Here is a 70,656-nt window from a genome sequence, read left to right as displayed (position 1 = left end):
GTGCACACGAAGGGCAGCCCCTGCTCGCCACAACTAGGGAAAGCCTGTAAGCAACAAAGACCAGTGCAGCCAAAAATGAATGAAGAAAAGGGGCAGAGGAGCTGAACATTTAAAAAATAATAATAATGAGAGGCAACTGGTTGGTTTTCTCAGGGATGAGAATGGCTTCATATAGCTAAAGTTCTGAAAAGAGAAACCACTTTGGGGGTTGATAAAGGGCCAAGTGCCTGGGCGTCTCAAGTCCACCATTTAACTCCAACATGAAACTTGGCCCTACTGAGGTTTCCAGATGAGACAAAGGAATGTTGACCTCTGATCCTAAACTAACAGAATAAAGTAAAAGGACTGAGGAGTGACAGCTATTATCTCTTTCTTCTAAAGATGAGTCAGATTAACTGATCTACCCACTAAGATCACACAATTGATAAGAACACAGATTCCCCCTGCTTCTAAAACCATTTCCACAGGCCACACAACCCTCTCTCATGAGAACTATTAACAAACAATATTAATAATAATCCTACTCACTGTGGCTTAGCTCTTCAAAATGTTTTTCAAAGTGCTTTCACAGCTGTTATTTCCAGTGAGGTAAGTCAGGATGGCACAATCTCCATTTCACACCAAAACATGAAATGACCTGAACAAAACCATGCTGCCATCAGCCAACCAAGATGAGTGGCTCTTCTTCCTGACCTGGTGATCATAATAGCAGTGCTGGCAGAATAAATTCTGAGAGAGGACCCACTTGGCCTAAGATTTGCAAAAACAACCCCTTGCAAACAGACATTTATTTTCATTGTAGACAATATGAGGACATTCTCAATATTTCAACTGCTATTTTTGTTTTTCTAATGGTTTCCTGTTAGGTCATCTATCTTGTGACATTTGCAATACAAAAAATTTTTTTAAAAGTTTAAACCACATGCGCTAGCTGACAACACATTAAACTCACATTTTGATCACCCCTCTGTCCAGACACCACAGCAATGCCAGCTAAATTATAAGAGGAGAAAAAGAGACAGATTAAAACTCCAAAATAAGAAATAAACATTCCTACATTTTGAGTATCAAGCAGGAATACAAAATCCACACCTAGGAACATCACAATGAAAACTACAGAATATAAAGGATAAAGAGACAATAGTTTGCAGAATGTGATGGTTAATTTTATGTGCAACTTGGCTGAGCCATGATGCCCAGATTCTTGGTCAAACATTATTCTGGATATTTCTGTGAGGGTGTTTTGGGATAAAATGTATGTTTAAATCAGCAAACTTTGAGTAATGCAGATTGCCCTCCATAATGTGGGTAGGGCTCATCTAATGAGCAGAACACCTGAACAGAACAGGAGTTTGACCTCCTCCAAGCAGGAGAGGCTGTGCCACAGATTCTATGCTCGACATCAGCTCTTTCTAGCTCATCAGCAAGCTGCCTTTGGATATGAACTGTAACTCTTTCCTCAGTCTCCAGTCTGCAGCCTATCCTATCAGATTTTGGATTCACCAAACCATCAAAACCACAAGAGCCAATTCATTAAAACAAGTACACACACACACACACACACACACACACACACACACACTATTGGTTCTGTTTCTCTGGAGAACCCTGAGTAACAGAGGGGGAAACAAGACAGATGTTCTGTAAAGGAACAATAGTTAGACTCACAACAGACCTGTCAAATGGAAATACAGATGACAAAAATGTTTTTAAAAGATGCTGAGGGAAAAGTAACTTTCAACTTAGAATTTTATATCCAGATAAACTATCCTTCAAGAGTGAGGACAAAATAAAGACATCATCTAGAATGCATACATATTTTCAGATTACTAAGGAAAAATAAAACAAAAGGATATATTTCAACAAGAAGAAAAATTAACAAAAGGGAAAAACAACTTTGGACAAAGATATATATACATAATATATGTTAATACATTTAGTTAACTGCTAGACTATAAAAAAAAAAACTTTGATAATTTAAAATTGGGTAAAACTATAAACATCAATTATAAGATAGTGGAGTGAAGTGCTCAGTGAGTGGGTAACATGTGAGAGGCCATTGTAGATGATGGGAAGATGCTAGAACTACTGAATAGAGTGTGATAGAAAATTTTATAATTAATTATGAGTGTTAAAATTTTAAGATCAACTACCAACTTCTGGGCTTCCCTGTGGCTCAGATGGTGAAGACTCCTTCCACAATGCAGGAGGCTCAGGTGCAATCCCTGGTCACGAAGACCCCCTGGAAAAGGAAATGGCCACCCACTTCAGTATTCCTGCCTGGAGAATGCCATGGACAGAGGAGCCTGGCAGGCTACAGTTCATGGGGTCACAAAGAGTTGGACATGACTGAGCTGCACACCAACTTTTCCAAACAAGAAGTGAGGTACGGGAATACAGAGGAATATGAAAAACTATTAATCCAACGGAGAGCAGAGAAAGAGGAAAGAGAAAACAAAAGCATAGTAAACAAAAATGTGCAAATAAATAAGACAGTAGAAGCTGTAGAAATAAATTCACATGTATCAGTGATCATAGACTGATATTATTAGATTTTTTTTTTAAGAATTGATGCCTTCAAACTGTGGTGCTGGAGAAGACTCTTAAGAGTCCCTTGGACAGCAAGGAGATCAAACCAGTCAATCCTAAAGGAAATCAACCCTGAATATTCACTGGAAGAACTGATGCTGAAGCTCCAAGAATTTGGCTACCTGATGCAAAGAGATGACTCATTGGAAAAGACCCTGATGCTGGGAAAGATTGAAAGCAGGAGGAGAAGGGGACAACAGAGGATGAGATGGTTGGATGGCATCCCCAACTCAATGGACATGAATTTGAGCAAACTCTGGGAGATGATGAAGAACAGGGAAGCCTGGCGTGCAGCAGTCCGTGGGGTCACAAAGAACTGGACACAACTGAGCAGTTGAACAACAAATTATGAGACTGCATTTGCATTTTTAATCCAACTATAAGACACTTAAAATTGATATAAACGAAATTCACAAGAAAGACTGAAAATATACATATATGTAAAAGTACCTAAATGCAAATGCTATCTAAAATAAAGCTCACAGAGTAATAATACATTAGATAATACTTAAAGCAAAAGGTATTCACAGGGATGAAGAGACATACTTCATAGTAAACTTGTATATATCTGATAACACAGCCTTAAGATATAGTAATTCATAAAATATATAAACATGCATAAAGCCAAAAGAAAAAAATACATGAGAAAAATCAAAATTACAAGCAGAAACTGACAAATCAACATAGTGGGAGAGCTTAACACATCAGAAGACTGACAGATAATACAGTTCAAAATTTAATAAGAGCATAACAGATCTGAACAACAAAATTAGCAATGTAATAAGTATAAAAATTGAACCATGCACCTGACAAATAGAGGAAAATTTTTGTAGATATATCAAAATGTATTTGTGTCACAATGGGAAACTGAACAAATCATAAGAATCGGTATCATTTAGACCACTCTTCCTGACTATGCTGTCATTCAGCTGTAAATCAAGTAAAAAACAGCCCACATGTTTGGAATTTTAAATGTACATCTCAATACTTCAGAGGTAAAAGCGGAAAACTCAGTGAAAATTATTAAGTATGTGGAACCAAACAAGTATGAAATAACTCATATCAAAACTAGTGAGATACAATGAAGAATGTACCTAAAAGTAAATATAGGGATTTATATACATTTATTTTTAAATAAGACTAAGAATTAGTGAGTTTTGTGTTCCACTAAAGAAGCATGAAACAGAACCAAAGAACAAAACTGATTAATAAAAGTCACAAATAATCAATATCAGGAATAATAAACAGTAAAGATTTTTTTAAATCATAAGAAAATACTACAAACAATAAACGTGAAAATTTACATGAAATAAATAGGTTTCTAAAATACATATGTTCAAAATTACCAAAACTGACTCAAAAGAAATAGCTGAAATAAATCACATTGAATTGCTAAGGAAGACTGTCTACCACCCCTAACACTTAAAACCCACAAGATGCAGATGATTTTTCTAGGCAGCTTTTACCAAACTTTCAAGGAATATACAATCATTGTTTTAAATCATTTCAGAGACTATAAAAATTAAGGGAGCTTCCCAATTTACTTTATAAAGTGAGTATAAAACTTGATAAACTGGACAAAGTCAGTACAAAGGAGAACAAATGAACCTGTACCCGCATCCCAGAGACTCCAAGAAATGCACCTAATGTAAGAAATGCAGAAGACACAGCCCACACAGCACTGCAAAAAATATCCCCAGGCCAGATGTCTCCATGGAAGCAAGGTCTCTATTTCTCAGGGGTCCCACGGTCCCGCCCCTCAGTGCACACCTCTGTTCCCTCCTCAACTTACTTTCTTACACATGGACCAGACGTGGCTTTCCCCCTCCCTAAATGTGCAGGACTGTCCATCCACCCACCACCATTGCCTCAGTCTCTTTCATATAGTACGAGTGAATTCCACGTGATCCAACTCATCTTTCTTCAACAAGACGACAACAATCCAAGGTCACTACCCCAGGTACGACCAGAAAGTCAGCTGCCTTCGAGTCAAGCATGAAGTCCATTTAAATGTGCTGTGGAAGTGTGAACTGGGGTTATACACACAGTCCTGTGGCTTTGGGTCTGTCTCACAGGGCTTTGGTCCAGGACTGAAAGTGTAATTGTGCAGAAGATATGTTGGGGAGTGATAATTTGAGAGACTTTTTTCTTTTTAATAATTATTATTATGATTATGTAATATATTTACATTTGGTATGTATCCACATAATGTTCATTCACTACACTTCCAATATCTCTAGGCTTCAGAGAAAAATATCTAATTCTTATCTCTTTCCTCTCAGCTTCAGGCCATGTCATTTGGCCTTCCCAACTCTGTAAACCAAAAGCTTCTTGAAGACAAAGACAAAAATTCACCTTTGATTAATTACAACAATCATACATCAATTATGTCTCAATAAAGTTGGCATTGAATAAAGGGTTGACAAAGTTGTCTCAATAGCAACAATTAATAATACAGGAAATAGGCCATATAATAGTGCTAATCACTTCATACTCATTATCTCATCTAATCCGTATAACTACCCTATAAAGTGGCCACAGGACTGGAAAAGGTCAGGTTTCATCCCAATTCCTAACAAAGGCAATGCCAAAGAATGCTCAAACTACCACACAATTAAACTCATTTCACACGCTAGTAAAGTAATGCTTAAAATTCTCCAAGCCAGGCTTCAGCACTATGTGAACTGTGAACTTTCAGATGTTCAAGCTGGTTTTAGAAAAGGCAGAGGAACCAGAGACCAAATTGCCAACATCCGCTGGATCATTGAAAAGGCAAGAGAGTTCCAGAAAAACATCTATTTCTGCTTTATTGACTATGCCAAAGCCTTTGACTGTGTGCACAATAAACTGTGGAAAATTCTGAAAAGAGATAGGAATACCAGACCACCTGACCTGCCTCTTGAGAAATCTGTATGCAGGTCAAGAAGCAACAGTTAGAATCAGACATGGAACAACAGACTGGTTCCAAATAGGAAAAGGAGTACATCAAAGGTGTATATCATCACCCTGCTTATTTAACATATATGCAGAGTACATCATGAGAAACGCTTGGGCTGGATGAAGCACAAACTGGAATCAAGATTGCTGAGAGAAATATCAATAACCTCAAATATGAAGATGACACACCCTTATAGCAGAAAGTGAAGAAGAACTAAAGACCCTCTTGATGAAAGTGAAATAGGAGAGTGAAAAAGTTTGCTTTAAGCTCAACATTCAGAAAACTAAGATCATGGTATCTGGTCCCATCACTTCATGGCAAATAGATGGGGAAACAGTGGCAGACTTCATTTTTGGGGGCTCCAAAATCACTGCAGATAGTGAGTGCAGCCATGAAATTAAAAGATGCTTACTCCTTGGCAGGAGAGTAATGACCAACCAAGGCAGCATATTAAAAAGCAGAGACATTACTTTGTCAACAAAGGTCCATCTAGTCAAGGCTATGGTTTTTCCAGTAGACATGTATGAATGTGAGTTGGACTATAAAGAAAGCCAAAGAATTGATGCTTTTGAACTGTGGTGTTGGAGAAGACTCTTGAGAGTCCCTTGGACGGCAAGGAGATCCAACTAGTCCATCCTAAAGGAGATCAGTCCTGAGTGTTCATTGGAAGGACTGATGTTGAAGCTGAAACTCCAATACTTGGGCCACCTGATGTGAAGAGTTGTCTCATTTGAAAAGACACTGATGCTGGGAAAGATTGAAGGCAGGAGGAGAAGGGGATGACAGAGGATGAGATGGTTGGATGGCATCACCGACTCAATGGATATGAGTTTGAGTAAACTCCGGGAGTTGGTGATGGACAGGGAGGCCTGGCGTGCTGCAGTCCATGGGGTCACAAAGAGTAGGACACGACTGAGCGACAGAACTGAACTAACCCTATAAAATGGGCACCACATTATTATTTCCACAGAAGCAGCTGAGGACATGAGGCTCAGAGGTCAAATAACAACCTCAAATTCCATAGTTAGCTACTTACAGCAACTGTACTCGAACCCAACAGGTCTGCTACACAGCCCACCCTTCTGAACACAACACTGTGTCCATATCAGGTCATTTGGAAGTGTTAGGATAAGGAGGTAGGTGGATGGATGGATGGATGAGCAAATGGATAGATGGAGGAATGGACTGATGGATGGGTGGGGGAGTGGTAGATGAATGAAGTTTAGGGAAACAAAAAATGACCCTCAAAGGGAATACTTTGGTGGTCAGTGATCTTAGCAGCATTAAGGTATGTTCCTGAGTAAGTTTAAGTAAGATCTGTTCCGTTCCTAGTCTAGCTAAAACTTGAACCCCTAAAAAAAAAAAAAATACCATCCACTGGTCCTAAAAGCACACAGGTGATAGAGAGAGAGACTGAGAGACTAGGAGGAAGGGATGAAGGACAGAAATAAACAGGTCAGTCCTCTTTTAGGAGCTTTCACAAATCTGCGTTTGTCTAGATCAGCACAAACCCACTTTTACAAATGCTTAGTGGGTCAGCAGGGTCATCTTCACATGACAAAGACATCCCATTAGGCTCTAGAGACCACAGAAGTGAGTCAGAAAGGTTTTAGCACCTTCCTTCACCTCTAAACATTTGCCCTTAACAACAATGTTAAAAGCAAAAGGCTCTGAAAAAATAAAATCTCTTTTGAAAAAAACTTCTCACTTGCTTCTAATTCTCCTACTCATGTCAGTCTGATTCAGCCAGGGGAAAAGAGACATCATTGGGCGGGGGAGGGGGGAGGGGCGAGTCACAGAACAGGGCTTTATTATAGGAATCTGAATGTGCACAGTTGTGGGAAGAGCCAAGGAGGATGGGTAAAGGTCTGGAAGCGGGGTGCTGGAGGATCAACAGTCACCAAGCAATCTATCAGAGAAGGCAGGCATGTCTGGCCACCAAAAGGACATCACGGGGAAGCTGGGGAAAAGCCTCTGAGTAGCTGAGATCCTGTCCCTCTGCAGACCACCCCCCGCAATCCAGTGGTGAGCCTCAGTCTCCAGGGGGGCCTCAGAGCCAAGAGTCAGAAAGAAATGCTGGATACAGAAGACAGCAAGGAACCCATTAGACTTGTGCTGCCATCCATTCTTCACCTGATAGCCAACAAAACCCTGAAGAGTAATGGCTCTCCAGATCCCTGTATGTTCCTCTTTGGGCCAACTCTAACCCGGAAACAGGCAGGGAAGGGGATGCTGGGAAATGTAGTTCTCAGCTTAACCAAGGCACCCTAGCACAGTCCACCCAGGCTCCTTTAATTAAATATAGAATACTTAACGTTATTATTCACATCTTTTGGGAGACTGTACATTTTAATCATAATTACATGATAAATATTTCACGGTATATATCTTTGTCATATAATTAGGAATAAAAAATGTAATCTCAAAAAGATGTTAAATCATTTAATGGCTGAGGATGTGATTAAAGCCTTGATTGAAATATGGTTAGAAGGTAACTCAAGGTCTTCAAGCATGATCTCCCAAGAAACGCCACTACCAGGTATGTTTAAAAGTACACCGACACGGAAACACCCAAAAGAAAAGAAATTTACATAGCTTTGAATATGGGGTGAAAATCTAAAGAATATATCCAGCTCAAGTTATGATCTGGCAAAAATTACTGTAGCCAGTTTATAAGATCCATATCCATTCTTCTCTGGCCTCTGCTAAGACAAGGGCATTCATCTCACTCATTCATTTTGAAAATATCTTCTTCATTTTTTCAGGTTTGGGGTTAGGGACTATGCTATGTTACTTCTAAAGGCCCTCACAGCACCTAATACATGGACGATGGCACTTAGGGAGAATCTCGAGACAAATGTCATTTCAGTTCCATATTGAACTGCATTCTACTTCACAGGACTTCCCTGGTGGTCCAGTGGTTAGGACGCCACGCATCCACTGCAAGGGACGTGGGTTCAATCCCTGGTCAGGGAAATACGATCATGCATGCCATGCGGTGCAGCCAAAAAAAAGAAAGACATTTTAAAAAAGAAAAGAAACTACTCATGAAAAAGATTTATTCTGAAAATAGGAATAACTGGGGCTTTGATAGTGCTGTAGCTGAAGTACAGGGAAGCATGCCCTGGGGAATACAGGAAGAGGTGAGGCTAACACGATGCAGGGACTGCAGGAAGGGGCCTTGCAGGAGGTGGGAACCGGCCTTTCGGAGTAAGACATCAAAAGGATTTTGCGTGTGAGAGAGAAAGAGAAGGAAAAAGCAGGGAGGAGGGAAGAGTACAGCTGAAGATAAATTGAGGAAATAGTTGGGAATAATTGGGCATGACTTCCCAATGGATCAACTTCAATATTCTTCACGCCTCTTCAAACGGCGGCAAGGAGAGTGCCCATGGCTTCCATCATTAAATCCTCAAATACAGTAAGAAAAACTTCCATCAAGGGTTACATCTGGGTTTAAAGAACTCATACCCTGTGGAAATGAAGTCAAAGTCGCTCAGTCATGTCTGACTCTTTGCAACCTCATGGACTAGAGTACATGGAATTCTCCAGGCCAGAACACTGGAGTGGGTAGCCTTTCCCTTCTCCAGGGGATCTTCCCATCCTAGGGGTAGAACCCAGGTCTCCCACATTGCAGGTGGATTCTTTAACAGCTGAGCTACAAGGGAAGCCCAAGAATACTGGAGTGGGTAGCCTATCCCTTCTCCAGCCTTTCTCCAGCGGATCTTCCTGACCCAGGAATCAGACCAGGGTCTCCTGCATTGCAGGCAGATTCTTTACCAACTGAGCCATGAGGGAAGCCCTGTGGAGGAAACTGTAAACTCAGATGGGTCGAGCAAACCCTGGTAACCATGAACTATACCCCCTCTTCTGGCTGTCATTCATGTAGCATACATATATCTATTGAACACTTACTCTGGTCCAGACACTGTAGGGAAAATGAAAATCTAGACACAGTCCTGGCCCTGAGTGAACTCATTACCTAGCAAAGAAGCCGGATCTTAGAATGAGAAAATATTTAAAGAATGAATAAATGACAGGAAAATAATACGTCATCCTCAACTATATAGGCCCAGAGAAACAAAATGGTGTAGTAAGTTTCAAGTTAGGCTGGGGATGAATCCTGATCCTACAGGTACTGGCAGTGTGACCTGAAGGATGTTGCTTAACCTCTTGAGGCTTTGGTTTCCTCATCAGTAACACTCTCATTTGTTTGCTGTGAGAGGGAACACTATTGAAGGAAATAATGGAAAACAAATTGATCCAGTGTCCCTCAACAGGGATGATGATAAAGTTATTGAAGGTCTCTAAGCAGGAAGAGGTAAAACATCTGTTTTTATTTCAAAATTCATCTGCTGAAAGACTCAAGAAATACGAGTCCACAGTTGCAGAAGCTGAGAACCTTTGCCTTTTGAAGGCAAAGAGACATCAGGTCAGGCCATGTCAGCATGGGAATAATGAACCCAAGAGAGCCTTTCAGGAAGAGCCAGAAACTCAAGTACCGCACAGATCCCAGACATCCAGCCAACTAGCCCAGACCTCAGTCTCCTGACGTCAAGCCCAAGGCGGTTACCCCTACTCCACACTTTCACAAGAAGTTGTCTTTCAGGGTAGAAATTTTGCTTGAGAACAAATAAGCTCACAATATTTTCCTAATATATTCCTCTTCAAAATGACTAGACTTAGAAAGTCTACACACCATCCAAATGATCAGCTCACTAAGGTACATTTTCCACAATCCAGTGGTGCCCCCAAACACTGTCTTCTGAAGCTCCAGAGATATGTTCTGCTTAAACGTGAGCTGGGCCAGAAGTGAGGACAGGTGCACATCCCACACGACTGCCTGGCACAACGCATGTGTTTTTAATGACTGGAAGTAAAATGTGCTATTTCACTGTACCCTCAAAAGACCAATTATTACGGCATAATGCATGCCACCCCAGAGCCAAAGCTTGGTCTGAGTTATCCATTGCCACCTGCATCGCCAGAACCAAACAGCACAATGGTGCCTTGAGCATCTATTTCCAAAATCCACCGATGGCCTTATTTTCCTAAGTCAACTTTTGCACGAAAGGCTTTCATAATCTGCCTATTGATTGAAGGAAAGGAGAGAGGGAAAGAGGAAGGAGTCAGAGAGGAACCAAGGGGTGGGGGGAGAATGAAGGACTGTATGGTCTACACTGTAGATCTGAATGATTAGCCAAGAGCAGCAGCCAACAGAAGACCTTGAAGAGTGTGCCTTCACTACATTCGGCCTGGAACAGGCTTCTGATCCCAGGGGTTATGAAGCTGTTGTGAGAGAGCCCTGATGTGTTTCCCAGCGAGCAATTGGCAGTGACGGACAAGTACGTTAGAACCAAGGGGTAACCGCCCTGGGCTTGACGTCAGGAGACGGAGGTCTGGGCAAGTAGGCTGGATGTCCATGATACCACGTCTTCTATGAGGTCCTCAACTTTCAGTTAAGAGGTCAGGCCTATGAAGCTTTTCAGATCTCAGTTCCCCGGATGCCCAAGGAGTTGGAATACGCATTGTTCAGCAAGTTCTGACATATGTCAGAGAAGGCTTGTTTCAAACTGGTCTCTTCAGTTTCCAGTTCCTAACCTTTATCCATATTTCTGGAGGGCCAATAAAAAGAAAGATGAATCCCCTTCTCCCCAAAGTGATGGCAATCCCAACCACATACATCACAGGCTTAGCCTCTGGCACAGGCGTCATCTTTCCAGCATGCCCACTGCCCTCCCCTGCCAGGCTCTCCTCCTGAGCTGCCACAAAAGCAGAATCTTTCACAGGAACTTTTGTTCCTTTTATTGCAAATCTACTGTTAGCTGCTCAAAGCAACAAAGTATTAAAACTAACTTTCTCTAATCTTTATTCTTCTCATCCACTCCACTAAGAAACTCCAACCAAGGAAAAACTAAATTAAAAAGATGACATCAATCAGGATGTTGGTAACACAGGTCTAAACACTGACCAAGAGGAACCAGGAATAACCCTCTCTTCTGGGCTGCATTCATTTTGGATCAATAATGAGTAAGAAATCTTTTCTGAAATTTTGACTCAGCCAAATTAAAATTTTGCCTTGATAACCCACTTTAAGTTTCAGCTTAGTCTTACTGTTTCCCAAGTAATCCCAAGACGCTAGTTTCTCTGTATGTATCCACAGGTTTGTCCCCAAATTGTTTCACTTTTTCATAAGGATTGGCTGCTTTTAATGCATGAGACATTTATCATAGTACATATATATAGCAAGTTCTTAGTAAAAAGTACTTATAATTATTCCTCTGTAAAAAAATAAAAAAGGAATAGTAAGTGTGCTCAACCTCAGTAATGCAGATGGTTATTCTAGTGTTTCCAGGCAGAAATCCTATTCAATGTACAGATCAAATATTACTATTATTAACAAGGTACTAATCTCCATAAAGGAGTCTCCCTTCAAGAGTTAAATATATTCCCTCTGATCTTATTTGTTTTTTCTAAGTCAATCTGTCAAAAATTCTGATAGTGAAGTCCATATAAGTGAGATTTCTTTTACTCTCCAATAGCTTCAGATTTGAGTCAAAAAAAAAAAAAAAAATCCTCTGGATAACAATTGGCAGGCATAAGCACAATGTTTCGAAATGGCACAAATGGTAGATCTTATTGAAAAGCAAAGGTGAAGCCCAACACATAACCTAGCACATTCTCTTAACATAAGTAAAGTAAGCAAGGAAGACCCAAGCTCTCAACGAACAGCACCCATTGCAGACCTGTGCTGGGACTCAGGTCCACGTTCACCTGATGAACAGCAGCAACTAAGAGCAACAAACACGCTGAGGGCCTCATGGGTAACACCCTTGCCCTCCAGTCCATGCCACCTTCCTGACAGTCACCCACGGAACGCTGTGCTCCTCCAGTGTCACCAGCAATCTTGATGAACCAACAGTGAACCCAGCTGCAGGGCTGCTTCTACACCCAAAGCCTGAAGGTGAACATTGCCGTTGTTCCCAAAAAGGGCATTTCTTTATATGGACAATGCTAACAAGTGACAGCCTGGTTAAGCTGCGAAATACGGAAAAAAAAAAAGGACGGGTTTCTGTCTGGCAATACAGTAAGACTGTTAGGTCTGACCAGCTAAGCAGATACAGGTAATGTAATACCAAAGACAAATCATCTGGGCTCTTTAAGAATACATGGCTGGCGCTAAGAAAATCTTCAAGAGCCAAGTATTTTGAGAATTATAAAGTGATGTTATAACAAGGTCAGGAGTCTGGGTACATAGGTTTTAAATTACTGCAATAGCCTGTAACAGAGCCCTATAAAGGGATGAAAGGTACTTCATTACCACCTTGGAAAAGCAAACTTAGATGCTTCTGAAACCAGTGGGTACAATTTGTATGGCTTCTTCAGGTTTGTGTTAACTGCACAAAGTTAGCTAGGATGGTCAGAGGTGAACGAATATTTCTTGAGAAATTAGTTAATGAAATACACCATTGGAAATGAGCCTTCAATTACTTCAGCCTGACACCCTGCTCAGTAAAAGGAATGCATTTCTTTTTCCATTTCCCTACTCAAGTCAGGTGATTGGAAAAGTCATCCCACCAGTGGTGTATTCAAACAAAGCAAAACAAAATAGCACCAACTGCTTTTCATTTAAAATAAGTTCTGAACGCTGGCTGCCAAATCCCTGAGTTATAGTAAACAAGTGAGCTAACTAACTCATGTGTGTTCCCCCAATTACAGTTCTTTATAAATCACAGTCCAGTCTTTACCCCCAGATTCCTTTCTATCATGACACAAAAATACTTCCTGATTAAGAAGCCAATGCCCATTACAACTCCACAAGTTCTGTGGGTATCCTTCAAAAATGAAAGCCTTGTTGCAACACACCACTGACTGAGGGAAAAGTGCCTTTGTACGCAATGGTCCAATTGGTATTTGTGGTCACCAGGCCTGGCAGCTCTCATTTCTCTTATCGCTAGTCCCACCGCAATGTAGCCAGGTGCCATTTTTAAAGGAAACTGCTGTAACTAGTCCTAATAGTTTAAATAAGTACTCTACCAAGTGAAAGATGGGCTACCCAGAGACATTTCAAAGCCTGAGGAGGGGAAGTCACAGGAGAGAAGAACCATGAAACGAGTCCTACGGTTTATTTTCTGGGTGACACCAAGGATGTTCTATTTTTCATGTACCTAATCCACTGGGTTCTGTTAACACATTCACCTATTTTCCTAAGGATCTTCTGTTAAGATTATGCAGCTTTCACCCTTGAAGACCCAACACATCAGAGAACTGGCATTCCTCTTCTAATAGGAACTGATCTCACAGTTCAAGAAAGGGGGTTACTCAACGGGGACTTCCCTGGCTGTCCAGAGGTTAAAACGCCACGCTTCCACAGCTGGGGGCTCAGGTTCAATCTCTGGTCAGGAAACTAAGATCCCACATGACACTGTAGCGCGGCCAAAAAAAAAATACAAAGGGAGGCAGTCAGCTTGGCCACTCCACTGTCCACCGTACGACTGCGTAGTGTTTCCCTACAGATGATTCTGCTGTAGTCTTGCCCCTTTCCCTCTCACCTTATTAACACCATCTGATGTCAGAAGTGGGGTGGCTTCATTCCAGGATAGAAATAGAAAACAGTATTACTATTTCTGCAAATTTTAAAAAACATTTACAGGCAGACTTTGCTTTATCATGCTTTACTTTATTGCACTTCACAGATACTGCTTTTTTTTAACAAATTGATGATTTATGCCAATCCTATCAATGCCATTTTTCCAACAGTATTTGCGTTTTGTAATTCTCATAGTATTTCAAAACTTTTTCATTACTACTGTGTTTATTATGGTGATCTATGATCAGTGATCTTTGATGATACTTTTGAGAAAAACTACAACTCACTGAAGGCTCAAATTATGGTTAGCATTTTTAGCAATATTTAACTAAGGTACACACGCTGTATTTTTAGACATAATGCTATTGCACACTTGACTAGAGTATAAACATAACTTGTACACCCACTGGGAAACCAAAATACTCATGTGAATCCTTTATTGCTCACTTTATTGCAGTGGTCTGGAACTGAACCCACAATTCCGCCAATGTTTGCCTGTATGTGGATGCTTCATGAGCATAAAGGTATAAACGAGTATAACATTTAAGAATGGAAAATGGGAAGTTTGTGAGAGAGGGGTTACAAATGAGGCTTCAAATATGTGCAATGTTTTATTTTGAAACAAAGGGAAGAAAAACAAATATTGTATGATATCACTTATATGTGGAATCTAGAAAAATGGTAGAATTTATTTGCAGAGTCACAGACGTACAGAACAAATTTATGGGGGCCTCCCAGGTGGCGCTAGTGGTCAAGAATCTGCCTGCCAACGCAGGAGACCCAAGACAGGTTTGATACCTGGGTTGGGATGATCCCCTGGAGAAGGAAATGTCATGCCACGTCGGTACTCTTGCCTGGAAAATTCCATGGACAGAGCAGCCTTGTGGGCTTAACTCCACGGGGCCAACTGAATACAAGCGCACACACACACACACACACACAGGTGAGATGAACTGGGAGATTAAGACTGACATATATACACTGTGTATAAAATAAATAAGAGAACTTACTTATAGCACAGAGAATTCTACGCAGCACTTGGTGGTGACATAAATGGGAAGGAAACCCAAAAAAGAGGGGATATACGTAATACAGGTGACTGAGTATAGCAAAGTATATGTAAAGTATAATTCACTAGCTTGTATATACAGCAAGAAACTAACAACATTATAAAGCAACTATACTCCAATAAAAATTCTAAAAAATAATAAACAAGAGAAGTAAATATAACAAAATGCTAACATTTTAAAATCTGGATGATGACAACCTAGAGGGGGGAATGGTGTGGGAGGTGGGAGGGAGGTTCAAGAGGGGGGACATATTATATTGATGGCTGATCCATGTTGATGAATGGCAAAAACCAACACAACACTGTAAAGCAATTATCTTGCAATTAAAAATAAGTCTTCTTTAAAAATCTGGAAGATGGGTTTATAGGTGTGTTACTCCTTTGAGTTTTTCTCAATGTTGGAAATAGTTCATAAATGTTTTTTAAAAGATAAGTATACTGACAAACTTAAGAACTAGGAATTCCACAGATATCTGAGCATTCATTTATGAAAAACAAACTGAAAAGTTAGCTAGTAACTGAGAGCAATAGATTGAATATTTTTCATCCCAAGAAAGCAATGACTGTGTTAGGCATGCCCTAATAAACATTTTACATATTCATTTATAACTTCATGAGTTATTACCTTCATTTAACAGATGAGGAAACTGCTACTCAGAAATTAACATGGCCAACGGTGCAATGTAAGCAGCAAAGTCAAGATTCAAAGGCTTCAACATACAGGCTGTCTCATGGGTTTCCCTCAGAACAAAGCAGTACCCCTCACAACTAACGTACCTTTTTTACATGGTGGAGCTCAGAACCAGACACTGAAGCCACCAGAACACTCCCATTTACCCCCCAGAATTCCCCAAGGAAGGTCAGCTCCACCCCCATTCTTCTAAGAGCAACTTGACAGTCAGCAGTCCCTTCCCAGCGAACTGCAGGCCTTGAAGAAGCATACAGTATTACAAAGTGAACGAAGGGCAACAGGGGGCACTGGAGGGTCTCAAGCACAGCATGATAAAAAAGAACAAGTTCTATGTGGCATACAATGGTTTTTAAAATTAGAGGTGTTGAGGCATTAGTCATAAAATCCATTCAGGGGGCCATAACCAGCATTTCCTAAAAAAAGAAGGAAAAAAAAGGCAGGCAGGCAGGAAGGGAGCTGATGTGTCAGATGTACAGAAGACAAGTGATGCTTCCCACAGCTTCGTCCGCTGTACACACTACTGACCTCTGTGTGTTTTGGATCATGGTTCAAATGCTTACTTGCATTGCAACCGAAAGGTTTCAAAGTTACTCCTCTAGAAGACGAAGGATTTAGGGTAGAGGCTGGAGTCTGCAGCACACCCCCAGATGGCCAGGAAGGATCCTTTAAGGTGGTATATAGTAACAGTAGAAAGAAAAGAAAGATGAACTTTTTAAAAAAAGACACACTTGAAAACAGAACAGAATTTGGGCAGGGGAACCCAACGAAAATGCTAAGGTGTTACACATGGGCCATTCGAGGGGAAGGCAGCCATGACAGACAGGCCAACTGTGAGGAAGAGCTGGTGAAGAGGTCCGCAGACAAGGCAGGAGACACACTTAGGGTGAGATACGTTAGACTGCAAGAGACGAGAGGACATACAGACAGACTACAAAAACAGCTCGGCCACACCATGCCCTCAAAACCAGGGCCCCTCACTGCTTTAACTTGGTCACCTTTTATGAAACTGTATTAATTCTCTTTCAGTTAAACCATGTTTTAAATTTATGCTCTGTCCTCAACCAAGTGGTTATGACTTTAAAAAGCATATAATCACACTAAAGAACCAATACCATCAGTTAGTCTCCAGCTATTACATTATTCACCATCCCAAGGGCTTCCCTTTGATTTAGCATTTGATGGATAAGTACAGACGGGTCTGTCGTTTGGCTGTGAGTGCACCCACTGACGGCATCAGCACTGGGGCTGGGAGCCACAGGCGCGGGGGGGCCCTGGCACTCCCAGAGAGAGTTGGGCCAGAAGGGGTCCGGCAGCTGCCTGCAGGCTGGGCCCGTCCCGTGAAGCCACACAGCTGGCTCGAGGGCCCTGCTGATCCAGCAAGAGGACACAAGGGAAATGGCAGAACTCCAACAGATCACTTTATTCAAGACTGAATCCCCAAAGTACATCCGAATAGACATAATTAAACAAGGCAGTGTGGACCGAAAGGTACAATGTCATCCCCACCCGGCCCCCTGATGAAGGGAGGTTTGCTTTACAGAAGGCTTTTTACGAAGTAAATTACATTAATTACCAACATTTAAAAACATCCAACATTTAAGGGTTTTGAATCTCTGATTTATTAGACAGCATGGAAATAACAGGTTTAGGTTATTTTACAGAAAGAGCTCAAGCTGCACATACACAGCAACTGGGCTTGCTGAGGGAAAAACAATTCTTCAGACTACTGCACAAGGACACAAAGACTCCTCATCCTACAGTCGGGAGGAAAGGGCACACCAAGAGAGCAGAGAGATTCACATACTAAACAGTGTGTCCACAGTGACTACAACGCACCCCTTAAGGGACAATCATGTATTGGTAGGAAGCAAAACAAGCTTTCCATAGAGAAACCACTTTCACGAGATGGTTAGGTGGACCTGCAATGAAGAAAATACATTTCAAAAGATGGGTTCAGATTTACACTAAGTTTTCACTAAAATACTTACAAATAAAAATAAGACCTCTCTCTGTAGCAAAAGAAATTTTTTAAAATACATCATGGATGAAACAAATTTCAGTAAAGGTCCAAGTACCATTCAGATACATACATTTGCAAATAATATAAATAAAAAAAAACAAAAAGTGTGACAACAAAAAAACGATTTGGAACTACCTAGAATAGGCCAAGCTAAGTTCATGTTCTGCTTCAGGGCATTACATTGAAATGAATCTCATTCTCACTATAATTTTTTTCTTTTTAACCTTAATCACCAGCGGCTGGGCAACTGAAATGGACATGAGAACTATATAAATGTCAGAGAAATATGTAAACCTCATTAATGTTTCCAAAAATTCATTTAGAGATAGAAACAGGTCCAAATAGATGCCTGTCTAAATGTACTGCAATTACGTTACAATTATTTTTCCAAATACACAGATATGCTCTGTCTTTTCTCAGCTCATTACTGACTCAAACAATTTGCCCTTCTGGGATCAATTGTTTGCTAATAAATAATTGTTTACAGTCACAAAATGATGTTAGGAGGTTTTCTTATTAGTTTTCCTCCTGCACCCTAATAAGATTGAAAACGAGCTGATTCCCCAGAGTCTAACCTTAACCTCGCTTTGTTTCACAGCCCAGGAAATGATGACCCATCTGCTTCAGAAAATAATGGACGGCCGAGAGGAAATATTGTTTAATTGTAGATTAACCTCCTCATGAGGCAGTCTGAAGCAGCTTTAGAATTAGCAACTATAACCAGCAAGAGAAACAAATGGCTCAAGAGCCTTCTTCTCTACCATTTAAGGCCCAGAAAGAATGCAAAGGGGGCTTTATCACCTACATTTATTTACAAACATTTATTTCCGCAGTGGAAACAAAAATCAAGGTCAAAACTGATTCTCAGAAGTGCTGCTGCTGCCCTCCCCTTCTGTTTGCCCAAATACCTTTAAATGCAGAAAAACCATCAAACCATCTCATGCGCTAAAGAAAGTGTTTAAAAAAAACAACAAACAATAAAAAAACCTCTTTTCCAATATTTTCAGGTTCTTATAATATTAAAATTAAAAAATGTTCCCTGGCTTCTTTGTTAATAGTAATATATCCACCATTGGGGAGTACGAATTGTTTTATTATCATCAACATGGCACTTAAGTAAATGAAATCTTGTCAAGTACATGGTGACCTACAAGTTCAAAAGAAAAAAGAAGAGCATGAGATCAAAACGGCCGGCCAGGACAAGAGACACAGAAGCGAGAGATAAACGCAAACCCAGCCCTTTATCCACCAGGCTTCACACGCCACGCCTTTTCCAACGACAAACTGTGAAGGCACACCCGGTACTGAACACTTCACACTCTGCCCTCTCTCAGGGACTCCAGCAACTCAGCAAGGGCCCTCTATGCCATTCTAATTCAGAAGAGTACAGGGATCCTGGAAACAGTCAGCTATTCCATAAATATTTACTGAGGACTTCCTTCCAGGGCCTGAGGAGAGAGGGACAAGGAGCAGGACCAAGACTCTTGGGGGCTGGTATTTTATGGTCAAACAAGTGTCCAGGTATCAGGTTTCCCTCAAGTCTGGCTCAAGTAAAAAGCTCTGCCCCATGTACTGAGAAAATGTAAATGGTTCTTCCCTGTCAACAGTTACACCCAAGAGCCAAAGACATCTACAGAAATTTCAAAACTAAGGAAATCTAGTATTCCAAGCAAGGCCATATTACTCTGAATTTCCAGTAAGACCTGAAGGTCATTTCATTCTGTGTAAATATTACAGAAACAACCTCTGTGGAGAGGAAAGATTTTTGGCAGTTCAAATTCTTAAATATCTTAAATAGAATTTGCTAAAATAAATTATTCTTGAATTCCTCAACTTAATTTTGAAGCAATGAGCTAGTAATAACTCCAGAGATTCAAATAATAGTGCCTATTCAAGAAGAATGAGAGTTTGACATTCTTCTCTACAAAACAACTAGGCACAATTTTATCCATCAGACGTCTATCAACCTACGGATATTGAAAGCTTGGGAGAACAAGATAAAATCAACTCCAGCCCTAGAGTCAGCTGTAATATCAAACAGGCATCAACAATGCTATTCATGAATTTAGAAAAATTAATAAATCCTGGGTTGAATGCAAGAAAAGGCTCAAATACAGGTGAAGCATACTCACTTGGGTTTTGTTTCTGCATCTGTCACTTGGCGAATGAAGATACCATCTTCAGGATGTTCCGTGTCATCCATTTCATACATATACGATGATGCTATTGCAAGCGTGGTCCCATCATTACTGAAGGCGAGTGAGGCGATGCTGGTGGGGTACCGATGGAACTGGCACAGTCGCTTTTTGTTAAATGGATCCCAAATATTTACAAATCCATCAGAACCACCTGCAAGTGATTTCAAAAAATAGTTCTTGAAAGCAGATACAAAAATAGCCATTATCTTGATAATTTTTAAGATCACAGAAGTTGCATTTTCCCCAGGGAGTATTATACTAGATTTTTTTTTCCCTTTAAATATCATAAAAAACCAAGCACAATTTTTAAGAACTCTGCCCACTTCCCAGGTGGTCCAGTGGTTAATATGCCATGCTTCCAATGCAAGGGGGGGCAGAATCCTTGGTCAGGGAACTAGGATCCCACACGCCACACAGAATGACCAAAAAAAAAAAAAAAAACCTGCCCAAGTACAAATATACAGCATTCAATTAACAGCAAAATTATATTAACAAGCAGATAGAAGTGAACATGCCATACTCTACCTGTGGCAAAAGTATTGTGGATGTTGTGAAAGGAAATGGCGTTGACTGGGTAAATCTGCTCAATATTGTTTTCTTTTAGTCTGTGACACTTGAAGGCATACTTCTTCTTCTGCACCTCGGGGCTTGGGTCCAAGTACTCAACTGCCACTCGACCTTCGATAGAACTTAATACATAACCCTGGCAAGAGGAAATCAGAAGACAAAACTAGTGAACCCAGATTCCAAAACAAGGCATATACTTTCCCAAACTCAACCCAAATTAAAGAAAGATAATTATTTTTAAAATGAAAAGAGAATACGGCTGTATTTTAAACAAATGTTTAAGCAATACTAATATAGATAAGATCACACCAAAAGTTTAAAAACACTTATATCTGTTATATTAAAAAACAAACAAAAAAGGCCACCATCACTTACTTTACCAGTACTCTGCACATTGCAATCAAAAACATCTAGGTATTCTGTCAAACCTCACAGGAATTTTTAAATTATTTTAATATAATTTATTTGTTGTCCTGTTCAGAAGGGCACTCAAATTCATTCCATCACTTGGAATATATTTTTCTTGGCTTGATGTCTCCTCACTTCTAACAGTTCTAAGAACTGTATCTTCTTCACTGAGGGTATATCAATAATCCAGACCAACTGGAAAACCAGCCTTCCATCTCTATCATCCTGCCTCTTGCTTTTAACTACAGCAAGTTTATACCCAAACAACACAGATTTTCAGCAAGGCTCAAAAGTGCTCTATAATTTCAAACCTCTCCTCACCTTGCCTTGAAATAGTAGGTCAGAGAAGATAAGAAAGGAAGATAATATGAAATCTATATTTTACTTCTTTAATTTTTCGAGATATGAAAAAGATTTATTCCTAAAAAACTATTAACACCTGTAATGAAAAAAGAATCAGTAAAATGTTACTTTTAGTTAAAAAGCTTCCATTATAAACTACAGATAAACTCCGACAGAAAATTTTGGATATAAAACATCATGATATTCATAAATACAACCATATTTGAACCACGCATTTAAGGTTTTTCATAACTTCAATTCTAATGGAAATTTACAATATCCTGAGAAGAATTGTGATCACCATTTGAGGTAGTAGCCTTTTGAAATAAAGAGCTAAGAGAATAGAGTAATGGACCTAATTCTTTCGAGCTCCACAACCTCTGAAGGACAGCCGTAAGATTCCAAAGATATCTGCTGTTTTTAATGACTTTCCTCTTATAAAATTCCCAGAGCAAATGACCCCACCACCAACTTCCCTTCCAACTTTCAGGACTGGGGGCAGGGGTGCACTAATAAGTGTCACCTCTTCTAGTAATGATGATGGAAGGTGACCCACACTGTTCATCAAGAGTTAGTCACTATATGAGGCACAGCTCCCCTCTAACCTCAGAGGCATTCCTTTAAAAAAAAAAAAACGTAGGTTCTGCTCTCAGACTAGCTAAAAAGCTGTTAGTATTAGGGTACAAAAGGGACAAAAAAGGAGGAAAAAAAAGCGGGGGGGGGGGGGCAAACAGCAAATTCCGTAACTCTAAATTTTCAGATTTAAACCTGAATTCGCTGGTTTGTAAATTAAAATACCTGCAAAACTCTCTTCGATTACTGTATACCTGTCAAGCTTCCTGGAGGAAGAGCACCAAGGAATCAGAAAACCACTGGTAGATTATTACCCTCTGTGAAAATCAAAGTCTTCTCTAAAATTGAGTTAACACACTACCTTTTAACAAAAGGCTGTGAAAATACACCTAAGAGAAATTCCAATCACCACTCCAAAAAAAAAAAAAGAAAGCAATGCGTAAAACGCAGTGACCAAATTATTATAAAGGATTCTACTAGGTTCAAATTCCCACAGCGGGCGGGGGAGGCAAGGTCAGTACCTGCTTGTTGGGGAATGCGCGGATGCAGCGCGTCTGGTACTTGAGGCTGGACTCGCGGCGCTGCTGCACGTAACCCATGTTCCGCAAGTCCCACACCAGCACTCTGCGGCCTGCGGTGCCCACGATCAGCCGGTCTCCCGACACCGACAGGGTATACACCTTTCAAAAAACACCGAAACTTGCTAAAAATGCATGCCTGCAAATGGCATTTTGCTCCAAAATAAAGTCCACGGATCATAAAACCATTAAAAAAAGTTAGCTAAAGGTTCACAAACACAGCTACCAAAATTTTAAATACTTCAGTTACACAAACCAAGTAACTGGCACAAAATAATACACCCAAGATATTCTTAATACTTAACCACGTATCATAATAATGCACATTCTAATTAACTCTCCAAAAATATTTCTGAAGACGATTCTCTTTCTTACTAAAACAAAGTAAATTATTAAATAATTTTATAGCCCTCGTTTCATTTAATCACAATATAAAAGTGTAAAAGATACTCAAAAAGGAGACAATAGACAATAAAACCATAAAAACAGCTCAAGATACCTTTCAGTGAGCTTCTGGCTTTTCATAAGACAATCATTTTCAAAGTTATTTTTCTATGACCACCTTTTAGACACAGATTTCACGTTGTAACTCTTTGATTTTCCCACCTGTCACACTTAATAAATAGGCCTTTCCAGGAAGAGTGAGAGAGTTAACATTAATTACCTGCTTACTTGCTTTTGGTGGCATACGAACTCAAAATTAAAAGACAAGGTCAGTGGTCTGGCATATGACAAAGCAAATTTTTACGCCTTGATGTCACACTAAACACTCAAGACAGAGTTATGTTTATGGAAAATTTTAAAAGCACTTATCCCCTAAAAACAACTGCTCCCCCCACCCCTTAAAATTCCTTTTCTTCAATAGTAAAACAACTTTCACAAATTATCCCCTTATAATAAATCACAAAATTTCCTGCAAATAAGCCTTTAAGGTGACTTACTTTCAAATACATTATCTGGAGACCAAACAGAGATAGGAAATTCATGAAAATAGTAATAAAATATATTTTCCTGATCATGTTAAATCATTTTTTTAAAAATCTAGACTTCAGGTATATAACTGTGTTCTGATCATTACTTTTAATTAATTAGCAACTAATTTAATCTAATTTAATATTTTAAAACCTGAAGAATCACTATAAAAAATGAAGAGGCCTCATTACATGGTAAGACATCTCTTTAACATTCAGTAATTAAAGCTTACGGTTAGTTATCACTAACATATTAACCACATAAGCGTCCCCCCTTTCCCGCCCCCCAGGGAGGGCAGTGGGCAGAGGTGGTGGGACTGGGTTTAAGAACATAATAACCTGATAATTTCTACAATCTAGCCTTAAAATTCAACAACTAATTTGACCAAGGGAAAAAACACAGAATTTAAAAGACTCAAAACAGTAGATTTAATACAAGTGTGTTTCAATAAGAGATATAGTAAGATTTACTGCTGTTTATTCAAAAAACATTTGCAGAAAAACGAATTAGTGTAACACACATGAAACGCTGAATTCAAAAAACAAAGAATCCAGAAAAAGATCAATTTATAACAGTACAATCAGAATGGGAATTTTATCTTAAATCTTTACTATCCAGGTGACACACAAGCTTCTAACAGTGCTTTCTATCCCCACTGATCGTAAATCAAGTAAAAACACTGTCATGCTACTGACTAGGTATATACATTTATCAAAGACCGTATTAAAAAAAGTGACATAATGAACCTTGCTGAACCAATAAGCTGCTTGATTCAGTGTGGCTGTCCATTATATGATATTCTGTCAGCAATTTATCACAGCTCTTAACATGTTACATACAACCATAAATCAAAACTAGAAACAATGCAATTATTTTATTCTGAACAAAGGTCTTGCCAGGAGTAGATTCGACTCTGATGTGACAAAAATAATGGCTCTTTGGATGCACTACAGTATATAATGACAGCTAACAGGAACTGAATAGTATATTTACACTGAGGAAATAGACTCAAGTGAACGATACCTTTAAACTGCTAAAACAATCAATCTTTAAAATTAACTACCACCTGATAAAGTCTGATGAGGATACATCAAGAATGCTCAATTACATTTTCATTGTACAGATCAAAAGGTTAGAATAATACACAACATTTCAGTTTTAAGAAGCTTCCTTCAACTACCTGTCAGTATTAAAAATAAATAAATTATAAAAGCCAGCGAATAAAGGACATCTTTTTCACTAAACTTTAAATGATAACCCATTTCACCCTCTCACAGTCAACTAAAGAGAAAGCTCAGGCCTAAGTGAAAATGAGTGATGCTCCATCCCACTTCCTGCTTGCGGAAGTCAAACTCAGTTTCAGTCTTTGCTAAATGACTTCTCTGAAAAGTTGCTTCTCAGCCCTAGGATCTAAAGCATTACAATACATGGAAGTGGGTTTATCACTAGTGCTATCCAGTACAAATGTGACAACTGACAGGAAAAAGCTGACCAAAGTATGAAGATTAGTTTTCCTTTACATATTTAGTTGGGTTTGTGAAATAGACTCATCAACTCTTAACCTCTAAATTCAACATTATCTTCATCACTTATCAAGTCAAATCACCCCAAGAACCATAATTCCTGTCATGAACATAAAAAGCCTACCTTTTCAGGCTGAGAGAAGGTCCCAGCATTACAAGGGGTTCTGGGATCCCACAATTTAACCGTCTGATCCCAGCTTCCAGTAACCATCACATTCACTTCGGGACAGTATTCAACACATCTGATAGGGGCATCATGGGTTCCAACAAGATTTTCTGTAGGAATAAAAATAAAGCAACAACCAACACCTAGCTTTACTAAAGATTCCTCAGGTGAACAACAAAAGGAAACATTCATTCTACTGTAACGAATCCACTTCCACCCACTCAACAGAAGTATCTACACATAGAAAAACCTCTCCGGGACTACAAAGTCACTCATTCACCTCTGTCCATCTTACAGGGCATAGCTTGATTCACTGGCACAGTAATACGAAAAGCTACCTTGAGTTTCAGACAACATTAAAATGATAGTCTATCAGTTATTTTCGTCACGATTCTAGATTCCTTCAAATCAGGAACCTTCTTTCAACTCTATAGTTCTGACTGTATGCAGTGCGTGTTCTGATACATGGTAAGTGTTCAAAATATACCTGTTGAATGAACACTTGAGTGGAGAACTCTGGTCCAAGGGATCTGGATAAAATGTATCACATTAAGCTGATGTTTCAAAGAAACAGATTTAAGTGGTAACAGGATTACCTGAAAGCTGGGGATGAGGAAAGCAGGGAGGCTCAGGATTAATAACCACTTGGTTTTCATGGTGGTTCTATTTCTTTCTTTAATATTTACTTGGCTATGCCAGATCTTAGTTGCGGATGTGAGATCTAGTTTCCTGACCAGGGATTGAACCCAGGCCCCCTGCGTTAGGAGCATGGAGTCTTAGCCACTAGACCACCAGGGAAGCTCATCAAATTTCTAATACACAATTTCTTCCCTTTCAATTTCAACTTTTCACGTTATCTCATTCATTCATTCAATTAGTATCTACTGTCTACTATGTGCCAGAATCGATATCACATGCTAAGGTAACAACAAATACAAAGAGTATGTGGTTCTGATCCTCAAAGAGGAAAACTACCTGTTTAAAAACACTCCATTTAAACAAGAAAGAAAAGTATCTCATAAAATTCAGCAAAGACCTTCTGAGAATAAGCAGCTAATTCCCTTAATTATGGTCTCCAGCATCAAAAATCTTTGCTTTTTGGTGTTTTCTCGAGTTTTCAAACAAACAGAACCTAAACCTGCAAGCCAACTTCCTGATTAGAAAAAACTGCTAGCAAACAAAACCGAACATCCGCAGCTGTGAGTTACATGACAAAACGGCTTTCACGTAAAAGCCTCTTCTGATTGGATCCTTCTTTCTGGATAAAAAAATATAGCGCCCATCCTCCATCCATTCTCTCACCGTCCAACTCATCCTCATTGAGTCCTATCTCTGTGCCTTGCTATGTTCTTCAAGTACATCTATGTCTAACACGTGCATATACAAATAAACAAAAAGCCTTTACTAGAGAGCTCTGTGTATTTGAGTTCCATTCCAATCTCTATTCTACTCCAAAGTCACGATAAAAATGGGGGTAAATTTCATCACTTAGAAATTAACTAAAAGAAAACGTGCTACCCTGTCCTTCATTCAATAAATGCGAATGTTCTATGCTAAACAATCATACAAGCTGGGTTACTATGGTACCCAGACAGGATTGGCTATTTTATAATATTAGATTTTTAAAACCCTGTCTTCCTTCAGTCTGAACTACATTAGTTTCTGAAAAGAGAACTCTGAAACTATCCTGGAAAAATTCTACTGCAAGGTAGAACACTGCAAGATCCAGTCCCCTTCTGAGGGCAGGGTCAAGGTCAAACACGTAAGTGCCTCTTCATGTAAATACTGTGGACGGAGGTCACAATGAGCTACACTGTTAAAATACATACATGATATTTTGTGATTCTAACTTAATGGTTATCATTTAAACAAAAAAGTCTTATATTCAAGCCACTTTTACTTTTATCTAAGCAACTCAGGAACTAAGCAATTCAGGAACTATTCTTCTTAAATAAACATTTGTAAGTAAGCACTAGCTAGGAAAACAATAAACTGGTAAAAATGTGCCTATGTTACCTTGATCAGTGTTCAAATCATGCATTTTCAATTGATGGTCTAATCCCCCACTCCAGGCATGTGTTGGATCCTACAAAATAAAAAGTTTCAAGTCACTCAGAACTTACAAAGCTTTAAAAAAAAGTGTTTAACCTTGGAGTAGGAAATGGCAACCCACTCCAGTATTCTTGCCTGGAAAATTTCATGAACAGAGAAGTCTGGAGAGCTGGCAGTCCATGAGTAGCAAAGAGTCGGACACGACTGAGCACGTATGTGTAACAGGTTATGGAATTTGGAAAATACTATCAAGGAAAATGTTTCCTGTAGCCCAATCACCTAGAGATAACTACTGCCAACACTTTACCATCTCTCTTCTAATCTTCTTCTTATAAAAACATGTAATTTTAAAATAAAATTTGAAATCAAACTCTGGATACTTTTTAGTTTCAGGTTAATCAATCCACAGAAATATCAGTAGTGATTTCGTAATAATCCATACTATAACTGAACTTCCAATTTTCTTATGTCCTCATTGTCAAACAATTGTTCACATTTTTATTTCAATAAACAACTACATGATAAGCATTTTTAGTAGCGTTTTCTAGGAGCAAGATTAAGGAAAACTAGGGTATGGACAGCCTTATCACATCCTGCTCAGCATTACTTATAATTTCTTATATCACAATGAGTTTATTAGGAGTAAACAGTATCTAACTGTGGTTTTAAATTGCATCCTTCGATTACTTGTAAAGTTGACTCTTTTACGTTTAATAATTTTTAAATGGAAAAAAAAACTATTGAAAAATTCCTCTATCTACCAGCCAACTCCTCAGTTTATGCTCGGAATGAAGTACGCTGGGCTCACTCATTGTAAACAAACAAAAAACTGAGCGACCTAAGTAGTCACCCAAACTACTATGCAAGCAAATTAAGAACTGTTCACCACACTGGCTGAGAGCCAATACGTATTCCCATTTACTAGCAAACAAACCTTTTAATAAGTAAGACGGCCAAATTTTACAGTCTTGCTGTGAGTTTCAAGTACATTCTGTCCAGAAAAATTCAGTGTTAACTCCATCAGAAGCTTAACGGGAGACCCAGTTCCTGACGTCTGTCAAGTCCCCAGGGCCAAAACGCAAAAACAAAGCAGCACCGGAACCTCAAGGTTATTGGGGTGGGGGTGGGGGAGGAGTGGAAAGAGAGGGGCGCTGTCCAAATGACTCTACCGACAAGAGCCTTCGCCCAACACTGCAAAAGGGACGCTGATCACGAGGGACACCATAAAACTCAAAAGGATGCAGGAGCTGAAACGGAGAACACCTACGTAGAAGGCGCAGTCCAGGACGGCGCCGGTGTGCTGGTACTTGAGCCGCATGGAGTTGGCCGGCACATCATAGAGGCGCACGGACGTGTCCCAGGAGGAGACCAGCAGGAACTGCGATGTGTTGGGGCTGAACTTCACTGAGGAAATGCCGTCCTCGGGGGGTTGGTTCAGTTTGAACTCGTTAGAACCGGTCATCTAGGGAACAAGGGCCTGGTGAGAGTCTCCCCAAGAGGCCGGGGTCGCGAGGCTCGACTCGCAGAAAGGGCCGGGCAGTACGGGGCTGGGGCGGGTCCCCCAAGGGGCCGGGCCGGGTCCCCCAAGGGGCCGGGGTCGCGAGGCTCGACTCGCAGAAGGGCTGCGGAGTAGGTGGGGTGGGGGTCTCTCTGGGGGGGCGGGACCGAGGGAAAGGCCGGCGACGTGCCCTCTGCGCCTGCGCAGGGCCGCCGCGCCCTCGCCGGTCGGGCCTCATCGACCCCCCTCCCCTTCGCCCCTCCTGCGCTTCCCTACCGGCCGGGCCCGCGCCGCCACACCCCTGACTCCAGCCTGGCTCGCCGGATCCACACCCTCCCCCGCCGTGGGCTTCTGCACACCAGCCTTTCCCCACCCCCGCCCCCGGGGACTGCCGCCCCGCGTGCTTCTAAAATAAAAAGGAAAAGCCGTGGAAGTGAACCCGGTTCCCAGCGGACTGCTCCGCTGGCTCGGGAACCCCGGGGGCATCCCCGGAAAGCCCGTGCCTCCGCCCGGCCACCTCGCCCCGCTACCTCGGGCTCCGTTCAGAAGCAACTCAGCCGCCGCGCCCGCCGCCGCTCGCCGCCACCTCGCTTCCCTCCGCCGCTCTCGCGCGTTGAGCGAAGTAGGCGGAGACAAAGCTCCAGCCAAAGCCTGTCATTGGCTAATTTCAAACGCCAACGTCTCCTGCTAAGGCAGCCGATTGGTTCATCCCGAGGCCCCGGGCTCGGGCGACCCAGTCAACCTGTTCCGGCACAAAGGCAAAACGGCAGCCTTTCCGATCACGTGACTGCTTTCCGCCACCAGGCTGAGGCGCCCCGCCGGTGCTGGACGCGTGAAAACTACAACTCCCAGAGAGCATCGCGCCAAGGCGGAGCTCACGCCCTCTCCTGTTCGTGTGGGGCATGCTGGGAAATGTAGTCCTTGTGGCCAACGCTTATCCTGTCCTCCGAATAGTAGGCGGGAAAAATGCTCTTTCCATTTGACTCTTGGAGCCCTCCCCATGTCTCGGACACAAGAACTCCATTTTGGTCAGTACTTTTATAGGACTGAATTAGTCGCCTTTCCATTGGACGTACATATCCGGTGAAGTTAACCAAAAGTGGAGAAGAAAATATTTGCTCTAACGAATGTTTTGCCCCACTTTTTTCTCATTTTCCTGGACTTTCCACCTATGAAGCAGGCGCTCACATTTCCCATTGTCGAAGATCTTCTGATTTCAGAGAAACTCATCCTTACTTATACTCTGCTTTATCTCTTCATTCCATCTTTCTGCAAACATTTATTGAGCACCCAGTTCGTGCCAGGCCTAGGGAGAAGAGTGAGGAAAAGCATTAATCAGATCAGTTCTTGCTCTGGAGGAACTGTTTTTCCAGAAGGTTGGACAGACTGGGAAACAGATAATTACTTTAAGTGTGTTAAAGCTCAAAAGCCTCTTACAGACATATGTCCAAGTAGGACCTTAAAATGACAGCCACAAGCTTCTCTCTATTCCACTCTCTCACACCCCAACAACACTCTAGACTTACGGGCTCTGCTCTATTTTCTGTTTCTAGAATCCTCCAGAAATAGGAGAATCAAGAAGGTTGCTCCTGTAATGAGAAATACTTTGGTCTCCATGAAAGAAAAGCAATACTTAATAACTAGAATGCTGTGACTCAGTTACTATTGAATATCAAAAGAATGCTGAAATGTTTCAATTTAATCCGTGCTATACCATCTTTTTCACTGCCTTTTGTATTGTGGGAAAAAAATCTTACTTTATTATACAATCTTGTATGAAGTGGGAGAAAATTGTTGAGGTTAAAGTGTTTAATTTCTAAGGCAACTCGATAGAGAAAAGGTGTTGTTGGTCCTCATGCATTCATATACACTGACTCAAATGCACTTCTTTTTATGAATCGTGATACAGTAAACATACAACCACCACTCTTCTGCCCAGTAGTGATGATATTCCTGCCAAAATACAGATTCTTCCCCTCTCAATTCAGTCACCCAATTGTGTCCAATTCTTTGCAGCCCCGTGAACTGCAACATGCCAGGCTTCCCTGTCCATTACCAACTCCCGGAGCTTGCTCAAACTCATGTTCATTGAGTTGGTGATGCCATCCAACCATCTTATCCTCTGACGTCCCCTTCTCCTCCTGCCCTCAGTCTTTCCCAGCATCCTCACCAGTCCTCATACTTGGTTTTCTCTCTCTCCTCTTTCAACAACTTAATGGCTAGGTTAAGAATTTTAAAGTGCAGTGCCTTACCTCCATTCTAATTTTGGCTAAATAATTTTATCTCCAAATAATTTTATTTGGTTCCCTCTCCCAGTTGTTTATTTAATTCTACTAGTGTTCAAGATTCTGAGCATGAATTATCCACTAATAAAATCTAAGTGTATTTCATTATCCAGTGTGTGTATGATTCAGGTCCCTCTGGACAGGCAGTTGCAGCCGGACTCGATTTGAGTTTTAAGAAACGTCAATCTTTTAAATCCAGTTTAGAGCCTGAAAGGAGGCTGATGATTTTGCTGATTATTCAAATGAATTGATAGTCTTGAGATCGGAAATCTGGTCACAATGGAGTCTTGAACAACATCTTAAATCCAAATGCAAAGCTGTGTGTGTTTCTGTGTGTGTGTGAGTGTGTCTACTTAGTTACCTATAAGAAAGAGGTATTCCTAGAAACTAATCACACTGTTGGATCACCTTTGACTCCTAATTTCTGGATTAGTAAAAAAGTGATGTATCCACTATATGACAAACGAAGAGGATCATCCCTAAAATCCTAAGGGCAAAAACCACTTTGCCCTTAACTGTCTACACAAAACCACTTCCTATAAAAGAAGTAAGCCCAAGAAAGATATAGTGATCTAATACTGGTAAAACCATCATCTCTTTTTAAAAAACAATCTATCGAAGTGAGGACCAAAATGATATGGATGAAATATTTCTTTACAAGTAGTTCCTTGAAGGTAATTTGGTTAAATCTGCATAGAATATTCAAAGAGCAACTTGAGAGGAAAAGAAAAATTTAAAGCGGGTTATCTGGAAGGAGAGAACGTCATTGAAATATGTGTACCAAAAAATATTAGAAGAAAGATGCAGTGTTAGTTTTCTCTCTCTGACTGGCCGATATCTAGCATAGTTCCCAGCCCTATTTACTAGGGCTCAGTAAATATTGAACTCAGATGGAATTAAATAAATGCAATTGACCTAACAACTTTGGCACATGGGTTCTTGGGTAGCATCCTTCAGGTGTCATTTTGAAATAGATGGTAAATTTCATGAAATTTAACGTGAAAAGAAAAAAATAGAAACCTCAAATATGAATAAGACATCAGGTATTTTAGACCTGATACTGTGGGTCACATAGACGGATTGCAGATATCCTGCATACTTTCACAAAATGCAGATAATTTCCATGTCTCTTGACTCCAAGAGACCGGTCCATCAAGTCGAGATTTTCTTTCTAGAGGATGAGATCCGGCCTCCGCGCTGCGACTCCCGGCACCTTAGCAGAGGCTAAGGAGTAGCTCGGACCGGAGAACCCGGGAGCTCGGCTCACGTGACACTGAACGGTCAGCCTCCTCAAAGCTCAGGCTATTTTTTTTTTTTTCCGACGTTTTACAAGGAACAGGTGGCTGCGGTCTAACACCGCAAGCCTGCGATTTGCATAACACTCGCGCGCCTCTGTTCTCTTGATGCCGCGCCCTCCCAAGCCAGGGTGCGGCGGCAGGTGTTGGGGCGCCGAAATCCGTGGGCGCGCAGACAGCGCATCAAGGTTCCATTCAGTGCCAGCTGCCACGTGCCTGCCCGACACCGGGCCACTTAGCCACGCACCACGCAAAACCACGAACAACAACAACAAAAAGTATGGGGAGGAGCCTTTGCCTCCCGAGCTTTCTTTGCCCGGTCTCGGGCCTCATCCCTCCTCGGCCGAAGGGCCGCCTCTCTGTGCCCTGTTCCTGCGCCGCGCCGGACGCGCAACCCTGCCACCGGCTTGGAAACTGCGAGCGGCTGTAAGTCTTGTCGCGCCAGGTTGGGGGACGAGCAAACCGGGCTCGACACCTGATCCAGGCAGGGCCGCCCCACCTGCCCTGTACCCTCGGAGAGGAGGCTCCTGTCACTGACTGGACCACGTCGCACAGCCCTATGCTGTCGCCAACCCCAAGCCGCTCCCAGGGCTAGAAAGAAGCTCGTTCCAGGAGGCAACTTCTTTGGCAACTGCAGTCCCGCATCTATCCCTCTCAGCGCCCCGGGAGTTGGATTCCGGCCGGGCTGAGTCTCCGCACGCGCGGAGACTAGGGCACCCGCTAGTGGAATGGGGTGCGCCTCCAGGCCACGTGCCATCTCGGCGACGCCCGACCCTTAACCTCTGACCTCCGCCCCACCTTCCACGTGGGGAGAGCCAGACCTCCTCTGACGCACGCCTGCAACCAGCTCCGTGGAAAAGCGACAAAAACCTGCGCATTAGCACGGCGGCCAATCAATTGCACCAAAGTTAGCAACGATGCTTAAAATGTTTTATTTTTTCTTTTTAAAAATATTTACAGATCTGAAATCTATCCGCCTTTCGCCCCTATCCATCCTCGGGACAAGGGAAATGAAGAGGCGTTGAGATCATTGTTCAAAGCCCCCAAGGACTGGCTTGGCCGGCCGTGTGTACGTGTACATATATACAGGTATATTTACGGGGATAGGAATGTATCTGGTTTGGTGTGGGGTTTTTTTCTGATTTTTTTTGTCCTACCGGCTAGTGTCGATCTGACCGAAACTCCCTGTCCGACCACCACCCTAGAACGTCCCCTCCAAAATGGTTTTCAAAACGTATTGGTTTGTTTGGGGGTAGGGGGCGGGTAGAGAGCAAATGATCTGGCTGGAGGGATGCCGATAAATACCAGAAACAATCAAACCAAAGTAGGGCAAAAGCCATAAATAAGAGATAATGAATACACATGGTGTATTTCGTAATATTTCTGGAAACGCGCCACCTGCTCCGGAGTGGGGAGGGGCGGGGCGGAGGCAGCCCGCGCCAGCCTGGCGGGGAGCGGGCGGGAGGGCGCGCGGCGCGGGGCCGGCGGGCCGCTATCAGTAGTCGAGCTTGTTGTAGAGGTTGTAGAGAGGTAAGGCCGAGAGGTTGCTGCCCGGGTAGTAGAGCGGCGCGGGGAAGGCGAGCGAGCGCGGCACTGGCACGCGCAGCAGCGAACTGTCCCGGAACACCAGCGGCATGCCCACCAGAGTCTGCGCCGACGCGTGCGCCATGTTGGCCGCCTCCAGCTCGGCGGAGAGCTGCCGCTTCCACTTGTTGCGGCGGTTCTGGAACCAAGTCTTGACCTGGGTCTCGGTGAGCTGCAGGCTGGAGGCGAGGCAGGCGCGCTCCGAACTGCTCAGGTAGCGCTTCATGTCGAAGGTGGATTCGAGCTGGTACACCTGGCTGCGCGAGAAGACCGTGCGCGTCTTCTTCTTGGCCGCGCCCGCCTGCCGCTCGGCGCCGCCGCTGTCCCGCGGCCGCTCGGGCCCCGGCGACGGCGAGCCCGCGGGCAAGAGCCTGTCTTTCTCTTCCTTAAAGTCCGGGTGCGAAGAAGAAAGGAAAGGCTTGCGCTCCGCGCTCGCCGGCCCCGCGCCTCCGCTGCCCTTGGGGGTACCTGGGGAGTGAGAACAGATAAGAGAGCCATGGAATTGGGGAGCCTCATGGACCCCCAGCTCCTGCCAGGACCAGGGGCTTGGCTGGCGCCTGCAGCCTTGGTTCCCATCTTCCTGGATCTCAGCCCCTACTTTTCTCGACCTCTCGCTGAAACCCAAAAAGCGGCACCCGGCTTTTGAAAAGCAACAGGAGAGGGACCCAACTACTTGGAGCCTGGGGTCTCTGTGCTCCCAGCTTCCTGAAAGGACGTGTGGCAACAGGGGGAGGAGGTCTGGAGGGGGAACATTAGCATCTTTTTAAAAGATTTTGCCTTGAAGTAACTGAGCTGGAAGAGTTCCCTGAGCTTTATAGGGTGGCATCGTTTCACAGGCCGTTTGTTCGGAAATCACGCTAAGGACTGACACGGGGCTCCCCTTGGTCAGATGTTGTAAAGAGGAACCATCTCTGAAAGGCACCATTGTCAATCATCTTGGAGTGCTAATCATTCTGAGGAGGAGGAGGGGAGACAGAGAGGCAGAGGTCGAAGAGAGGGGAAGAGAGAGAAGAAAAGGACGCAGAAGGAGATTGCGGTAGAGACGGACGGGCGGACCGCTCAGATCCGACTTCCAGACATCGTGTGCAGAAAGTATCCGATGTGCAAAGGGGATATTGCAGAGCCTTGAGAGCGGCCGGCCCTGTGCCAAACCCACAAATACACTCCCATCAACCCAACCTTCCCCCAAACCGCGCCGCGCGGCATCTGTGTTCCCGGTTTCTTCCCGAGCACCCGCGGGGCGGAGGAGTCAGCGCGGAGCACGCCTCTCCCCCCAACCCCACCCTCGGCCCCGGACCCCGCGCGGCCGCGGCTCTGGCCGGGGGCTGGGGGCCCGACGCGAGAGCCCCGGCACAGTTTCCCACCCCTAGAGCTTGCTCCAGGCCGACCCGGCGGCGTGCGATCCTTACCCAGGCAAGGAAAGGGGATGGGGGGGTGGTGCTTGGAGCCGGGCTCCTTGGGGCCGTGCGGGTCTGGGCAGAAGCAGGCGGGTGCCTTCCAGCCGTCGTCCGGCTCCTCCTCCTCCGAGGACACGGACAGGCTGCGCTTCCTGGCCGGCCAGGCGGCCGGCTCCCTCGGCGCCTCCGAGGGGCCCCCGCCCAGGATGGACTGAATGGTGAAGCTGGAGACGCCGCCGGCCGCCGGACACCCCTTGCCCGCATCTTCCTTGCTGCCCATCCTGGGTTCATAAGAAATCGGAGGAAACCAAGAACTCCCTTTAGAAATGATCTGGGTGGAAGGTGGTGCAGGCAGGCAGGCGGGGGTGGGGGGGGGGAGGGGCGGGGAGGGGAGCTAGGGGGAGGGGGCGGCGAAGCTGGCGAGGCTTCCCCTCCGCGCGGGGGAAACGCGGGCACCCGACAGCTGCGCTGGGGTCCCTGCCCGCCCGGCTTCAGGTGCGCCCGCCCAGCCCCGGCGCGAATGCCCCTTCCTTGCCCGCCAGCTCGCTGGGTCCCTGGCGGCGCGGAGGTGGCGCGGCCTCATTTGCATAGAGGTTACCCGGACGCGGCCAATCGCAGCGCCGCCGAGCGGCCCCGGAAAATTTCAAAAAGCACAGGCCGGGCTCTCACAGCCCCTGTCCTCCCCCGAGCTCGCGAAGAGCCCAGCGGGCATCTGCTGTGTCCAACCAGCCTGGACCGAAAGCAGGATGGATGACAGCTAGGTTCTTAGCCTCTGTGGCATCTCTGAGGGCTCCGACCCCGGCCCTCTCGAGAGACAGGGGCAGCTCGGGGCTCAGAACTGGAATGGCCCCACGCCTCCTTTAGGCGATGCAGGTCCTCACACCCTCAAAGGGCTCATAGGCTGCGCCATGACCCTCCCCAACCTCTCATCCCTTCTCTCCTAGGCAGGCAGGTAGGGCTGGCAGGCCTCTGCGCCCCACGGGGGAGGTTGGGGGTCGTGGGATTTAGGAGCGTGCGCATGGGAACTGATGCTCTTCCTAGAAGCTTAACTAGGAGGCCTGGCATCAGACAACTTTGGCCCTTCTTCCCCACAGCCCCCAACCTTGTCACGGGCCCAGCAAGACTGCATGATCGTTGTGGGGGGTAGGGGAGGCCCTAGATCTTGTTTCAGGAGATCCAGGTTTAAATCCCAGCACTACCATTTACACGCTAGGTGAACTTGGACAAGTGAAGTCCCAATCAGAGCCTCACTGTTCTCATAGGTGATACGCACCCATTAATATCCCCTTCCCTTCACCTGTTTTGAGAATAGCCTAGGTAGGAATGAAATGTGCCCTGTAAACCTCTGTAAACAGCCCAAAGCTCGGCCTTGTCTTCCCTGACTCTCATTTTTACGTAAATATTGGAAGTCAGGGAATTGCTGCAAAAATAGAAGCGATCTGCTATAGGAAAGGGGAGAAGGAGATGAGGACCATGGTTTTAGGATTAGGCAAAGGGTATTCAAATGGGAAGGTGACCTTGAACAGGATTCTTAAACTTTCTGAGCCTTGGTTTTCTCATTTTTAAAATTAGGGGAAAGCAAAGATTGCCTCGAAGAAGCTAAATGAGGTCAAAGTGCCTAATTCTGAGTACAGCTTGCGGTAGGCGCTCAGTTAACCATAGTTCCCTAAGGTGTTTGCACGGCCCCCTCAAAGCCCTGACTCTTGCTCTTTTAATTCCCAGATCAACTGGTACCAGATGCGGAACCCACGCGACGCAGGCAAAACTTTTCGGGGCATAGTTGTCTACACAAGCCTGGAGGAACCCAAGGTGAGGCAAGACTCCAAGGCGGTCAGACGACCTCAGCCCCAGGTCTGCAGCCTCCGGTACGGCTCGGCCAAATGATCCCAGGAGCCCTGACCCTATGGTGCCCCCCCCCCCCCCCCACGCAGCCAAGGGAGAGAGGAGACTGAATCAGTCCCCACAAATGTCCAGACGCTGCCCCCATGACGGTGCAGTTCCCTCCTCGCCCGCGCCGCGCCCGGGTTATTGAGTAAAGCGCTTATAATATCATTAGCCGCGGTGAGTTACCGACTGCAGCCCTACCCGTGGCAGAACCTCTCCCTACTTAACTCCTCCAAGGGCTCGTTAATGGGCTAATTGATTAGGAGTCGGCGGCGCAGCGGGGGCAGGGGCAGGCGAGGGGGCGGGGGCCGGAGGCTGTGCGCCACGGCCCGGGAGGGAGGCCGGCGAGGGGCAGGTGCCGGCCTCCGTCACCGCATTAACCTCTTCAGGGCTCGGCGGCGGGGTCGAGACACATTACAAATGGTCAGCTTTAATCATGGTGTCAGCTCATTAACCCGGAAGGACCCGGTGCTGAAATACAATTTGCGCGTCCTCCTCTGCGCGGCCGCGGCGCGAGCTCCCGGGCCACGTCACAGCCCGGCCCCCGCGCCCCCGCACGGTTGCGGGGTAGAAGGGAGCATCCTGGAAACCAACAGCAGACTCGCACCCTCCTGCGACCTCTCCTCGCGGGTCTCCCGGCCGGGCTTCGCCCACCCCGCGGGAAACAGGCCAACGCGGCGAGCGGAGCCTGGGGAAAAAACAGTCTTTGGGGTAGGAGGAAGGCTTTCGTTGAAACCTTCTGAGCTAGCAAATACTCGACGCCGGCAACCTGGACTATCCTGAGCTCATCTAATAATTCTTCACTTGAATTCTCAGAGCAAACCCGTGGTGCCGATCCTTAGCCCAATGTACAGTCGGGGAAACTGAGGCCCCGGAGGAAAAAAAAAGTGACCAACCCAAGTAGCGTAAGCAAGATGGAAGCCCGAGGTTGTCCCACTGCCTGTACGCGGCCCTTGGAATGGGCGAGGGGCGGGGCAAGCATTGATGCTGAGCTTGGGAGTGGCTGCGGGGTAGACTGTGAGGACCCCGGCTATCTCAAGCCCGCCCGGACGGGTGTTTGGGTGGAGTTGGCCTCTGCCAAGGCAGTGGCCAGGTGTGGCAGCGGCGGGGCCTCTGGGATAAGCCCCGGAGAAACAGCTCCCAGACCCGGCGAGGTTCGGGGGCGGGGGGACGGTGGCGGGGAGCCATGCAGCCTGGTTTGAGGACTCTTAAGAAACCGTGCGGCCTCGCGACCCCCAGCCGCCACCACCACCCGCTTCCGCGGGCTAGTTTGGGAGGGAAGTCAGAAGGAGCCTTCCGGCCGGGTGCTACGCTCCTTGCGGTCGCTTCGACTGTCTGGTCTACACAGGCGCGCGCCCCTGCGCAGCCTCCTCCTCCTCCCAGGCACCTCTTCGGACGCGAACACCGTAAACCTCAGGCTTGCTTCTGCATAAACGATTCTGCCGTGGCACGCATTCGGTCCGCAAACGTGCGCTACAGCGCCACAGACACACTGCCCCGGGCCGGGGAAATGATGGTGGTGGTGGCGCAGGCCGAAGGCGGGGAGGTTGCAGCGGAGAGGCTGTGGGGGGAGGCCGGGCAAACGGGTCCTCCACGCGTCCTCTCCTTTCAGCCGGTCACGGGCGGGGTCTCCCGCTGCCCCACGGTTACGGACAGCAGTTCCACTGCAGGGGCCAGAGGGCCAGGACAGAATCTCCCCGCCCTTCCTTGGGGGCATTTTTTGGGGGGGGGTCCCCGAGACTTCATGGCGAAGGCAGAGGCCCAGACGCCCTCTCCTGGGCTGAGCGCAGCTGCAAACCACACGGCCAGGAACCTTCAGCGTCAGGAACCACCACCCACAGACACCCCGTCTCTCTGCCCTCGAGCGTGGCAATCCTTCAACTCGGTCCCACCTCCCGCCCCACCCTCCTAGTCTTGGGGTAGCTCCGCCCCTCCTTAGTTCAACCAGATTAACAGCCGCTACCCCGGGAGTCAGGCCCCTCGTCATCCTTGGGATCGCTTCCCCTTCCACTCCCCCTTTCCTGGGAATTAGGCATAACCGAGTTTCAAGGAATGATAAACTTTCCGAGACTGAAAGGACGCTTAAAGTTTAGGTCTCGAGATTATGCCGCTGCTCAATATTAAAGCGGCCCAGAGCAAACTTGCCGAGGAGCCTAATAAAAATTGATCCTCTCTGCTCTGCGGCAGGCGGGAAATAGGCTGGCTGAGCCGGGTAATAGTGGAAGAAGGCTCCCTCTGAAATGACAGATGAAGTCATAAACAAGTTTGATCTTGGAATCAAGCTTCGATAAATATTAAACACAGTCTGCCCCCCCTCTTTGCGCGAGTGGATTATGATATATGGCGCGTCGAAACTTTAAAATAAGGAAATACCAGAGAAAATGATCTCAATAAATTTTCTAAGTATAAACGTTGATTATGTTTCGATTTTCATTCAAGGGCCTCTGCTGTTCGTTCTTTGGTGCAAATGACATCTTGCAATAGGCTTTTGGGGAAAAGGGCTCCCTGTTTGAAAAAGAGAGCCCCAGAGGTGTACAATTTATGTAATCTGCGGCTGGAAAATGAATTGTGTAATTTATTGGAAAACAGAAAGTCATGAAGATTGGATCAGCATAGCCGAGTCCCAACACCCCCCTCCCCACATCCATCAAGTTCCAATTAACAGCCTAACCAGAGAGCTTTAATGGGTTTCCAATCTAGTGGCCTGATAGACTCATCAATTCCTCTGGGAGAAATTAAGAAAATCGACCGCCCCTTGGCGACGCAGTGTCATTCCTTTCTGCAACTATATGTCAAATTAAAAACACAATTAAAATTTAAACTGTTTCAATCAAAGGGTGCCCTGCAACCTATGTTTCACTTAATAGAACTTTGATGAAAATCTGATGCGTGCACTCCATCACCAAGGGGGGCGAGGGCGGCGAAGCTCACGAGAGAAGGGGATTCTTTCTTTTTCTTTAAGACTTTAGCGCTCGGGTGAGGCACACCAGGTGACTCCACCCCGCAGCTCCAGACTAAAAGAAGGGAGCAACGCGCTCTCGGCGCGTTCTCGCTCTCTTCGCTCTCACATCTCCCCCAACTCTTTTTCCTCTCCGTCCACTGCAACCAGAAGGGATCCTTTAGGAATCCGGCGACAGAGATTTGGGGGGCAGTTTTCGCTGCGAAGAGGCATCGCCTGGAGCAGCAGCCAGGAAGGGAGCTGGACGAGTACAACAAGTGGGCATCTCCTGGAAACTGTCCGAGGAGGCCCGCTGCCTCCAACTATCTCTTGTCGCTGGTCTCCGAAACTGCCCGGACACACGGTGGAAGTGCAACGGGATCCTGGAGGCAGAAGGGTGGGGAAAGATCCCTAGCGGAAAAATGGACACCCGCTGCGCTGCTGTCTGAGACAGGATTCCCTAGAAGCTGGAGCTCCCCCCTCACCCCCAATAAGCCTCCAGGGTACTTCCGCAAGAGTCGCCAAGCTCGGGAACAGGCGCATCCCAGATCTCAGTATCTGGGTCCGAGGCACCAGGCGGGGCTCCAGAGTACAGCACGCCCAGTTATCTTTGCTGCCCTCTTCCACCACCCGCCCACAGCACCCTCCCAAATGTCTGTAGGCCAAAGGTCACCATTCGCCCCGCGCACCCAGACAGGCGCACGCGCACACATGGCCGTGCACACTGCGAGATGCGCGCGGCCAGGCGAACGGATCGCTCGCACCCCAAAGGCAGAGACCGGCCAGCAGGCTGGGCTGGGGTGGGCGAGCAGAGAGTGGGTGGGAAGCCCGGAAGAGGGGCGGAGAAGTGCCTCTGCCCGGCCAGGTGCAAGTGCCCTGGAAAGCGACAACCCAGGGGCTTCCTCAGCTGTGCTTTGGACCCCCCCCCCCAACCAAGTGAGGGTTTCCATGGGGCTCACGGCTTTTACACCCCGACCCCGTCGCCGTGACCCACTAGCGGGGTCTTTTCCTAGCCGCTTGGCGGTCCACGCTTGGCTCGCTAAGAGGAAGAAACCTTCGGGATGGATCTCAGGGCCCGGGGCGTGGACAAGCGCAAGGGGTGGGGCGACATGGGGCCCTGGAGGCGGGTAGGAAGGTTCTCAGATAAGTCTCCAGCCCCCGCAGGGCCTCTCTAGGGAAGTTCAGGTACCCCGCGCAGTAGAAGCAGGAACGCTTGGCCCGGGCCCAGGCAGCCCAACGACGCCAGCTCTTGCCAGAGCCCCCGAGGGTCGAAAGCTGCGCAGCCCTCTGGACCGCCGTTGCTCTGACCCCCAGTCCCATCGCCCGGGCCCAGGCTGCCCCAGCGTGCGCTTGCAGAAGAGAAAGCAAATCCCACCGACCTGCGTGCCTCCTCCTCTTTCTCCCCGCTCTACCCTCCAGCGCGCGCTCTTGGGGTTCTGGCGTGCCAGGGCCTGTCAAAGGACGTCCTGGTTCAGAATGAGCGTCCAGTGGCGAGGGGGCAGTTTATATCTGTCTTGCTCTTATTTGATGTACACACACCTGCTCTATTTACTACCAAATAAAAGAAATACATCTGTGTTGCCAACAGAAACAGCTCAAGAGCTTGCTCACTGGTCTCCCAGGGCTCGGAGATGCTCCCCGGTCCTCAGAGCCCGGCATAGTGGGACCCTGGCTCCGAGTGAGGTCCTGGCCTATAAGCATGTGGGGGTCTGCAGTAGAATGTTGGCAGCGACCACAGTTTGTCCCAGGTGGCTGGTGAGGAGGGAACAGGAGGCATCTCTGCTCTGAAGATTTCAAGCTTCCTGCAGCAGAGGTTGCAGTGCCACCTCGCTCCCTACCTAATCCTCTCCCCAAGGTTCTTCCCAGCTTGCCTGGGGCCATCAGAGAAAACCAGCTGCCCAGGCACCCAGAACAACGTGTACCTGACTGTGTCTGCTGTTGTGATGCTGTGTGATCACAAAGCAGATGTGATGCGAAATGCATATACAGGTTGCGCCCTGCGAACCCCTGCATATGGGGTCTGTCAGGAGCTCTAACTAAAGTGTGTGTGTGTGTGTGTGTGTGTGGCGGGGGGTGGGGGTGAGTGTTTTAAATCACCTACGAGTGTGAGTGTATGCTGTATGTTGTTTGCATGTGTGTCTGTTTGGATGGTGCAGAAACTATTAAGCCAGGAAGCCGATGCTATCGCACTGACTTAATTGGGGGTTCCCATGGGGGAAAGGATCTGAAGTTAGGATCCGAGAGAAGGCTGGATTCCACCATCCGAAGGGCTAAAGTCAGGAATATTGGCTCAGTGCCCTAGGTTAGGGAATACCAGCAGCTCTGGATTCCCAGGATAGATGTCTTGGAGGAGCTGAGTGGAGGTACCCTCACTTGCCCCACATAACCCCTTCTGCTGAGGGGTTCCAGCAGCTCCTGGCAATTTCCACAGAGGCAGCACCTACAGAAGCATTCTGTGTGGGGGTGGGGGGCAAGGGGCCGATGACCCCAGGCCAGTTCAGTCTCACCAAGTGCTGTCTTGGCCTCTATATAGGCTTGCAGTAGAGCCTAGGATACTTCATGCTTAGGGAGCAGCTTCTGTGCTGTCTCTTGCATCCTGGGAAATACTGTGATCCCCCACCCAACAGGAGCGAGTTGGAGGTTTGCTGCCTGGGCAGGCTTCTAGGCTCACATCTCAGCCAGTCCCAAGCCACAGGCCAGCCACGTTCCTCCCCCAGGGCATGCACCTTGGCTCCTGGGAAGGACTCTCTGGCCTAGGGCAACAGGGGTCCTCAAAGGGAGGGAAAGGGAGGGGGGACATAGAATAAACTGTGCCTGTGGAGAACCAGTTATTTCTCGACTTTGTAAAGACCAGGTCAGTCAAGAACCGTTTTCTAGAATCCAAACACAAATAAAGAAGTATTTTCGCGGTTGATAACATCGTGTTCTGGCTGTAAAATCTAAGAACGTGTTTGCTATTGCAACATTATTTTTAATGAGCTGTTATTGGCCTGTCCCGCAGTTAGTATTGCCAACAGTAAAAGGCATCACTGTGTTTGCAGGTAACACATGGAACAACATATTTGGCCCCCGAATTTCTGTTTATTTTTCACTTGTGACACATGCCCTCGTTTTTATCCCAAACCAGAGGGAAATAAAGGCAGATCTGTCTTCCACTGAGGTCCAGGCTAAATCTTGCCATAAATACGCATGCCAGTTTATTTGGAAGCAGTTTCCCGTCAATAGAAAACGATACTCGACGTTTCAGCCACAGTATAATCAATCGTGTGGATTGGGCTTGAGCAACTGTAAAGCTCTGGGAGAGGGCATGGGGGCGCGTGCAGGCGCTCCCCAGCGGCCGCGCCCGCGGTGTGCTCGCCGGGATCTTCGTAGTCTCCGGACTCCTCATCTCCCCCTTCTTGGCTCCCCAGCTTCAAACACGCCCTGCCAGGAGCCGGGCGTGCAGACCACAAGCCCTTAGGCAGGCAGCCGCGCCGCGCAGGCGAGAGGCGCCCAAGCGAGCACCTGCCTCCGCCCTCGGGACCCGCGCTCGGGAGCGGCTCCGGGAGCGCGGGGCTCGGCAGGCGGTCCACGCGGAGCGTGGATGCCGGGGCCGGCGGGAGCCTGGTAACCGTCAGCGCTGCGCTTCCAACCGAAGCGGCCGGGATCAGGGTGAGGGACCCAAAGAAACCGCAAGCCCGCGAGGCGTTGGCGCGGCGCACATAAAAGGATCTGCTGCGAGGAGACAGTCCTCTCGGTCGCCGCCGCCGCCGCAGTCGGGTGGCCTCTGCTCCCTGGCACTGGACACATTATGACCGTGTCCACACCCGAACCGCCCCGGGAGCCACAGTGCCTTCAGGCCTGGGGAGGCCTCCCTATACCGGAGTTTCAAGCCGCGGTCTCCAGGGCTGGCTTGCCTCCCTAGGGTCGCCCTCTCGCGGCCTGGCCGCTCCCAGCTGGACGTCGCGATCGGCCTCTCCACGCCCCCACCCCCGGCTAAACTCCAAGTTCACCCCCTTCTTCCTTCCCCAGCCCGCATCCCGGAGGCAGCAGGAGCCGACTCCGCTCGGGCCCACGGTGCCCAGGGATGTTCTGCCCAGAAGCTCTCGGCTCATAAAGGACCCCGCGGCCTGGGAACGGAATTCGAGGCGGCTGCCCTGCGATCGGAAATAACCAGTGATCTCAGCTCGCGGCTGTCGCTGCGCTCGATTTCGCGAACTAGATAAGACCAGGTCCTCAGCCCTTCCGCCCCGCATTCTTCCCTTGCTCACACGGGCGTTTCAAGAGGCTGACGGTACCGGGGAGAGAGCGCAGCTCTGGTCGCGAACAAAGCCGCCTCTGTCTCCGCCGCCTCCCGATTAGAGGGGTGTACGTCGAGGTCGGACTCGGCCAGTCTGCAGAGGCAGCCAGAGGGCGAGGCAGAAAAGAGTTCGGAGACACCTGCTCTGGGGAAAACCGTCCAAAGTTACACACTCTGGCCACAGGAAATGCTTCGCTTTTCTTTTTAATTCCATTTCACGACAACAGGAAGTGTAACAATATTTTGTGACCCCCCCCCCCTTTTTCTTAAAAAGGGCCTGAATCCGGGCAGAGGGGAGGGTGATGGGTGGGAGGGACAAACTACCGCGGAACAACAGGTGTAGCCGACAGAAAGGAAAAAGATTGGGTGGCAGAGCCAGGAGCCCTGAGGAGTTGAGGGTGAACTTTACAAGAAATCTGTACATTTATCAAATAAGTTAAAATTCTCCTAATTGATTGTCCTTCACTTAAAGCGCTCCAGTATGCCTAGCTTACTCCTTCGAGCATAGCTAACCTATCCTTGTTTCCTTCCTTCCGCCTTTTCTCCTTCTTAATTTCCTCCTCATAAACGATTGACTGGGATTAGACATTGAAATCATCTGCTTCTCTCCGCAGAGGAAGAAGCAGGGCTCTCAGGAAATTTTGTACAATATTGCACAGGTCAAAACTACAATAGTTACTGCAGAACAAAAAGGTAGGGGGAGAGGATAAAAAAATAGGTTTGTTTGGTTTTTTTTTTTTAATATTGAAATCACTCTCTCAAAACAGGGAACAAAGTAACAATAGGAATATTAATAATAATTTACCAACAAATGAAATTTCCCAAACAGAGGCTACTAATAAATAAGACCATTCACACCAGGCCAGATGTGGAGGTGTTTCAATAATCAGAAGTCTGATTGTGGGCTATCTTGTCCTTTCCCTTTAAACACTTAGAGAATTCATCCACCACAAAAAGGGACCGATGAAGAGGTGAACTGCGACAGACCTCTGCTGGAGAGAGGAGACAGAAAAGTGGCCTGAGTCTGGGTTCTTATGATAAGCTGCTCAGATTCTGAAAATTGGGGAATAATTGATTGGGAGTGAAGGGGAACAGCCACACCCAGAGATCCAGACTAAAAGTACAATGTGAATTCTCTCTCTCTCTCTCCTGACTTCTGAAAATAGTTCTTTAGAAAATGAATAAACGGGGGGTTCAGGCTTTGCGTTTACTTTCCTTGTATAAAAATAAACCCAAAAAGTCACAGCGCAATGAGAATCTGGGAGTGTGGGGGGACGGTGAGAGGATCGCACATTTTACAAAAGCTTCCAGCCGAAATATTTGACCTGGAAATGTCTCTTTCTTGCTTTCTCTTAATATAAACCGAAACCAAAAGTAAGAGGGGAAGCGCCTCAAATCCATTAGGGGTGAATTGCACGAAAATGCATTGCAAATACTTACAAAAAAACGCTACCGACTGGGGGAGGGGAGGCCGGGGCCGCGCGCCGGAGCCCCGGTTCCCGAAGGCCGCTGGACGTCTCGGCGCCCTCTGCCCGGCCCAGTCTCCTCCGGGGTCTGGGAAGAGGGCCGGGCCTCCCTCCTCCTCCCCTCTCGGGCCTCAGACGGGCCGGAGCAGCGGCACGGACGAGACCACCGGGTGCGAGTAGTACACCGGGTGCGGGAAGGTGAGCAGCGGCTGGCTGACCGGCACCGGGGCCCCCGCGGCCGCGGCCGCTGCGCCCTCGGCGGCCGAGTTCTCGTGGTAGAGGATGGGCACGCGCACGATGCGCTGCGCCGCGGCGTGGCTCAGGTTGGCCGCCTCCAGCTCGGCCGCCAGCTGCCGCTTCCACTTGTTGCGGCGGTTCTGGAACCAGATCTTGACCTGCGTCTCGGTGAGGTGCAGGGACGCGGCCAGGCCGGCGCGCTCCGAGCTGCTCAGGTAGCGCTTCATGTCGAAGGTGGACTCGAGCTGGAAGACCTGGCTGCGCGAGAAGACCGTGCGCGTCTTCTTCTTGCGGCACGCGGGCTTCTTCTCCGGGCTCTCGGCGCCCTTCTTCCAGTCCTCGGTGCCCGGCGTTGCTGCCGCCGCCGCCGCCCCCACGCTCGCCCCGGCCGCGCCCGGCGCCGCCTCGCCCTCCTTCTTGCCTTCCTCCGAATCGCTCTCCTCCAGAATGATCTCGTCCGGGCTCTTGGAGTCCAGCTCCTTGTGGTCTGGGTCGGCCTTCAGCAACGGCTCGGGGGAGTCGCGGTCGGTGCCCGAGGCGGGGGAGGAGTCTCGCAGCAGGGCCTTCTCCGAGGCTGGAGAGAGACAGACAGACGGACGCACAGACACACACACACACACACACACACACACACACGCACGCACGCACGCACGCACAAGGACACAGCCTTCAGCGAGGCCTGGCGCCTGGGGGGACCGCAGGCTCACACCGCGACAGCCTCCGGGCCCCAGGCCTCGAGGCCTCACCATTCCCGAGGGCCTCCTTCCCGGCTGGGCCAGAAGAGGGGCGCCGCGCCAGACATCCGACCACCTTCTCCCGGGGACAGGCTAGAGCGGCCCGGAGACGGCGGCATGGCCGCTTTCTTTCTTTCCCTCAGTTCCCCCACCCGGGGCCCGCGGACAAATTCTCCTCCAGCTTAGGCACCCCCCGGGTCACTCCCTTCATCCAGACCAGGTTCCCCTTGTCCCAGCCACCTGAAGCCTCCTCCCCATTCGTGCCCGAGACCCTTTTTCCTAGGGAGCGCCATGCCCGCGCTCCAACTCCACTTCTTTTCTCACCAAGTGGGATTGGATTCCCAGGCAGCGCAACAGAGCGCGCGGGCAGGAGTTCAAGTTAGGGGACGGAGGAAGTTGGCCAAACAAGCGCGTTTGTGGGTTGCAATGCAGGTCGGGGGTTGAGGAGGTGGTCCCAGGGCTACGATGGGACGCAGTGCGGAAAGGCTCTTGGGGAAAGACAACGAAAGTTCAAAGAGAGGTCGGTACCTTCAGGTCGCGGGAGGTGGCTGCCGGCGGGGGTCAGGGTGTAGGGGTACCACCAGGCCGGGGAGCGCTCCAGGTAGTGCGCGGGCAGGGCAAACCTCTGCGCCGGGATCTCAAAGCGGGGGAAAGCCAGGTCGCCCACCTGCGAGAGCGCGAAGCCCGCGGCTCCCTCCAGGGCTCCCTTGGCCGCAGCGGCCGCAGCGGCGGCGGCGGCGGCGGCTGCTGAGGCCGGAGCGAAGAGCGTCCGTGGGGGCGGCTGCGGCTTAGGGGGCGGCCGATGGTGGTCTCCGTTGAGTAGGTTCTTGATGGAGAACGGGGACTCCTTGGGCGCGGGAGGCGGGGGCGGCGGCGGTGGGGGCTGCGCGCTAGCAGTGCCGGGGGCGTCCGGCCCGGGCTCCGGCATGGTCCCCTCTCCTCCGAGTCCCCGGGAGGGAGGGAGCGGGACAGGCGGGCGGCTTGGCGAGCGGACGGGCGCCGGAAATCAGACCATAAACGGAACTCAACTACGGGGCGCAAAGTCGGGGGCCGCCCCGGGCGCAAATCCAGCGGCAGGAGGGCGGGGTGAGGGCCCGGCCGGGGCGGGCTCGCATGGGGGAGGGGTGCCGAGGGGCGGGGAGCGGCCCTGCCGCGGCACCGAGGGAGCTAGGCGGCTCGGCGGCGGCGGCGGCGGCGGCTCCCGGGGAGGAGGCGGCAAGAGCAGTCCCCGGCTTGGGGCTGCGTCAATCCGGCGCCGGATGCTAATGATGAAATCAAAATGTCATCCAAGTTAAATGCGGGGAGTATACGGCGATTGGGCGCGTACAATGGCAAATGGGATTAGGCAGGCGAAGGCGCAGCCCGAGCCGGGCCCTGCAGCCGCCTGCGCCACCGCCCCCTCCTCGCCTTGCCTCAGATTTTGGCGCTTTGGCTTCGGGCTATAAGAGCCCGCCTGTTATTGGCTTTATATAGTCCAATTAGGCAGCAAATGAGGACAAGCCTATTAGCACAAAAGGATATTGGCTCCTGCTAAAAAGGCACTCGGAGCGCTCGGGCGAGCGCAGGAGGCGAGCGAGGGACGCGAGCGAGGGACGCGGAGCCGGCGGCGCCCAGGGTCGGAGCGCACTGACAGCCGCGGCGCCCGGAGCCCTCGCCTCCCTCTCCCCCCTGCAGCTCGGGGACCCGCTTCCAGCCGCCTGGCCTGCGGGAGGGGGAAGGGGCGGGCCGGGCCCGCCCGGGTCACCTCGGGGTTATCCGCGCCGGCAGCTGCCTCTTCTCCGCCCCCCAGGGGTTTGGCAGGGGCCCGCCGCCCCCACGCAGCTGGAGAGCCAAGCAGCGCCAGCCCAGGAGGCTGGACGCGACCTCCGATCTGCGGTGAACTCAGCACTTGCCTACCCTTTGGGGGTCCAGCATTTTCCCTAAAGCAAGCTAAAGGCGCAGCCAAGAAGCGGGGATTTGGGTTCCCCACCCACCGTCTCGTCGACAGGAAGGGACCTGGACTCAAAGTCCTTGCACCGCGTCCGCGGTCTCAGGAATCCGCGTGGCTGTGGCCTTTGGCCTTGGGAAACCGAGGAGAGAGCCTTCCCTCGAGAGCAGGAGCGGTTGTGCGTCTCTACGCACAGGGTGTGCGCGAAAAACGGCTGACGCCCGGGCGTCACTCGGCGGGGCGATGGGCACCGACGCTCTGCAGGGCGTTCCTCTAGTCTGGCCGCCGGGGCCCAAACCTTGACGATCAACTCTGAGCCCGTTGCCCCGAGAATGCACTTTCTCCCAGGAAGCCTCTCCCGCCAGCGTTTGGAGCCGCCTAACGCTTCAGTGGGGGCAGTGCGATCTGTAGGCACAACGGCGCACCTTCCTCTGCGACGGGCTTGGCACGGCACCGCAGCACGTCCCGACTGCCGTCAAGTCCCTGGAGAACCCTGCTGGACTTCTGAGCTGCACGGAAGGTTACCTCTGCTCCATGGACTTTAAAATCAACTCTCCAAATTGCACAAGAAAGCTGGAAGGCAGGCATTTAAGACTCGAACCATCAAATAAACCAGAATTGCTTGCGGGGTCCCTGGTCAGAGAAAGGTGGGAAAGTGACTGTCACTCCCTTCCATGAGCTTCCATACACCCGAGGTCTTTTGGTGGCCCCTTCTTCTACTATCGTCCTTTTTTTTCTTTTTTCGTTAGATCTAGCCCTCACCTAACTCAAGGCCGCCCTGCATTGGCTGGCGCGACTGCTTTAGCCACCCAGTTGAGAAGTAGGCACGTTTTATTTTCCGATCCGGGGCTTCCCACCTTTCCCCACCAAATCTCAAAGGGCGCATTTAATGTTTCTTTCAGCAAATATTCACCTGCAGTAGTGAACCCTGTATTGATTTGCTTTGGGAACCAGGAATCATTGTAAATGGTGCTTCCATAAACAATTATTATCCTCATTATCATCACTTCCTCGAGTTTGCACAGGGCTTTGCTGGAATATAAAACGCTATTCCATCCAAAAATCTGACTTTGGAACCAGTTACAGCTCTAAGACTTGAATATTCAGGTTTTATAGATAGAAAAATGCTCCTGGAGAGGAGACCGGGCCAAGGTCACCCAACCAGTGCGGGACACCCAGAAGTCATTTCCTCCCCAATTACAGAAATAATTGGAGGCGTCTATGTCTAAACCAGTTCAGTGGGCACCGCCCACACCGACCCGCCACGAGGCAGAGACTATGATGGAGTGGCCCCTGCGTGTCTCTGCGCGCGCGCGCGTTGCGGGAGCGCTCCAGTCTCAGGAAGAAGCGTGCAGAACTTGGCCAAAGTTCTGACGGAAGGAGAGGTCTTTAAGCTGAAACGAGCAGGAAAGCTGCTCATCGCCCGAGAAGAAAGAAGAGTTCCGCAGACTTCGCCGAAAAGTTCTGGCGGGGGAAGTGGACTCTTGGCTAATTGCAGTCGGGGACTAGACCCAGATGAGAAGGGGTGCAGGCTGGCGGGAGAAGAGTCCGCCGGAACAGTAGACCCTGCACCCTACGGCGCCGCTGCCGAAACCTCACTCTGTCTGGTCCCAAGTTCTCACGGTGTCTTCCCTGCCAAGGGCGCGCAGGTGCGCGGGCTGGTGTATGCGCGTATTGACCAGAAAGATGAGATGCTCGGGCGTCAGCACCCCCAGCCCATCCCCTAAATTTCAGGAATGCTGAATTTCAACAGCCAGGAGCACAGATTTAAAAAAAAAAACACACACTCCCCCCCCCCCCCCCCCGTCTCTTCCAGAAAGTTCGTGGATATAGGGTCCCAGACGGGAACAGAGACCTCCACTCGCCCTCTGGCGAGCGGTGTGGAGCCTGTGTTTACTTGCGCCCGCAACTCCATTCAAAGTCAGGCAAACGGCGCCCTCTATGGGACATCCTCTAAACCAAACCTGCTGGCTCCCGGTGAGAAACCACAGTCCGGGCACACAGCGTTTAAAAACACTCGCGGGCTTACTCTTCCCGGTCTTGGCTTGCGAACAAAAAAGCACTTTTGTTTTTCTTCTGAATTCCGAGACAAGCAGAGAGTGAAACACTTGCGGATCTCTGCCGATCTTTACCTGCCAATGCAGGTAAAGAGCATTGCCATGCAAATGCTCTCTCCTGTCTCTCCCCCTGCCTCCCTTCTTTCCTGACCCTGTTTTAGGGCAGATTTCATGTTCCTGCTTTTAACTAACCCCTTAGGTTCCCACGCTGTCTGCAGGCTAGATGTGAACTGCTGGAAGTGTGGAGGGCGGTGGGGCTGTCTCATTCCTCCTCCCAGGACTCAGCACACAGCTGGTCAACCAGTGATGCTCAGTAACCTCTTGTTAATGCCTGAATGATTGAGTGAAAGAACGAATTCAGGTTCCATTGCAGACGATTTGCCTAGCTGATTAGGGTCCTTCAGATAGTCTGTTCGTACCCCAAAGCAGTTTTTTTTTTTTAAGGGTTTAATGAGAACCTGAAGTCTTTGGATAATGCATCTTACAAAACCTGGGTTTCCCTAGTGGCTCAGATGGTAAAGATAGTAAAAAATCTGCCTGCCATGCAGGAGACCCAGGTTTGATCCCTGGGTCAGGAAGATCCCCTGGAGAAGGGAGTGGCTACCCACTCCAGACAATTCTTGCCAAGACAATTCCAGAGAAAGAAGAGTCTAGCGGGCTACAGTCCATGGGGTCGCAAAGAGTCGGACACGACTTCCTGGGATAGTCCACCTGCTTATCTGTGGAATGGGAAGGACTGTTTAAGGCTTCTAGCCAAGATTTCAGAGCCCCCAGGCACAGGGGCTCCCACTGTTAACATAGCCAGGATTTGCATTGGTCCTGAGGGGGACACTTCAACTCTCCTGACCTACAGTTCCTATAGGCAGAATAGACAAAAGCCCGCAGTTAGCCTGAGGACACTGCCCCAGGCTCCATGTACTCTGGCCTCTTTCCTGGAAAGTTCTTTCCCTTGTGTTCCAGTGCTGCCAGGAATTCAGCCAAAGAAAGGATCAATGACTGTGACTCTGAGAAAATGCCCAGGCCTCAGAGATGGGTCATAGCTATGCTGTGCTTGATTGTATAAAATGATATGCAATGTCCTTGGAGTGGCTAGCCCTTTCCTGAGAAGAAAATCCCATCAGTGTTGGATTCATCAAGTTCCAAAAGGATTCGTATCCTAAAAAATCCACATTCCAGAAACAATTAGAGAAAATGGGATATATGCACACATTGGAATATTATTCATCAATGAAAGGAAATATTGATGTATGCTACAATATGGATGAACCTTTGAAAGCATTGTGCTAAGGGAAAGAAGCCAGACATAAAAAGAACACATATTGTATGGTTACATTTATATGAAATGTTGGCACAGCTGTCAATTTCATAGAGACAATAAGTGAAAAAGTGGTTGCCTAGGGCTGGGGGGTTGAGGGCAAATGGGGAATGACTGCTAATGAGTACAAGGTTTCTGTAGGGCATGATGAAAATGGTCTAAAATTGATGTGACTATGGTTGCCCAATTCTTTGACTATACAAAATCCTCTTGAACTGTATACTTTAGATGAATGGATCATGTGATACATGAATGGTATCCCAATCAAGTTATTGTTTAAAAGTCCACCTCCCAGCCACCAGGCACAGGTACAGACTTTCCAAAACCTCCTGTCTTGTGAGTCCCTTGGAGCTGATCCTGTGATTCACCTGGGGCTCCCTCACTTCTTCCCACTCAATTCCTGTTTCTGCTGGTGGCTGGGCAAGGAGCGAGGGACACAGGGACTTTAGGCTCTGTCTCCTGTGTGTGAGACACTCTCTTCACACACTAAGATGGGGGAGCCTTGCCCTCTCAGCCTTCAGCAGAGTCACCTGAACTGAGCCGGTTCACCATCCCCATGGTCCACGTAGGACTGCTGTCCTGGCTGCCTCCCTTCCAGCCCGGACATCCTTGGAGTCTGTGTTCCTTATTTCTGGGCCTGAGGAATGACCCATTCTCCCGGAACCATCAGTTCTCTTCTGCCCCATGAAGGTGGCACAGAACAATCGGAAATCAGTGGAAGACTCTTCAACAGGAAGCAAGAGGATCTGATCAGGTTTAAGTTCTGGAAAGGTCACTTGAATGAGTTGAAGGATTTGTCAGAGGAGGGAAGGATAGAAAGCTGGGAAGTCCAGTATCAAGGCGCTGGCTGATTTGGTGTCTAATCAGAACAAGCTTCCTGGTTTGCCGACAGCTGCCTCCTTGCCATATATATCCACATGTCATAGAGAGGTCTCATGTCTCATCTTGTTTCATATTTATTTGTTTGTTTATCTATTTGGCTGTGTGGAGTCTTAGTTGCCGCACGTAAGATCTTGCAAACTCCTAGTTCCCTGACCTGGGATGGAACCCAGGCCCCCTGTATTGGGAGCTCGGAGTCTTACCCACTGGACCACCAGGGAAGTCCTTCATGTCTCATCTTCTAAGGGTACTAATCCCTTTTTGAGGGCTCCAGTCTCATGACCTACTCCCCTCCCCATCTCCAAATATGATTGTAATGGGGATTGGGTTTCCACACATGAATTTGCTGGGATCAGGGGGGACACAGTTCAGTCCGTAGCAGTAAGAAAGGGAGGGTCTAGGTAGGGTCAGAGCTGAGGGTCCCACAGGAGAACCTGTGAACCGAGAACCACCCACCATCCCAGCCAAGTCTTTTTTTTTTATTGGAGGATAATTGCTTTACAATATTGTGTTGGCCTCTGCCAAACACCGAGATGAATCAGCCACAGGTATACATATGTCCCTTGCTAACCAAATCTTATGTGTGCTGCACTTTGAAAACCCCTTTCCCATCTCACCTCCCACACCTTCCTCATGACTCTATGATCAGACATATTTATTATTCCTTTTCAGAAAATAAAGCCAAAATATTGGTGAAAAAAAAAAAAGAGCAACTTGCATTCCTCTTTCTCATCCAATCTGCCCAGCCTTTCCCTTCCCTGAAAACTCAGCTCAGATCCATCTGTTAGAAGTTAGTACAAGGCCCTCAAAGGCAGAGTCAGGCCAGACTGAACCGAGGTCTTCACATGGGGTTCAGAGAACTCCTGAGAGGTCACGAAAAAAAGCTCTCTCCTCTTGTTGTAGGTTATTATGGGCTTGAGTGGGGAATAGGGATTCAGCTGAAGCATAGAATAAGTAGTTTAGAATGGGACAGACTGTGCTTTAGATCCCAAATCGGGGACTCATGGGCCGTGTGCATTTTGGCAAGCTATTTACCCCTGTCTCGGTCTCCTCATCTGAGCTACAGTGATGACCCTGCCCACTTCTCAGGGCAGTTGTGAGGCTGAGATGAGGTTCTGAATTAGCAGTGGTCAGCGTGGTCTGTCTGCCTAGTCCATGCTCAGTAAGTGGTAGCTGATTAAAGGTTGTGGGTGGACAGAGGGCAGGAGGGAGGTGACAGAGTGTCTTGATTCAGACTGCCTTGAAAACACTGTTGTCTGCTGCCCTAATAGCTCACACATCTGGAGGCTGGAAGTCTGAGATCAGGGCTCTAGTAAGACCTTTCTCTTGCCTTCTGATGCCCACCTTCTCCCCATATGATCACATGGCATAAGGAGAGACGTTCTCTGCACTGCTTCCATTCAAGAGGGCTCCTTCCTCACGACCTCATCACCTCCCAGAGGCCCCACCCCCCAATCCATCACAGCTGAGGTTAGGGCTTTGACGTATGAGTTCAGGGTGTGGGTGGGGGCAGGGGTGTGGGGGGCCAGGGGGCACAAACATTCACTCGACAACTGAGGCGAAGGGCTTGAAGCCCGGCTTTGAGTCAGTCCTGGTTGTCAGTGGCACCTGTGTGGTTTAACTGAGCTGTGTCACCCCTCTAGAACTCGATTGTCTTTGTTTCCTCATCTGTAAAGTGAAGGGTTACACTAGATGGATCCAGCTCAAAAGTGCTGTGATTTTGTCATGTCCTTTTCTTACTTCCCCGAAAAACTCCTGTAGATTAGATAGAATTGAAAGAGGGGCACATTCTCGCACGTGCAGTTCATAATTGACCTTCCATGAGGCTGGTTCTTTCTGGAACGCCAACCTGAAGGAAGTCATCCCAGGACACGAGTTTGCCCCAATTTTCTCCTAAATAGGAGATCCAAAAGCAACAAAAGCTCTGAAGCTTCCTCTCTGAAAGATGTGAGCATTTTCTAAAGCTCTGAAAGGGCTGTAATGATTGATCAGGTAAACTGGTCATCTGAAGTGTGCAGGCCCCTGTGATCTGTGTGGTCTGCACGCTGACACTACCTGTGTGTGCTTTTTCTGCAACATGGGGGCGACTAGAATGCTGAAAAATGAATTTAGTTTGGCAAACATGTATCAAGCAACTGCTCTATGTCAACACCCGCCCCCCAAAGGGGTGCAAGCTTGACAGATGTGGTCTCTGGCTCGGGGACCTTACCATCTAGGGCAGGAGGCAGACAGGGACCACAAAAAGAGTAAAGTCAAGTTGGAACTGGATCAGTGCTAGCACAGAGATAGAGAGAAAGCACCAGGTGAGATCTGAGCCGGTGGAGGTGAGTTCAGAAGAGAGAGCACAGGGAAGGAGGGAAAGGAACATCTGTCTTGGAAAGTCTCATGGTTATTGGGAGGGGAGGCCGATGGCATTGAATCCAGGTCTTTAAGATGGAGATGGATTTCAACAAGCATGGATGGGAAGGGAGGAGAGGATATTCCAGTTAGAGGGAACAGCTTGTGTGGAGACCCAGAGACTTGCACCTGCAGGGTGGGGCTGACCCAGGGCTTTCTGGTGGCTCAGTGGTAAAGGATCTACCTGCTGATGCAGGAGATGCAGGTTTGATCCCTGAGTCAGGAAGATCCCCTAGAGAAGGGAATAGCAACCCACTCCAGTATTCTTGCCTGGGAAATCCCATGGACAGAGGACCCTGGCAAGCTAGAGTCTATGGGATCTCCAAAAGAATCAGACACAACTGAGCGCCTAAACAACTACAACAACTTTTAGATGGAGATGCTTTCGGCAACTGTGGATGGGAGGGGAGGAGAGGGTATTCCTGGTAGAGGGAACAGTTTGTGCAGGACCCAGAGACTTGCACCTGCAGGGTGGGGCTGACCCACCTGCTGTAAGTAGGGCATAGTCTATGTGAGGCAGGCGGCAGTGGGAGTGAGAGTTAGCTATAAAGCCAGGTTGGTCCAAGTCATGAGACTCTAAATGCCAGGCTAGGGAGTTGGGATATTCTGTGGCAGTCAGGAGCCAGAGAAAGTGCTGGAGCAAAGGCACTGTTGGATCAGAGCTGGAATTCACGGAGATACACCGACCCTCTGAGTGAGGGTGGATGGGAGCAGGGAGAGTCTAGCATCTGGGAGACCAGGCAGAAGGTTATGGCTGTAGTTGAGGGAAGAGGATATTAGGTCCAGGAACATGGCCATGGGGAGGGAAGAGAGGGGCTGGACTTGAGATTCACCGAGGAGCCAGAGCCACAGGACCTGGTAACCAATTCAGCACTGGAGTCAGGGAGAGGGAAGAGCTGAACATACTTGAGATTCCAATATCCAGGAAGTTGATCATAAATTGCTGAATTTCCGCCATTCTAAGACAGTGTCAGTCTTGAAATGCACCATCAATTTAATAACAGCTTTTTGGGCAAAAGAAAAAGCAAGAAATAGCTAACCAAAAAGTACACACACTTCCCTGGTGGTCCAGCAGTTAAGAATCTGCTTTCCAGTGAAGGGGGCATAGGTTTGATCCCTGGTCAGGGAACTAAGATCCCACGTGCTGCAGGGCAACGAAGCCCGAGCTTAGTTGGAACTATGGAAGCTCAAGCACTGCCATGAAGACCCAGCGCAGCCGGAAAAAAAGTGTACATGCTAAATGTCCTTCATATCCTGATTTCAGAAATCTTAAATACAAAAGCATATATACCTTAGATAGGGGAAATACACCACTTGAGAGAACATAAGAGGAAAGCCTGATTTGAGGATGCGACAGACTGAATTGTTATTGAAAATAAGTCAGCCATCCTTGGGAATATTTCCCTTCCCACCCTACTGATGTCAAGCTTGGCCCTGGACTTGCTGTGGTTGATGAGTGTCTGTGGCTGTCCCTGGACTTCAGGCTTGGCTAATCTGCTTTGCTTAGACCAGTGAGATGGTAGCAGGCATGTTGCCAGCAGAGGCTTGAAATGAGCTCAGACAGCGGACCTAGATGTTTTATACCATAGAGATGGAGAGAAGTCCCCTGGGGTAGCTACTGCCCTTTTGTCTTGGGACTCAGACCTGGGCCCAACCCCTGGTGAGGAGCTAAGTCCTGTTGAACACTCAGGTTGAAGCAGAGTCACTCAGCCCAGCTGAATCTGGATCAGCCAACTCCCATAGTAATACCTGGTGATAATAAATGGTTGTTATTTTAAGTCACTGGGTTTGGGGTGGTTTGTTATGCAGCAAGAGCTGATGGATACAGATGATTCATTGATATCAATGGGTTTATATATCTTGAGTAGGAAAAAACCAATCAGGATAAGAGAAAGCAATAAGATAGAGTCAACAGTGGTTTAGCCACAATATTCCGAGCCTGATCTATTCCAGATTAACAATAGTTCTGGGGTTTCAAACACAACACTGATCAAATGACCCAATAGTATGTTTCCCTATGTGCTGTGCTGTCCTTAGTCACTCAGTCGTGTCTGACTCTTTGCAACCTCATGGACTGTAGCCCACCAGGCTCCTCTGTCCATGGAGATTGTCCAGGCAAGAATACTGGAGTGGGTTGCCATGCCCTCCTCCAGGGGATCTTCCCAACCCAAGCATTGAACCCAGGTCTCCTGCATTGCAGGTGGATTCTTTTCCAGCTGAGCTACTAGAGAAGCCCACGTTTCCACATATGTGCATATAAACTGTAATTTCAAAGTTTTGATGCAGATGTGTTCTGTCCCAACTTACAAATGTCCCGAAACTGCCCTGATTTTTAATGTTCCCGTGTCCAATTCCATCTGGGCCCTATTTTGTCAACCAGATCGCTATGGCATCACAGCCACGATGAACCACACACTCCAATAAGATTAACATTTCTCCAGCACTTTCTAAGTGTCGGGTTCCAGCCTGTGCCCTGGGGAGATAGATGTGAATAAGACATAAGAGGACACTGATCTCCTGGGTTCACATTCTGGTGGAGAAGACAAACTAGGACATGAGATAAATAAGATTTCAGACTTTGAAACAAATAAACCAGGATAATGGTATTTTTTTTTAAGGTTGAACATAAGAAATATTAATTCTTATAGAATTAGATTAATTCTCTTATTTGGTAATTCTAGTGTTTAGCCTCCCACAGAATTTAATTTCAACTGTATGTTTAATTTCCAGATTGCCAAACCTAGAGATTAGCCTAGTGGTAAGGGCAAGCCTTTAGTGAAAGACTGACCTTTTTCTCCATCATTCTTTCATTAAAATGTCCTGGGTGCCTACTCTAGGGCACCTGCTGTGCTAGGCATGTGTTGAATGAATTCTTGTTTCTGCAAGATCACACTTGGAAGCAGAGATTGACAAACCTGCCCCAGGACCCAAAGCCATAATGGGTGGAACTGAGATATGACTTCTGAGTAGAGTCAGCCCTCTCTATATGTGGATTTCTGCAGCTCAACCAATCTTGGATAGAAAAATTCAGGGGGAAAAAAAAAACTCCCAGAAAGTTCCAAAAAGCAAAATTTACTAAATTTACTAAATTTTGCCACGCTTCTGTAACTATTTATAGAACAGTCCCATTGTGTTTACAGCTATTTCCCTAGTATTTACATTGTATTATGTGGTATAAGGAATCTAGAGATGTTTTAAAGCATTCAAAGAATATGCATACGCTATATGGAAGTTATATATAAAGGACTTGAGCATCCTTGAATTTTGGTATCTGGGGAAGGTCCTGAAACTCCCCTGGTTACTGAGGGAAGACTGTACGGCAATCTTTTTGCAAATCACAGCTACCTTCCCTTGTGCTCACAGCTTCGTGCTTTCACTCCCAGCAGGAAGTGGACCTGAATTTATTGAGGTACCTCCTTGCCTGGGAATTGTCCTTCCTTCTCCCTCCCCATTCTCTCCCCTGGTGGTTCAGACAATAAAGAATCTGCCTGCAATGCAGGAGGCCTGGGTTCAATCCCTGGGTCAGAAAGCGCCCTGGAGAAGGGAATGGCACCCCACTCCAGTATTTCTGCCTGGAGGATTCTACGGAGAGAGGAGCCTGGCAGACTACAGTCCACGGGGTTGCAGAGAGTCGGACAGACTGAGCGACTAACATTTTCACTTTCACTTGCCTTGGAATTGTCCTCCTCCCTCCCCATCCTCCACTCCCAGAGCCATGACAGTGCCCACCGATTGGAAGTGTTTGGATGTGTTTTACTAACCACTTGAATGATGAAGTGAAGGAAGTAGTTCTGGAGAGAGAAGCCCAGTAGAGAAGAGATGGCCTGATCCTGGTGACTTTCTTATCCCTCAAGAGGTCACACACACCTCTTGAGGCCTGGCTGTATTTCTGTCTTTGAGCTCTGTGTATCCTTATGCTAAATTTCCCTTTTCTGCTTAGGCTAGCTTGAGAACTTATTCTCATTTATCTGTCGATTTGGGAAGAGCTTGACTGATTCTTTCTGAAGTGTATATGACTAAAAGAACTCCCTAAAATATTTGTAGCACGGAGCCAGGAGCCAGTCCTGAGGCTAAATATTTTGTGTGTGTTATCTGACTTTCCCCCCAGGCCCTGATAGAGCATACCCATAAGTATGAAGCTATCAGCTCGGGATGTCAGACCTTGTAGGTTGCCTGGGTTTGGAGGGTCACGGAGAATCTGGGCAGATGGAACCAGCAAAGGGCTCCCTGGAGCATCAAATCTCCACCAGCACCTTCCCTGTCAATCCAGCTGAGAGGCCTGAGATGATGCAGATACCCCCTGGCTGTTTTCTCTCTTAGCAAATCTCGGTTGTGACATTAGAATATCACCACTACTCCCTCATTGCACAGGGGTTTTTTTTGTTTTTTTTTTTTTTTTGTCTTGCTTTTTGTTTTGTTTTTTTGGTCTGTTTCTTTGGCCATGCCTTGTGGCATTCAGGATCTTATTTCCTTGACCAGGGATCGAACCCATACCCGCTCCAGGGGAAGGGTGGAGTCAACCACTGGATGGCCAGGGAATTCCCATTGCATAGGTGTTTTTTATCCACTAAGGGAGAAAGCCAAAATAACTGCTCCAGGAAGCTGTGCGTGTGTCTTGGGAGGGGAGTTCCCCCGCCAAGCATGAGCCTCTTGAGACAGGAGAAGATGCAGGATTTGGCTAGGGCAGGTGTCCTGCAGTACAAGACCATGAGGTCTGCACAGAGGCGATGGCAGTGTGGCAGTGCCCAGGACCTGGACAATCTCCCCTCTCTCCCGTGGGGACTAAGGTAAGACAGAATGCTAGAGCAAGCATCCCTTGTCTAGGGATGATCCCAGGCCCTCTGCACTTTATCCGTTGCTTCATAACTTTCTCCTTCGTCTGCCTCATAGCTCCGCTGGGTGGGCTGCATCCACCCAGCATGAGAGAAGGGTAGAAACGGCATGTCCAGGCTGAATCCTGTCCCTTCCACTTACCAGCTGGAACAAAGTGCTTGGCTGCTCTGTGCCTCCGTACCCTCATCTGTAAAATGGGGATACTATGCGTATCTTCCTCCTGGAATTGCTGAGAGGACTGAATGAGACAATGGATGGGAAGTGTCTGCACAGACACACCCTCCTTAAATGCCAGGGATCAGTGACAATGGAGATGGGTGTTACTGTTTTGTCTGTTTTGTAGGTGATGGCTTTGAGGCCAGAGAAGCCACGAGGCTTGCCAAACTGACTCAGCTAGACAGCAGTTATCCTTGGACAGGTTCCCCCAGAGCAGACCCTCAGGCGAGGATTTCTTGAGTACGAAGGTGCTCCCAAGGGGCCTGGGAAGAGAACGCACAGGGAGAAGGGAAGGAAACCTAACCAGGTGCAATGTCAGGCCAAGTTTCAACCCATGGGTGCAGAGGGGTGCTCCCCAGTGACAATTACTCCTCAGTGTCCTCGTCGGAAGCAAGGATGCCAAGCCTGTCCTGTTCCTGCTCCTCCAGGCAGTCTGGTCAAGGCTGCTCTGCGAGGGGCACAAACTTAGGCTTTTCCAGAAATCTGGCCATTTGGGTAAAACAGCTCCAGTAGCCCCAAGGCAGTCCTGCAAAAGAGTCAGGTGCTTGCTCAGATGGTAAAGAATCTGCCTGCAATGCAGGAGACCCGAGTTCAATGTCTGGGTTGGGAAGATGCCCTGGAGGAGGAAATGGCAACCTACTCCACTATTCTTGCCTGGAGGACTCCGTGGACAGAGGAGCCTGGTGGCTCCTGGGGTGGCACAGAGTCAGACACGACTGAGCTAACACACACACACACACACACACACAGGCTTGCAGCTGGAAGTGGAAGGGGTGTGGGGGTGGGGTGACACAGACTGTGTGCTCACTGGGTCTGGGCGTTTGTCTGGCGCACCAGCATCATCCTATTCAATGGTGAGAGCAGGACCCCAGCCTGTAGCTTCTGGATTTAAGTTCCCTCTGCACCAGCCCCCCCCCCTCTCTGGAAGGACCTAATGCAGCCAGATAGGGTGTTTGCTGGGTGCCCCTCAGGGGCTATCAGCCACTGCCCTGCTTTGGTGGCCACTTTGAAACAAGGGAGGCTGTCCCCACTCTGAGGACAAAGGAAGGCCCTCTCCTCAGTCTGCTTTTTGTCTTTGGAAATTTGTGGCAACCGTTTCAGTTTAAACATATGACAATTAAATCGTTAAGAGTTCCGATGCCGAATTAATTACCCAGTGGGAAAAAGGATCAATTGTGTAAATATATCATTTATGTAATGAGTCTTGGCTGTGATTTAGATGTCCAGATTGGTTTTCTTCCCGCTTCTGTCCTGTAAACAAGTCTAGCCTCTGGGCCAGGGCCAAACAAACAGCCTCTATTAGGTCCGAACACGGAGCATTAAGTGGTCCAAATAGACAGGTGGGGGCAGGTGATACGGGGGCTGGGGGGTGGAGTGGGGGAGGGCGAGATTGTGGGAAAATTGGAGCAATTTGCCGAAATGAGCCAAGTTTGTCCTATTAGTCTTCATGTCTCTGCAGAAAATTACTCTTCAGAAACAGGGAGTGGAACTTAAACATCCCCTTAAATGACCCTTCAGGCCCACTCACTCCCCACCCCCACCCCCAACACCAGACCCAATGGTCCAGCTGTGACGGCCTCTCCTGGAAAAGGAGCTGCCGTCGGGTTCCGAGGCATGGCAGACACCTCCAAACGGTTCACATTCTGGGGCTTGTCAACAGTGGCCACCCAGCGTGTGGCCTGTCTGCCCAGCCAAAGATTCCAGCCAAGGCGGCAGGCAAGCTCCTCTGGGGGTGAAGCGATCACCGCTTCGGATTCTAAAACACCACGTAACTAACTCTTTGTTGAGTGCCCACTTTGTGTTCTGTCCCTCCCCGACTCCCCCAGGCTCTCACCATGCTGCGTTTATTCATCTTTTTTTTTGGCACTGCCCACAGCCCCACAGCTGACCCCAGTGTGTCTGAGAGCAACTGCCCTGGGTCATCCAGGTTCCCAGGGCCTGCATGGAGCACAGCACCTAGGCGACCCTCGAACTTGTCTACAGAATGTCATCCACTCTCAGGGGACTTGGAGTAGAGAGGGCAGTCTTCTCAGCCAGGTGCCTACCACCCCTGATCTCTCAAGGACCACCCTCCCCTTCTCTGAGATACAATCCCAGGCACATGGGCCTTTCTCTAATCCCTCCTTCCTTCCCTCTTTCTTTCCCTCCCTCCCTCCCTCCTTTCCTCTCTCCCTTTCTTCCCTTCCTTCCTCCCTTTCCTTTGCATAGGGAATTACTCTGCTGCTGCAGTAAAGAATTACATACTCAGTTGTGCCTGACTCTTTACGGACCCTATGGACTGTAGCCCACCAGGCTCCTCTGTCCATGGGATTCTCCAGGCAAGAATACTGGAGTGGGTGGCCATTTCCTCCTCCAGGGGAATCTTCCCCACTTAAGGACAAGTCTCCTGCATCTTCCGCATTGGCAGGTGGATTCTTTACCACTGAGCCACCTGCGGAGCCCATTTCCAGTAAAGAGTTAGTATGGTGAAAAGCAAGCTGACTTGAGTTTCAAGCCCAGTTCTGATTCCCAGAGATAAGAGGGGGAGACCCTGGAGGGGTTGTGCAAGGCTTTTGCCTTCCTGAAATTTAGTTTCCTGATTTGAATAACAAGGCCACTAGTTTGGGATTACAGGAGCCCCAGGAGCCCTGCTCCCTGGGGCTGGAATGTATCTGAGATGCCTATTCTGCCAAGAAAGGGACAGGAAGCTCCTTCTGGATTTCGATGGAATTCTGGAAAGGGTGAAACTTGGACAGTAAATGGTCCAGGAAGCCTTGGCCTTGGGGAAAATAAGATTGAAGGGGGGCAATTATGCATCAAATGCCATGTATTTGTCAGGAATTCATTGCTTAATTGATGCTTTATTGCTCCCGCTGACACATGTGTTCGAAATGAAATTGCATCTACAGGGGAGGAAGTGAAATTTATTTCTGCTTGTATCTTAATAGGGGGAATAAAGTGTCAATTAAACAATGAAGATGATATATATTTCATGGATGATCTGAAGAAGAAATATCACTCCCTAAAATGTTATTTTACAATTTATAATTATGAAGAGCCACAGTTCACACACTTTCCACTATTTAAAAATAGCAAAAAAGGTATCATTATTAAATAATACAAGAAAACTTCACTTTTAATAGAATAGGATAAAAATCCTACCAGTAACTGTTCTGCTGAGTTACCCACTAATTAATAATAGGTACAGGGTGGGGAACCAGGGAAGTAGAACGAAAATAGATACCTCTTTTCCTCGATTTTGAAAATGAGATGGACATGTGACTCAGGAAGCCAGAATCATTGTAGGAGCTGCTTTCTAGGCTCCTGGGTGCCAGGTTGAACTTGAGCTTGATCCTAACTCTCGAAGTAACCCTGTTTGACAGGCAAGGAAACTGAGGCTCAGAGACCTGGCCAAAGGTCACACAGCAAATATGTAGCAAATCTAGGTCCTGAACTCAGGTCAACGTGACTCCAAGGACCCTCTCTTTCCTTTCTGTCAGAATGTATTTAACAGTTGAGAAGGAGAAAGTGTTCCTGAATGCAGGGATAAAGGTGAGGGAGGAAGGAGCTTATGGAGCTCGAAGGCCATCGGAAGAAAGTGGCGAGGAAGGAAATGGGACCCACAGGAAGTACAGGGAAAGAAAAGGCCACTGTGGACAGATAGCAGAGTTACATGCCTCTCATAAAGACTGCCTTTAGTTCAGAAATTAGTTCTGTACCCCCACAGTTAAACCTCTACCTGCGTGATGAGATTCTGTCACTGGGGCGCCTGTATATCAAGTCATGTATCTTTAGTTTACTTTGCATTTATTTTTATTATCACATGGGAAGTTTAGGACTTTTCAAAATGTATATGGCCTCATTATGTAATCAAAAGATGCCTATGACTAAAAAACACAATCAGGAACATATCTTGCTGTAAATATGATAAAGAGTTATGTTCTTAATATGTAAAGTATGCATCATTGCAGAAATATTTAGCCAGTACAGATATCTAGGCAAAGAATGTAATCAGCAAATCTCAGACATAATGAACTGATTAGAGGTTATACTCTCTATCAAACAAATAAAATTAAAACAGCAATGAAATATTTTATTATTATTAAATTAACAAAACTAAGAGGAAGAGAATACTCAATGCTGCTGAGGATGAAGAGAAATATTCTTACATTACAGCTGGGGACACAAATCATTGTAAGTTTTCCAGAAAATAATTTGTCAGTATGATTAAGAACTTTTTAAAAGTTTGAACATTTTGCATAGTTTCCCTTTAGGATATATCCTAAAGAAATCATTATAAGCTTAAACTCAGGTATATACACATAGATATATATTCCGCTGTTTTTGTAATATGATCTATACATGCAAAAGCTTAAAAAAACAAAACTGAGTATAGGCAGACATACCTAAGGGCTTCCCTGTAACTCAGATGGCAAAGAATCCGCGTGCCATGCAGGAGACCTGGCTTCCATCTTCAGGTTGGGAAGATCCCCTGGAGAAGGGAATGGCAACCCACTCCAGTATTCTTGCCTGGGAAAGCCCGTGGACAGAGGAGCCTGGCGGGCTACAGTCCACGGGGTCATGACAAGTTGGACATGACTGAGCAACGAAACACCACTACTAAACATGCCTACATGTGATGAAATGTCACACAAACCATCAAAAATGGTGTTTTTGAAGTTGAATTAATGACAAGGAAAAGTTCTCATGATACAAACTTAGTTAAAACTATTGTTCCAGGGACTTCTCTGGTGGTTCAGTGGTTAAGACACAGCACTTCCAATGCAGGGGTGCAGGTTTAATAATCCCTGGTAGGGAACCAAGATCTCACATGCCTTACAGCATGGCCAAAAACAAAGCAATATTATAAAAATATTGTTACAAAGCACAATATGAACATTTTAAAAAGCACTGTGTGTTTCTGTGTGTATAGGAAAAGAAACTTAAAAGTTTCCCAGTATTTTTTTTAATGATGAGATGAGTCTTCGTTACTGTTGCACAATTTTCACATTCTCTACATTACAAATATAATTTTGAAATCAGAAAAAATGTTTTTAAAAACAGTGAAGTATGTTTGAAATGCAACATTTAAAGGAAAGTATTTGGAGCGTATTTATGCTATTTGTGCCAAATTGCAAAATGAACTTAGACAAGTAAGTGTGGGTTTCTGTTTAACATCCATTTGGGGTGAAACCTAAGGACAAAAAGACTGTCACATAAATTCAGGTAAGTTTATTTGAACAAATAATAGCAGACCAGAAATTCACTTAATGGTGAAGCTGATGGTTAAGAAGAAATTAAATGGGGTGCGCCCTGACAAGATCTGCCAGGTCGGTTAAACGGTGAATGAGTTCATGCCTGCAGATTCTGTCTAGGATCAGACTAATCAGAGTGGGTTTATATGTCTGTAGAGTATTTATTTTAGTAGACTTGTAGTTCCTAGATAAATGGACAATGGGATTTAGGATTTAGCTCATTTTAAAACTGGTGACCCTCGGTGGTCTCTCTTTTACTACGTTAATGAAGACGGAGTTGGAACTGGTTTGGTTTGGTTTGATTTTTTGGCAGAAGGAAGAGCAAGACTTTTGTTTTACTTGTCTTGAAAGAATGATGAGAGAAGAGACAAAGAATAGCATGGTGTCCGCCCCCTTCTTCCCAACCAATGACTGGTTTGGAGCCCTGGTAAGGAGAGAAAACTGGGAACAGAAAGTGAAGGAGGTGTTTGCATAGGGAATTTGAGAGACTTTGAGCTCAGGCACAGGGAGGAGGCCAGTCAAGCCTCAGCACAGAGGGGAGCTCCAGTGCCCCCAGGCGTGGACTTCTGGTAGGCCCCAACGGAAGTGGGGGTGGCATCTGGCAGGAAGAGATTCTTTGCAAGGATATGGGGCTATTCAAGAAGAGCTGAGGACAGACTTGTACACACGACTATATTTAACATGGATGACCAACAAGGACCTACTGTAGAGCACAGGGAACCCTGCTCAACATTGTTTGGCAGCCTGGACGGGAAGGGAGGCTAAGGGAGAATGGATACATGTATATGTATGGCTGAGTCCCTTTGCTGTCCACCTGAAATTATCACAACATCGTTCACTGGCTATATTTCAATCTAAAATAAAAAGTTGTTTTTTTTTTTTAAAAAGAAGAGTTGGGTGGGCTGGAGACCTGACTCAGAAAAATGCAGCAGCCAAAGGAGTCTAGACAGTTGTTGGTCAGTCGCTCAGTTGTGTCCGACTCTTTGCAACTCCATGGACTGTAGCACGCCAGGCTTCCCTGTCCTTCACCATCTCTTGGAATTGGTTCAGACTTATGTCCATTGAGTCAGTGATGCCATCAAACTATCTCATCCTGTCATGCCCTTCTCCTCCTGCACTCAATCTTTCCCAGCATCAGGGTCTTTTCTAATCAGCTGGCTCTTCACATCAGATGGCCAAAGTATTGGAGCTTCAGCTTCAGCATCAGTCCTTCCAATGAATATTCAGGGTTGATTGCCTTTAAGATTGACTGGTTTGATTCCTTGCAGTCCAAGGGACTCTCAAGAGCCTTCTCCAGCACCATAGTTCAAAAGCATCAGTTCTTTGGTGCTCAGCCTTCTTCATGGTCCAGCTCTCAAAACTGTACGTGGCTACTGGAAAAACCATAGCTTTGACTATACAGACCTTTGTTGGCAAAGTGATGTCTCTGCTCCTTAATATGCTGTCTAGGTTTGTCATAGCTTTTATTCCAAGGAGCAAACTTCTTTTAATTTCGTGGCTGCAGTCACCCTCCGAGAGCACAAAGTACTAACAGAACTTTCTAGCTGGAGCTGGCTGCTGCTGAAGCTGCCATCATAGGACCTCACCGGCAGGGCCACCAGCCTGTTCTGGGAATAACCAGTAACTGCCCTGCTTCCTCCCAAGACGCACAATCCTGGCAGGAAATTGGATTGGTCAAGTCCGAGTCACATGCCGTGTTCTTGCTGCCTGGGGAGGGAAGACAGGTTTGCTGCACCTCTGTAGCTTCTGTAGCAGAAGCAAGCCTCTGCCTCCATCTTCAAGATCTGCTCAATGGTGGGAGTTCCCAGTATGTGGCTGGTATTCCCACGCTGTGTGGCCAAAACACAGCAAATGTCCACTGTACAACCCTGAGGTGTTGTGGAGGGGATTCAGTGCAAAAATGAAGATGGAGCACTTAGCACAAAGCCTGGAACACAAGATGGGTTCATTAATGCCTGCCACGATCATTATTATAAAATATTTACTATTATTTTACTAATTATCACACGAGACCTAGACTTGAACAACTAAGGAACCTCCCAGGAACTCTGACTCTGGGAGAGTGATGCAAGTTTTTTGTAAAGGCAGTAGTAGGGGAGGGTGCTATTTAGTGGAATTCTAATGTGATAGCTTTTTCATAGAAAACACTCCATTAAGAAGGAGAAATCATCAATAATATCTAATCAATAAAGATCTAATCAATAACCAATACTGGCAACCAGGTGCTCTGAGCTCCATAGAATGGCTTTTATGGATGTCTTTGGAGTCTCAGATCATTCAGGAAGAAGAGGAATTTGGGGCAGAGGCTGCTAAATGCCTCTCCCAGCATCCTTTTGCCTCCTCCTGTAACAGACTCCAGTTTTTAGAAGGCACTTTGCTGCCTAGACTAAAGGACTTCCGTGCAGCTAAGAGGGTCCAGGCAATTAGATTTTAACCAACCAGGTCTAAGCAGAAGTGTGGTAAACATCTCAGGAAATCTGCTTAAGGTTTGTGTTCTGTGCAGCCCAATCCTCTCTAGCACAGCCTCAGCATCTTCACCTCCGTTTCATGGACGGGAGGCTGGGGCGCAGAGGGATTAAGCAACCTGTTTGGATGCAAATTGCAAGACTGATGAAATCAGGCCTTTTGCTTGGGGAACCACATCCTCTCAAGGTACCATTCCACCTTGCCTTTTGAAAAGTAAGCAAAATTGAGGTACAATTTGAATACCATCAAAATGCAGCAATTTAAAGTGTACAGCTTGATAGGTTGTGTCAAATGCATATACTGCGTAATCCCCACCACATCAAGAGAGAGCACTTCCATTTCCCCGGAGAGTTCCCGGACACTTCTTTGCCATCACACTCCCTCCCCCAGCCTCGGGCGACCACTGACCTGCTTTCTGTCACTATGGATTAGTTTTGCGCGTTCTATGATTTCATATAAATGGACTTAGGCACTCTCTACTCTTTGGCGTCTGGCTTCTTCGGCTCAACAGAATGTTTTGGATCTTGATTCAGATTGTTGCCATTATCAGTAGCTCATTCATGCCTTTTTCTTGCTGACTAGTACACCAGGGTGTGGATATACTCACTATCTATTTACCTGTCGATTTGTATTTGAACTGTTTCCGGGTTAAAGCTGCTATGAATATTGTCGTGTAAGTCTGTGTGGACATATATGTCTGTTTTTCTTGAGTAAATGCTCAGGAGTGGAGTTGCTGGGTCCAAAGGGTAGGATTATGTTGAAGTTTATATGGAAGTGTCAAACAGTTTTCAGAAGTGTTTCATGGTATTTTTCCTTTTAAAAAACTGCTTTTGAAACTCTGATTTTTAAACAAGGTAATTTTGAAATACCTGACTTATTTAGATGAGGTTCAACCTATGCGCCTCAGGGTGACTTGCTGGGAGAATGTTTATTGTGTGTGTGTGTACTCAGCAGATTTTGCAACCACGTGCACTGTAGCCCACCGGGCTCCTCCAGGCAAGGAGAAGCATGGAATTTTCCAAGCAAGAATACTGCAGTGGGTTGCCATCTCCTTCTCCAGGGGATCTTCCCGACCCAAGGATCAAACCCGCATCTCCTGTGTCTCCTGCATTGGCAGGTGGATTGTTTACCACTAAGACATATGGGAAGCAGACAAGGAGGTGAATTAGTTTGTGCTCAGTCATTCAGTCGTGTCTGACTCTTTGTGACCCCATGAACTGTAGCCCATCAGGCTCCTCTGTCCATGGGAATGTTTACGACTCTCCTAAATCTGTATGTTGAAGCCCCAGCCTCCAATGTGATGATGTTAAGGGGCGGAGCCTTTGGGAGATAATCAGGTTGGGGTGAGTCTTGAGAATGGAGCCCCAGTGATGGGCTTAGAGCTCTTGTATGGAAAGAAGAGAGCAGAGACCTCTTTTCTCGCCGCCCTTTCTCTTCATCTCTGTCTCTCTCTCCCATGTGGAGACACAGCTAAGAAAGCAGCTGTTTACAAGCCAAGAAGGGGAATCTCACCAGAACCCAACCATGCCCACATCTTCATCTGACACTTTCAGCCTCCAAATCTGTGAGAAATTTCTGTTGTTTAAGATACCCAAGTGTATGGGATTTTGTTACAGTAGCCCAGTATGACTAAGGCAAAAATCCTCATTCAGCCTGTAAAAGTGACCTTGAACAGTTCCTTTACCTTGATAAGAAGTGGCCGCTTAGGCTGTAACACAGCTGATAATGATAGTATTAATATCCATCCGACCTGGTTGGGTAGGACTCAGTGAGATACTATTTGTGGACATGCCTGGCACATCATGGTGGCTCGTAATCTTGACATTAATTTATGATGAGGGATTTTACTGGCGAATAAGGCATCTTTTGTACCCTAGAGTCAGAGAGCAATCTATCATCACATTTTATAAGTTGTAGAAATAAGTCCTTTCAAATGGATTTGCCTCAACAGTTCATATTAGAATTGTTGACACTTCTTGGAGTCATCATAGTCTAGATGGCTGGGTGTAACTCAGCAGGTGGAAAGGCTGTTGACAGCATTAATTGTTTCATAAATAGTGTCAGGATGGGATTTTTTTCTGCCTTTGGCTTAAACCAAGTTACTGAAAAACCAATACTGTGCCATATGTTTATACTTTTCTTGGCACATAAACCAGATACTTTACAGACAGGGATGGGTAATAAAAGGCAAGTATTCACTCAAGTCACACGTTTGATTCTCCATCAAAGAAAAACAGCCATAACCATCCCAATTCCACTGAAATTTTTATCAGAATTAGTTGTAAATCTCAGACACTGGAGACAGCACCTTAAGTAGAAATGGCTACAGAACTAAGAAAACCCCCTGACCCCTTCTAAGTAGGCAATATGTCAGGTAAAATTTGGAACATGTTTCCCTTTTTTCATTGGCTTTCAGTATAGGAAATAAGTTAGGTGAAATAAATTTCACATTTGAAAAACCA

The 70,656-nt window shown here is 47.0% G+C and overlaps 3 protein-coding genes and 1 long non-coding RNA gene across 5 annotated transcripts; 1 reads left to right on the top strand and 3 right to left on the bottom strand.

Moving 5' to 3' along the window:
• Nucleotides 1-17,469: 17,469 nt before the first annotated feature.
• BUB3 (BUB3 mitotic checkpoint protein) lies at nt 17,470-29,379 on the bottom strand. Of its 2 annotated transcripts, none has more exons than XM_086378079.1 (8): nt 29,302-29,379; nt 28,541-28,735; nt 27,238-27,307; nt 25,180-25,331; nt 22,504-22,662; nt 20,618-20,795; nt 20,027-20,243; nt 17,470-19,041 (listed from the first exon to the last, which is right to left on the bottom strand). In XM_086378079.1, the coding sequence occupies exons 2-8, from the start codon at nt 28,733-28,735 to the stop codon at nt 19,026-19,028; spliced, it is 987 nt and encodes a 328-aa protein (XP_086234205.1). In that variant the 5' UTR covers nt 29,302-29,379; the 3' UTR covers nt 17,470-19,025. The 2 variants fall into 2 exon arrangements, with proteins under 2 accessions (XP_086234205.1, XP_086234206.1); XM_086378080.1 differs by having other exon boundaries at nt 17,470-17,793.
• A 3,079-nt stretch (nt 29,380-32,458) lies between these two features.
• On the top strand, nt 32,459-37,384 carry LOC147344481 (uncharacterized). The gene is made up of 3 exons (XR_015155435.1): nt 32,459-32,777; nt 33,312-33,440; nt 37,055-37,384. It is a non-coding gene; the product is annotated as an uncharacterized LOC147344481 (long non-coding RNA).
• Nucleotides 33,263-41,632, bottom strand: HMX2 (H6 family homeobox 2). Its single transcript, XM_086378077.1, has 3 exons — nt 41,534-41,632; nt 35,345-35,613; nt 33,263-34,403 (listed from the first exon to the last, which is right to left on the bottom strand). The coding sequence occupies exons 2-3, from the start codon at nt 35,610-35,612 to the stop codon at nt 33,847-33,849; spliced, it is 825 nt and encodes a 274-aa protein (XP_086234203.1). The 5' UTR covers nt 35,613; nt 41,534-41,632; the 3' UTR covers nt 33,263-33,846.
• A 2,134-nt stretch (nt 41,633-43,766) lies between these two features.
• HMX3 (H6 family homeobox 3) lies at nt 43,767-49,568 on the bottom strand. The gene is made up of 2 exons (XM_086378076.1): nt 47,399-49,568; nt 43,767-46,710 (listed from the first exon to the last, which is right to left on the bottom strand). The coding sequence occupies exons 1-2, from the start codon at nt 47,796-47,798 to the stop codon at nt 46,031-46,033; spliced, it is 1,080 nt and encodes a 359-aa protein (XP_086234202.1). The 5' UTR covers nt 47,799-49,568; the 3' UTR covers nt 43,767-46,030.
• Between the last annotated feature and the right edge of the window lie 21,088 nt (nt 49,569-70,656).

The sequence above is a fragment of the Bos grunniens genome, chromosome 26 (assembly GCF_055505025.1).
Source record: "Bos grunniens cultivar Pamir isolate PY7600 chromosome 26, Bosgru_T2T1.0, whole genome shotgun sequence".
NCBI lineage: Eukaryota > Metazoa > Chordata > Mammalia > Artiodactyla > Bovidae > Bos > Bos grunniens.
The sequence above is the reverse complement of the archived record's forward strand: the minus strand, read 5'-3'. Positions and strand labels throughout refer to the sequence as shown.

What these genes read in the sequence shown, in the direction of transcription:
- BUB3 (XM_086378079.1), bottom strand. Translation starts at nt 28,735, where the DNA reads ATGACCGGTTCTAACGAGTTCAAACTGAACCAACCCCCCGAGGACGGC. An exon ending in TGATTTGAACACTGATCAAG is followed by an intron (nt 25,332 to 27,237) that starts GTAACATAGGCA and finishes TTATTCCTACAG; the next exon opens with AAAATCTTGTTGGAACCCAT. An exon ending in GCGCATTCCCCAACAAGCAG is followed by an intron (nt 20,796 to 22,503) that starts GTACTGACCTTG and finishes TCCTCTTGCCAG; the next exon opens with GGTTATGTATTAAGTTCTAT.
- HMX2 (XM_086378077.1), bottom strand. Translation starts at nt 35,612, where the DNA reads ATGGGCAGCAAGGAAGATGCGGGCAAGGGGTGTCCGGCGGCCGGCGGC. An exon ending in CATCCCCTTTCCTTGCCTGG is followed by an intron (nt 34,404 to 35,344) that starts GTAAGGATCGCA and finishes CTCACTCCCCAG; the next exon opens with GTACCCCCAAGGGCAGCGGA.
- HMX3 (XM_086378076.1), bottom strand. Translation starts at nt 47,798, where the DNA reads ATGCCGGAGCCCGGGCCGGACGCCCCCGGCACTGCTAGCGCGCAGCCC. An exon ending in CCACCTCCCGCGACCTGAAG is followed by an intron (nt 46,711 to 47,398) that starts GTACCGACCTCT and finishes GTCTCTCTCCAG; the next exon opens with CCTCGGAGAAGGCCCTGCTG.